A 72089-nucleotide genomic window follows, 5' to 3' on the forward strand; every position below is an offset into this window, starting at 1 on the left:
ACTCCTCGAGTCATTGTATTAATACCAGATTTAGGATTTTTTTTTTTTTTATTGATTTGCAAGTCGACATGAGTGTGTCTAATGGAAACTAAGCTAGTAACTGGGTACAGGATAATTTCCATGTGCCTGTAAGCATGTGTGTCCAAAAAAAAATCCTGTTCAGAATGTCATGAACTGAGATGGATACTGTAGAGAAATAATAATGCAAATGTTAACAATAATCAACAAAGTCAGTGGAGTCAAATGATGCTGTTGTGTTATGTTGCCATCTGTGTGCATTTTCCAGTCTGCACCATCTCGGTCTGACAGCAGGGTCTTTTGGTGTGTCTGTTAGCAAGACAGCATGACGGCCCTTCTAATTCCTCTCAAGTTTCATTTGAATCACGTACAAGTCCCCTCCCCCGTATTGCTTTCTCTGGTCTCAAATAGCGTCTATATTTAGGGTTGATGAGTGGATGCTCAGTTGCCCCCCACTGCCCACTGCACTCAAAATGCAATAAGTTGTGAGGTTCCGCTTGACTTGTCCTATCTCTGTCAGCCACTCTGTCCCTTTAATTTTGCTTACACAGAAGTGGATTGTGGCAGTCCAAGACAGGTTGCGTTAATGTTGGATGTGTTATGGATGTTCTGGAAAACTTGAAAACCCACACAGGGTTGATTTAGTTGTATTTCATTTGTGATGTAGCAACCATCCTGTGAATGAATTTTCGCATTGTTCATCTCAGCCATCTGCAGTTACAAATGAAAATTCTGATGGCCACTGAGCCCCTTGAGGTTATGGAAATGAAATTAACCAAAATGTGGGTTATCGCATTTTCCCACCTTGGAAGGTGGCTTGGGGGTGTGGTGTGGAGAGAGCTGCCAATGTTAATATTTATAAATCATTAAAATAAATGTGAAAGTATTTTTATGGCAATATTAGGCTGTATGGACATCACTCATCATTGTACCATTTTCACTAAACTATGCTGTATAGAAAACCCATAAGCCTATACAATAAAGAGCATGGAGAAAATATTTCACTTGTTTTATACTTAAAATAATTCATCACTTGATCTTTGGACAGATCTTACAACCTCTGGTTGTTGTAGCCTCTGTGGTTAATATGAATTGATTTATCCTTTATCCAGCATAACACATATATGACACTTTTTCCTCATTGCACTTTTTCCACTTTGTAGTTTTCCAAGAGGAAGGGTGACAACAGCAACAAAAGAACCATTGTCTGCTGTATTAAAAGCAGTAGGCAGTCAGGGAGTAGCACAAACAGGAAGACACCTTTTAACTTGGTTTCATTTTTGCCCTTGGAATACTAAAGAGCAAGAGCATGTATATAACAGTTATAACATGTAAATCACTTTCACAAGTAAAAACTGTCCATATCTATGGCCTACACACATACAGAATGAACATTGGATTTCAGTCGGCCAGCCAGTCACTGTAGATCGGATGTGTCAGTCTGAAAAAATATTACCATATTACCATATTACAATGTATGAAGAATTAACCACAGAACAAAATCTAACAAATATACTTTGCCATGCCCCTGATGCATGAACAGGGAAAAGCGTGGAATCAAATTGTAAGTCATTGAAATTCTCCTCCCTCTTAGATCAACAGGCACAGGTGCTGTAAAGTCATGTTGTTTGCCTACTGCAGCACTCCCTACCAAAGTAGTCTGACTGATATCTGACACAACTTCCTTATGGCTGTTTCTCTCACTGCCTGCCTCAGCCATACCTTTATGAGAGGAGGATCTGAAGGACTTTTGACAGACCAAAGCAACTCAGTCTGACAAAACTGAGATGAAGGTAAATGACTGATGTAGACAGGCCAGTGTGATCTACCTGTAGAAATCAAGGTTACAGAAAGTAGTTTTGATCATCTGAAAGGTTTCAGCTGGGACATTACTGCAGGCCCCATCTTCCTAAGCTGACATTTGTCATGTACTGGCTCTCTGTATTAACCTTTAAAATCCAACAAACAGCTGATACTGCACACAAATGGTAGAATAGCAGATGGCAGAGCAAGATGATGATTTTGTGCAAATGTCAGGAAAACAAGACTAGTACTCAATCATATGAAAGCCAAAGCATATTCCAATCTTCTTAGCTGACTAACGTGCCACTTGGTCAGCTTTTGGTCTGCTTCTCAACATGTGGCATGTGGCTGCCAAGATCTGAGTTTGCATTCCTTTTAAATATCATTATGGCCAGTAATACCAAAATCTGTATTTGGTTCAGATGTAGCATTGAAGAAACAAAAGCCATTTGTCCAAAATAGTGAATCAAGCTAACAAGCTAATTCACTGAACTAGTGTTTGTTTAGAACAGACAATTTGTGGCAAACAACTGTGACAACCAATAAGAAATATGGAGCATAAATATGATCATGCTGATAACGGTGTTCATTTTTATTTTTCACTTTCATTACAATGTTTTGGTAAAGAGAAGAAAGATGCTCTCAAGTCTTCATATGGTGATTATTTAAGAATTGCAGCTTTTAATAGTAGGCTGTTTGAAGCCCACCATTAAACCTAGCCACACCTGCCTTCAGTTCTGAACGCAGAACCTCACAACCAGCCCATGATTGCATAATGCCACAAGCTTTCATTGGTAAGGTGAGAAGATTATAATGAATTCTTGATACCAAGATTGTATGCTTCTAGATTTATTATTGCCCAAAATATAAGGGGAGTAAGTCCATTTTTCTTTTGCATTTCAGACAACAAATTACAAAGATCGCATATTGACAAGAAGTCTTTTATTCTTATAATTATTTTGAGGTTACACTTGCATATAAATTTTACGTTCTAATATTTTACTGACTGACTGCAACAGCTGTCAAAGAATATATATCTAAAACACACTTCAAAAAAGGATACATGTTATTTGGCTGTAGACTGAAAAGAACCTAGGTACAATTTTCTGGGATTCACTTTGTCTAAATTATTTCAGTCTTGTCCAACATATCTGAATGAGTCAATCTTAAAGGGCACCTTTAGCTGTTCTCCAAAAGAAAAAAGAAACACCACAGAAAAGTGTTTTGTTTGACATACCCAGCTATACATGTGCTTGGTAGGTTCAAATGAACATTTTTCCTGCATTTAACTTGCAAGTAGTAAGACCTAAGTTGAAAGCTTGACACTATTTTTTTTATGGATCACTATGATAAGGTAGTATCTGGTGCACTTTAATCTAGAGAAGCCTCGGAATCACCTAACCTATCACTGAAGGGGCACTTGGTGGATAATGCACTTACAATGAAAGACTCAAGGACACTTACTCCAGCAACCATCTGTCAAATTCAGAGCAGACAGTATAGAACCTACCCTGTCGATTCTTCACTTTCTCAGCACTGGCCCTGAAAATTAGCGGAATGACAAAAACGGCAGACACACATTTTCTTCTTTCTTTACGGAAGCTCTGAACTATGACAATCTGTGACAGATTAAAAAAGGTGTGTTGTCAAATAAAAAAAAAAAAAAAACAGAAGTAACTATACTTGAATATAATGGTAGGTTATATAAAAATGACAAGTAAACAATGACAAAGAAAAAATCAAAAAGGACTAGAAACACAAGAACACTGAACTACAATGAGAGAGGCAACTTCTGAGATATGTTATGGTTACGATGATGATGATGATGATGACGATGATGGTGATGATTGTGATAAAGGAAGTTGTTTTTTTTTTCAGTACAGGGAGAGATCCCATGTGAAATAAAAGCCCCAACGGGAATGCTCAGAGAATGGCTGCAGGCTCGAGGGCCACGCTCCTCTCAGACCCTCACACCTCAGGCACGGAGTGGTCCATTGCTGACTTCAGGAGACCAGCGGACATCCTGCAACACAGGGAGGAGTCAGAGGAGGTCGCATGATGTACGAAGGAAGAGGATGAACACAATGCTCTGCTCTTCCATCAGGGCGCTATTTCAAGAGTCATATACCCAGAGCATGATATGACCTGTATTTAGGACAACATAGTATCACTAGTGGTACTGCTATCCATAATTCTTGCTTTATGAGGCATCTAAGAGGAAAATATCAATGCCATGGCTTGTGATTATAATAGCATAATATGTATGATATTCAGGGTATACCGTAAGTAAGGTTTTGTTGCAAACACAAAGATCATCTGCTGAAGGTTTCAAAGGAATAATTTAGTTTACATTGCATAAAGCCGCAGAAGTTTCAATTCGTGACTTTGAGCATAGGCAGTATTTCCTTGACCAGACCACAATAAAGTTTCTTAACAGTCTTAAAGAAGCCTTAAATCATAACCAATGAACATATTTCAGGGGCCTACTTTTCACTTAACAAAATAACAAGTGTCAATTATACATGTATTACAAGTGTTAATTATGAGCCAAGTGAAAAATGGTTGGCCCATCCATTCAAACACTTTCCCCTCAGATTAAAACCTACGGTGTCCTTGAAATAATGATTAATAACACAAATACTGACACCGAGTAATGTAACACTCGGTGTTACATTACGTACAATTGAGGTTTATTTTATATCAAATTCTAAACCCAACTCTAAAATTGCAATGCTCTCAATTATATTTAAATCCTACAACATAAATAAAAAGCAAGTGAGGTTGTGTGGAGGTGACAGTTGATGACTTCTCAAATCCATTTTCAGCCACAGTCTAAGCTCCAGTGTTGGATTCTGTGCTAACCTAAATGGAGTCCCGCCCTTCCCACCCTCCCTCCTGCTGCCTGGAGGCTCACCTCTTCACCATGTGCTCATAGATGAACTTGGGCATGATAGTGATGGTCATGGTATTGGGTGAGGTGGTCAGGATGTCTTTAATCTGGGAGTCCTGCGAATGAAAAAAACCAGCAGCCACCATTAAAGACCTCTTCAGCAGACCGTTCAGTCCCGACAATCAGAATGCCTCAGTGGTGGGCGTAGGAGCATAGAATGCACAGGTTTTACTTTTTCATGAACGACCCTTTTTCCCCCAGTTCTGTAGAACTACATTTGTATAGATCTATGCACCTGTGTATCTGCACAGCCCTCTCACCTTGAGCCCGATGACGTTCTGCCCGTTGATCTCACAGATGTTGTGGTCGGTCAGCAGGCCGTTGCGCGCAGCTGAGCCATCCTTCACCAGCGAGGTTATGCGGCCCGACTTGAAGATGAACCCCACATGCCCGGAGCTGTCCTTGTGCATGGTGATGGTGCGCTGGAATGGCCTGGGAATCACAGACGTGGGTCATGACCCGGGGGGCAGCAAGCATGTTCCACTTTCAGCACACTAACACCAAAGGCCCTGACAAGAAGGGCGGTCAGCATACCACATGACCTTTGACTCCACTGCTTGGTAAAGAAGACAGTTGTCCTTCCATTCTGAACCATGTGGTAAATTCGCTGAAGAGTCTGTGATGAACACTTGGGGAATTCAGTCTGTCATACAATCAATAGCTCAGTCATAGAGACCTGGGGCTGAACAAAACTCTGTATGCTCCCCTCCGACACTCCAACTCCCACGCTAGCCACTTCAAAGGCTTTCTGCAGACTGACAGGGTGTTATGTGCTGGACAGGCCAGCAGGAGGAACCAGAGAGACAGGCAGGCAGATGGCCAATTGCGTCACTGCTGCCACTGGCACAAAAAAAAAAAAAAAAAAACACCTCCCATTTTTTCTTTATGGCTACATCTACAGACCAATGTCTACCTTCATTTCTAAATTATACAGTTACATATCTAACCGCAGCACAGCAAATTATATTTCAAATTATTATCATTATCATTATTACCATTCCCTCTTACTACCAAGACTATGCTGTGAGTGAGCTGCTTGCCCCATTACACATTCACTTCAGGGATGCCCTCCCCCAGAGTGTCTGAAAAAGCTTATTCTGTAACACACTGTTTGGCTTTTCTCCCACATATCCCAGAAAGCACTCATTTTTAACTTCAATTTTAAACCCACATTGAAATCTAATTAAATTCAAAATCATCTACGTGATCTCTATTCCATTTTAACCAAGTACATCCCAGCTACAGATTATAAAATATTTACAGGGTTACAGGGAGATTTTAACATTCTAACCATATATTACAGACTAAAGGCAAATGGTTGGTTTAAGGCACAACAGCAGTATTCCAGAGAATTTCAACCTGAGATCCTAAGGTGTGTAAAAATTCCTTTTTAAAATAATGTATGCAACTTAATTCTTAGCAATGTTACTACTGCCATCAGGGAAGAGATGCAGTGAGCTGATATCCACATAATTAGCATATTTCCATTACAGCATACCTGCTGCTGATAAGAGGTGGAGATAGACTCTGTCCCTCAGCATTGAGCCTGGCAAAAGGTATTGACCTTTTACACGTAATGGTTGGGGTTATGTTTAAAGGGCCGACAAACTGCTCTTGGACCAGACGTTGCTGGGTAAAGTATTGAACATTTCCACGCCTGCCCCACCTGTCCCGGACGATGAGCTCGATGCGGTGCTCCGCGGCCGCCTTCAGGGCCTTGTGAGCCTTGTCCAGACTCCAGCCTGCGCAGTTCTGTCCGTTGATCTGCAGGACCTGGTCCCCGAAGCGCAGGCCGGCCAGTGCCGCCGGGGAGTTGGCCTGGACCAGCTGGATGAACACCCCCTGCCGGACCACACGAGGAGAACGGTTTACTGACATCCAGCTACGCATCAGCGCAGAGATGTGCAGAGGCAATAATGAGGAGAGCCATACGCAGACGACCCTGGCCGGGACTCACGTTGTCGATGACCCGCAGCCTCAGCCCGACCTTGCCGTCCTGGTCCTTGCACAGAATGACCTCGCGGACCCCGGGTCGGATCTCGGCCCGCCTCACCCCGACGTCAGCCCCCGTCACCGGTCGTACCATACCCGCCACGCCCATGGCACCGGCAACAGCCACCTGCTGTAGAGCGAGTGCATGTGTGTGTGTGTGTGCGCGTGTGGGAGGGGACAAAACAATGAGTGGGAGTAGAGAGAAGAGGAAAGGAGAGAACGAGAGATAGAGGCAATAAAAAACTAGGAAGTATATCTAGCCTCCAGCAAGCTGGCAGATATAGAGGCCCAGACACAGTATGGAAACATTCTGTCTCTACCGTAAACCCTTGCCTGGTGTCTCCCCTTTACAATAAATGGATGCACTTAGCACAGGGGGTGGATAAGCTGATCCTGTATGCATCACTGGGAGTGGACTGCAGGAACACATGTGCATCCATAGACTTCGACAGGGGCTGGGTGATAAAAATATCCTGCAACAGCAATGACTACAGCCTCACACTGCTGTACTGCTTCTGATGGAAAAAAATGTTAAATGCTGAAATCGAACAGCATTTCAACCAGAATGTACACAGAGCCCCGGCCAAGAGGAGAACACCCTGCACTTCGAGCAGCACTGCGAACATTCCACCCACGGCCTGTGATTCACTCCGTCTGCTGCATCCAAACACATCAAGCCCTTCTGTCTGCCTGGCCCCCAGTCATGATTTAGCCCGCCCAATTCTCTGAAACGCAAAAACTTCACCCCAGGGAGAAAATACCCTCTACACTCCACGCCCACATCAGGTCATCACCATTTCAGTCAACATCAATGAAGCACCCATTTAATGTATATGAGAGGAGGTGTGGATAATTAGTTACCAAATTTTTCCATTTAATTTTGCCCTGAGGAACTGTTCTTTTTAATGTGTGTAATGTGTGTTTTAAAAATATGAGTTATAAATGAATTATGCTTTCAGTTAAAATTGTAAGGCTTCCACTCTAGTACTTCTAGCAGAGACTACGTTCAAAGTCTCTGTGATGTTTTGTTGATGCTAACTTATCCCAGGAGGTATATAAGGGTGTGTTATACAAACACATAAATGTCAGACAGATGAAAAATTTTAAATCAAAAATAACCATTATATAATGTGAGTTTCAAACACCTTCAGGCAACTCTCCTGTAGTCTCTACTCAAGCACAACAGCACACACATTGTTATGAGGTCACTGATTCAACAGTGCCAACACGATTGCTTAGACACATACACATGCACATACATGGATGAACACTCCCACACAACATACATTTGTTCATATGAAGACATTAGTACAGCAGTCCCTATATAGACAGATTGGCGCACTGCACACACAGACATAGACACACACACACAGGAAGACTTACATTGTCTGCAACAGGCACCAGGGCCAGGTTCTTCTGTACCTCATCGCTGTTGAGGCTCAGGCCCATGTACTCTCCCAGCTCCTGCAGGTTAGGGTAGAGCCCTGGGAGACAGACATCAGTCAACATACAGAACAATCTGCCTTTCTGTACACTTCACATTACAGCAACACACAACCAGCACATGTAATATACAACCAGCACAAAGGAGGAGGAAAGAAACTGCGTAAACATGCACATGCATGCGCACACACAGACGCGCGCATGCATGCGCACGCACGTACACACACAAAATGTGCACCGCCATCACATTTTCGCCTGTTTCAGTTTCCAATGTTATGTGTACCAAAATTAACCATATTTGAAAACTTTCCAACAGTGACCTCACAGTACAAGAACCCACAGCTCTATGACTTTCTACGACTCTCTTCCCTCAACAGTCAGTAGAAAACTAGAAACTAGAAACCCTATCCTGGGTTTATTATCATCTCTGAATAGACACAAACAAGTAAATGCTTCTCGCCAGCACAAAATGGGGGGGGGGGGCGCAAAATAAACTGGCAGCAGTTCACAGAGCTGTCCTCTCCTGCACTTCACTGTAATTATTCGCAGGCATTAGTCAGTGCAGAAACGCCTGCACTGTCTCCCTTTTCGTTCTCCCATCTCCAGGCAGCTGGCCCTGGCTTTGCCCCTTTTGGGTCCCCGTGCGGGCTGCGCTGGGCTGGAGAAGACGTGCTGCTGGGCGTGTCCCAGACTGCAGGACACCAGGATACGCTGTGCTGACAGCAGGGGAAAGATGGAGGGATGAACAGCTGTGCTGCCATGCGCGCCGGAGGCAAACACACGGGCAGACAGGACAAAAACGAGTATGAAAGAGTTCATATGAGTGTAGCAACGCCAGACAAATCCAAGACACACGGAACACACACACACACACACTCTCTCTCTCTCTCTCACACACGCACGCACGCACGCACACACGCACACACACACACACACTCTCTCTCTCTCTCTCTCACACACGCACGCACGCACGCACGCACACACACACAAACATACACGTACCCTCTCACACAAGCTCACGTACACACATAGTGACAAGTGCCTCTACTACATTATTATATTACATCCCCAACCATCCTAGAAGATCCTGTTCTTTGACACCACCTACACAGGCCTAACATCTCCCACACAAGGCATACAAATATATGTATAGAGAAAGAGATACACTATACAAAATCCAGAAAGCAGTATGGATCACAGCCTCATAGTTACAATGCTCAATATGTCACCATCATGGCCATGAAGCTCATCTAATCCAAGATTCCCTAATCTTTGCCATGGTGCCAGATATGAATTTAAATCATATCATTGGATAAACATGTCAGTCTGCCTGACCAAAATCAACCTAGTGTGTCTGCATGCATGCAGAAAAGCAAGCTGCCTATGAAAGCCTTCCATTATTGAGGGGAAAAAGCCTTGAGGTGGACACTTCCGTCTTCAGCTGGAAAGCACAACAGCCCATTAGCACAGCACTATCAACAGCAGGTGCATCATCAGGCAGTGATCTGCCCTGGCGAGAAGCTGTGGTTCTTCTCGGCTCTGCCAGGATTAGCATTATTAACTCCAGCATCACTTGATGGAGCAAATGATAAGCGATTGCCCCTGTGTGTTAGCCTGCCCGTCTGTCTGTCTGTGAACAGGACAACATAAGTGTTGATGAGTGATTTGTGTGAAACTTGCTGGAATTACTGTCTGTGGGACCAGAGAAAATGACTGTATGCAAGACAGATCTTGAAGGTGGCGGTGGTATGCGATGTACAGAGCGTCACTCTAATTAATATGGTAAAAATAACCGCAGGCCGTGGATTGACGAGGGCTGGAGCCAGTGAAAGGAGGTCAGGCTGAGGATGAGAGAGGGATTGGGGGTGGGGGGGCAGGGATGGGGAGGACTGCCTGCCAACGAGCCATGATGTCAGACCGTTTCCTTCCCCTCCTTTCCTGCCTGTCCCTCGTGGCCCCGGGGGGCAGAAGGAGCAGTTCCAACAACCACCCCTACCCCCACCCCCCCCCCACCCCAACCCCCCTCTGCTTCCAGGACAGCGGTCTCCATGGCAACCCTAAGCTAGTCCCACTGAAAGACAACAAAAGCCCAGAGCCTCTCAGTGCAGCCCTCCCTCAGAGAGCGAGAGAAAGAGCGACAGAGAGAGCGGAGAAGGCATGGCTCGGGCTGCCCCTCCCCCCTCCCCTTTTATCTCACTCTATTTTTGTCGTGCACTGGTTTTTTTCCAACTCTAACGCTCGTCCGTTTGCCTCCTCATTTCTCATGCCCTTCACTTTCTTTATGATGCTCTCAAAGGCTGGGATCCACCACAGAGAGAGGGCCACAAAAGGAGGCAGATACTCTCTCAGGCCATTTCCTATCACAACAATGCCAGGGAGAGCTGAGGAGCACAACGGGTCCTGTCTTTCACCTTCTGCCCCCCACAACCAGCGCGCACTCACCCTATACACCTTTTTATCTGTCCACAATGTAACCGCCCTGTAGCCTGTGAGACCTTTTCTTTCGGAAGAGTGGTCTACTCTTTATGGATCCCTCCATTTGAATCAAATGGCAAGGAAGCAGTGGTCAGTACAGCCAGCGGCTGCAGACACCCGTCAACATCGATTACCTTTAATGGGTGCAGAGTGCAGGCCTAAATGCAGCCTGGGGCTCACCTGATGCTGTTGTCCCCTGCCCAGCATCCTGGGGCTGGTAAGGCTCTTCTGAGATGGCTGGGGTGGAGGAAGTGCTCTGAGCAAACTGAGCTTGGGCCTGGGGGAGGAGAGGAAAAGAAGGATAAAGACAAGGGAATCAGGTACATTTTTTCCCCACATCACTTATGACTTCAAAACGCTACAAAGACAGGTCTCTCTTATTCACCAAAAACAGTCAGAGAGTCTTTTGTATGCATGCATGAAACCTTTTTGTGCAAGTTGTATTTCTCACAACATGAAAAGAAGACACTAAAAAAAGCACTGTTCCATGTCCTTTGATAGAAAAGTGGTAAACCAGATTACTTGGTTACTGTAGATTGGCAAGCATTTGCTGTATTTAAAAAAATAACATGAGTGTCAGTCTGTAGAGGGTTTTAATATGCTTATCATATGGTACACCTACAGTGCATTCACATTGTCTTCTTTATGCAGTGTTCTGCTAAGCAGAATGCCAGACAGGTATTCAATTATGTAGCATCCATAAAAAGTAATTTCAGCATTGCAGTTAAACCTCCCCTATCCCGACTGGTTTCAGAGTGATAAATGCCAAATTACTTGAACTGCACTGAAATCCTCCCCCTACAGCCTGACTGGTTTCAGGGTGACATCATCACTCCAAATTATTCTTGTACTGTGTTCATATATTGATGCCGGCTTTATGGTTATGGAACACTTTTAGTTTATATACACTTCAAAAACAGTTCCTGTTCCAGGAAGGTATGGTGACATAAAAGCAGGGACAACCTCTATCGTAAGTGACGTTATTGACTTAATAGATCATTTTGATGCACTGATTTGTAAATCTCTGAATTTGTTCATACATTTAATGCATACAAAACAAATTTTCCATTTTTTGCCAAAAAAGGGGTTATGTGACTTATCCACAAAGTTTCATAGTAACAGACTTTCTGTTTTGGGATTGGAAATTCTTTAATTGTGCTGTCAAGAGTAATTTTACTCGTTATGATGTCTGGACATTCTAAAACAATGCAAGAACCAGTATAGATATTTCTGTGCAGTTGGTAAAGCCATATTCTGTTAATAAAGGATTAGCACAAGGTATCAAATTATAATTGCACAACAAATGCCATCTGTTTAAGGTATATGGTACATTAAACTCTATGCAGGGAAGGACTTTGAATTATGACACAAATAGTTAATTTACTAAAATATTTTACAAGTAACATTTTTGTCAAAAGTCTTAACATAAACAAAATGAAGGCCTTTTACCTTCAGGACTTTGTCCACCTTAAGGTCCTCCAGGGATGGATAGAGTGACATTCTGCAGGAAGAAAAAAAATTCTTTTAAAAAAAATAACATTTCAAAACTCTTGAAGGTGTCAGCCCAAGACATGTTATATTAGGGGTGCACCTGAGACAGCTGTGTCGAAAACATACTACAGGACTATGGCAGAACTCACGTTACTCAGGTTTAAGTGAGAGGAGAAGGCTGCTTGAGACTGCAACAGAAGGTTCAGTCAGAACAATCAGAGGGCCATCAAACGTCCTCCTAAACACAGATGGCCCTTTGCTGAGGGAGCAATGGTGTCTGAGGAGTCCGGCCATCGTGACAGGAGGCGTGGAACTCTGCACCCGTAAGCCCTTAATGAGATGCAAACTTTAATTAAGTGTTTCACCACTAATCCCCCATGATCCTTTTCTGCACACCCGTTCAGGGCATTACGATGTGAGGCAATACACCAACTTGCCTCCTTTATTGAAAGGGGGGTGGGTACGCAGAAAAATAGATTTGCTTTGGAAGAAAGAACTGACTCACTAATAAAGAGATTCCCAAGGGTCTCCACAGTCCAATCTCCCTGCTTCACCATAACCACACAGCCAAAATTATCACACTCACACTGAAAAACTAAAAAGTGGGTGAAAAAATGGATGCCGTCCTTCCTAGCCGATATTCCCTCAGCCCAAATAAACAGGCTAGTACTGAGCCATCCTTATGAAATGTCCTTACACCCCTGAAATATGGCTACCTCTGCTGTCCTTGCTGAAACAAATGTGTACTCCGTATAATTCCATTGAATTGAATTCCATGAACAGGCTTCCAAAGAGAGAAGCCCTCAGACCTACTCAAATTCATCATGATTCACACAGGCGACCCTGCCCGCACTGCCTGTTACAAAACACACTGGGCAGCTTTCAACCTTACTCATCCCTTATTTAGGTCACACACTTCCATGAATTATATCATAAATCTTTTTTCTTCCTGAACAGAACAGCCAGGAAAGAACTTAAAGGTCTACAGAGACTACAGCACTTATTTCTGCTACAGGAAACTGAAGAGAGTAAGGAGCAAAGTGATCACTACAGAAATCGAAGTAAAACCCTTTTACTGGATGACAATGCAGTTTTACCAGGAAACAAAGCAGAGAACACTTACAGGCAGCAAATAGCTCCTGTAAATCCATTACACCAGTCAGTAAGTCACATGATTCAAATGGCCCATCCCAGGAAACCCAGCAAAGATTAGCCATGCCGTAGGCGTGGCACACGGCGAAACTGTCCTGGGGCAAATTCAGTACACTTAAATTTGATTAGAGACTTGTTTGACTGTCAAATTCTGGTACCCTTTCTGGTCGTGGTGTTTGTGCTCTAAACATCCATACAAACAGAAATTTGAAAGACGTGATGAAATACTAACTTGACCTTTAACCAAACCAGCGCCTGTCCCATTTGTTGTGTTGCAACCATAAAGTGTGTGGCTTCCCCCTTTTTAGCTGGATACACATCACATGTTTTCTCTCAAACAAAAATGGGAAGATGACACACGAGAGCTAAAGCAATCACGCTGCTGCCCACACTACAGGAAAACTGCTGTCGGAATCGAGTCCCACCCACGTATGAACACTGTTACATTCACAGCACACAACTGAGAGCAGGCTAAAGAATCTGACTGACAAGAAATAGTGATGTCACCGAAATCACACAGCGGAAGTATCAGCGGAGACAGACAGTTTGAGCACAGTGTAAGTATGTTCCGTATTTGCATATATACATATGCATATACATTTTTGTTTATTTCAACTTGAGTAACTGGGATAAAGCAACCCTTAACCTTCAGATGCCTCAGCCCAGTTTTTTTAACCATTACTAACTATTCACTAGCAACTGTCACTGATTCAAGAGAGTGCCAGTCAGTGAACGTTCTCTGTGCACTGTTGTATGTAGAGTTCTACTGAATAAGGCAGGCACTTGTAAATATTCATGAGCATTGAGGCCAGTGCTTGTTTAGTTTGGGTTCTCATCACTGTTGATATGTGCGGAGTCATAGCGACTGACTCACACAGAATCAGAATATTTGCCTTTTCACAAGGATTTATGAGTCTGGAGGTACAATCCCTCCTCAGCTCTAGGAAAAATTACAAACTCCAGAATTTGTAAATGTTCTTTAACCAAGGGTATCATAGGTAGTGGAAAAAATCTTTCAGGACACTTTCATGCTACTCTTTCAAAAGAAATACAATGAAGAGGCCTTCAGATACCCATCTCAATTAGGTCAGAACTCCTGAATGAAATTGTATTATTGTTAGCTATGAACATGATTTAGTATTATCAACACACTTGCATCAATACATGCTAATACATCTGATCAAGTTTAAAAGAGAACTGAGTGGCATAAACAATTATTGTGTGGGCAAACAGTAAACCCATGCATGTAAGGCAAAAGCTAAGAAGATTATGGTGGGCAGACAGATTTAATCCACTAGTGTATGGTCTGTGTGTCCCTGCACTGAATGCCCTCAAGTGCTTCTACTTCCTTCTAGCAGTGCACCATTCCTCTTCATCACAGCTCATCTCTTCCTCTCTGAAAGTGTAATGCTACAAGTACCTGTGCTACTCAAGGTTACTGCTTCAGGTAGCAACAGAGGGACAACGCTGGATGAGTGTGACACTTGCGCAACACACCTCCTGGGAGCGTTCTTCCAGAGGGAAAAATGAGACTAGAAAACAGCACAGAACTCGAGACAGAGCTAGGGCTGGATGCAGACGCAGTCAAGCAGGCTTTGTCAGGAGGATGAGTTGCATTGCCGTTTAATTTCCACAAGTATATCTGACTCCAGATACACTCCAGCAAAATCAGGTATTAACTGCCCCTGAGTCCATCCCTACATGCAGGCTGTTAATGGAGAAATCCTTGAGAATTTCAGGGGCAGTGTCGTCCATTCACACTACTTCTGTGAGGATGCTAGCTGGATAACTTCACAAAGCATAAACTAATTTAGCTCATTTACTTGTGCTCAGAATGCTAATTCTGGACCAAATGTGAAGGATGAGCAAACTGGAGGCAACCAGCCCTGTTCTGGTGATGAGGTGAACTTCAAACAAATTCTTTAACGTCTCCATTACATGCAGTAGTTCAGCCAACATTCCTCACAGCATCAAGTGGTATGTGTGATCCTCATATGAACCCAACAAAAAACAGGACATACTCTACACATCTGAGGAACGGAGTTCCTTCACCCATTAGCCCCAGAGTCAATCCCGTGTGACAAGCCTGTCAAAATGCAACAATGTACAATTAAATGTTGAAATGCATAATTTGTGGAATTAATAAATATGCAAAAACAGGTAAAGCAGTGATCATGAGATCCAAGCAAAAGCAGGAGAGAAACAGCCTTGCTTCAGGGATTTCTACAGGGAAAACATGGCTGAATTTCTAGAAAAACAAGGAGCGTTCACATTTGACTAACAGTTATGGAGATGCTTACATGCTTTTTGTCTGGCCCCATGCAGAGGCAAACCAGCACATCTGTAATTGAAAATCTAGTCTCTTCCTTATTGGTACACCAGAGAGACTGTCAAGCCTCCACTGCTAATGAAGGTTGAGGAACTGATGTCCATGCATTTACTGCAAATCAGCTGTGGCTGAAAACCAAATAGGTTATTATCTACTCTTTATTCATCAAAGGCTTCATATTGTTCTGAACTGACAAATACTAGTGTTATAATAAATTCAGTCAAGATAAATATTTGATTCAATTGCACCTTGATCCAACTTACTACTTTTGACAGAGATTTCAATTTGTGCGTAAATCATTAAAATAAATAAATGCTGAAAAAAACACTTTAGCACATGTTGAAAATAAACAGCTTATTTAAATGAATGACTTTCTGCATGTATTCATTGATCACCTTAATTAGACTACACATTCATTTCGCTATTTAATTATTTCCACATTCTTCAGTACATGTATGTATAATTTATTTATAGAATTTTGTTCTTCATACTCCTGGTCAACAGAACTAAAAACATGCAGTTTTTATCATCAAAGACTATCGCTGGCAAGATAAGCAATGGTAGTGCCACTGCATTGGAGTCTGTAAGATTTAAACACACCACTACGTCACATGCAAAACATGCAGGTCGCTCTGGAGTGAGTGTGTGTCCTAAGTGCTGGTCCAGGATATGCTTTTCCTATCAAGATGCTTATTTTACCTTAGGAACCATAACACAAAACTGATCCTGGACCAACTCTGATGTTCTCATGAAGCTACATTGAGCCTTATGATGATGTGAAAGTAGTACCAAATCACTTTGAAGACATGTTATGAGAATACACTTGTAGACAATCATATACTCATATGATCATAATTATAAATATATACATTAAAATGATATTTTATCAGTAATAGAGTTTTAAAATTTTCTGTCAAGTTCCCTACAGTAGATGTTTTGACAGACGTTTTTTTTCCCCATTAAAAAAAGACTAGCTGGGGCTCCTTCGTGGTTCAGACGGTTTTCAAACACTCTAGCTAGTCTATATCTTTGCAGGAGCGACAATCAGTCATTTTTTCTGATATGATACACAGCAAAAGGGGGGCCATGTGTAAGGAGAAGAGTTCACTATGCCATTGTGCAGTGACAAATCAGAATGTTTTTGCATGAAACATTGTTACACAAAGGAAAAATTGCCAAAAATTGTTTTCTTGGGAGGAGGAGGTGGTCACTGCTGCTTCTGTGGACAGCAAAATAATAACTTATTCTCCCACAGTTTCCATGCTTTGTTAGTTTTCAAGATAGTTTCCACATGGGCAAATCTGAACAGTATTGCAAGCACCAGACAAAACTCAGATTCACAAACACTGATCTGTTGTGCTTTATTAACAGCTGAACTGAAGTGTCTGGGGTCAGATTTGCCTTTGAAATTTGATGAAAATGCAGACCATCTCGAATGGCCAAGAGCTGACACAGGGTGGTCTGTCTGTATCCAAATGTGCCAAGTAATAATGAAGCACAAGTGAGCAGAGGGAAACCAGTCTGCAGCCTGGTACAGTGCACACCTGCTGTGTAGGTAAACACAGACAAAAAAGCAGGCCACACTGAGCTACTGTAGAATCTGACCTAAAGTAATCACCCCCCTTAGGGTCCATCTACACCTAGTTCAACATATACCCAGCCCTGAGCTCATGTCTGGAGAGCTGGCCACAAGACTCTGCAAACTGGGGCAGAAAAATAAGCATGCAGATTTAAAATGGACAGGGTTCAAAATCAGCATTCATGCTGAGATGGCTTGATTGGACACACATAATAGCCTGATGAATAGCCTGCAGTGCAGCAATACTGGACTTTACCCACATATTCACGAGAAATGTCTAAATGCAAAGGAGAGAAAATGAAACCAAAAAGGCCTTCTAAGATGAATACACTGTATAATGCCTCCTGCAAACCATCTGAAAGCAACATGTTCAGCTGAAGAATGTCTTACCGTGGGTAAAAGCACACATCAAAGTTTTGTTTGCTAAAGGCTAACTGAATCCTTTTAAGGGGTGCCGTCACACCTTCAGTTATGTCTTCGATTTGTTAGCCACGACTGATCAGTCGCAATGACCTACATTTCACATGTGAAAATGGGATACGAAAAAGGTTCACTCCTGGATACTGCTCAGTTTAGTCACTGTCCTCATCATGTCAAAAACTACTTTCTTTGTTTGCAAGCTTGTGGATCCCAACCACCAAGTTATATGTTTATTGGTTAAACGTACAACCTTAGCAGCAAAGCCTCCAAGCTCCTGCGTTCTATCAAATGTGGCAAGTGTTCCTTTATAAATAATATTATGACCTGCCGTTCCAGGCCTCATAGGGTTCAGTGATCTAGTGGTCTTAAGATGAGTTTTAAACCCTTGGTAAGGTCGTTTCAATTGGCCCAGTTTCATCAGAAAACTCTGTCCCCCAAGTACTAACCGAGATATGTTTTGTATTGTTTTCATTAAGACAACAGTGGCGTCGCAAACACGTGACTGGCAGCGCTTTGCGGCGTTCTATCCGCGGAGGTCACATGTTTCACTGCTAGAATAATTAAATCGTAACGCAGTTGCCAGCATTCAAATTCCCCTTACTGTAAAACTCTAAAATACACATACGAGATATGCGTTACTCGGTAAGAGTACTCGTTAGTGTATAGCTTGCTCCCATCAACATAATATAGTAACTGAACTGTAGATTACTGTTTAGGTGTTTTTTTATTATTATTTACGGAAGAGGTGAACATCGGTTTACATCAGAAAACAAAATACATTACACAGTAGCTAATCAATATGTACTGGAACATGCCGAGATGTTACGAGATTCTTCGCAGAATATTATATAGTACTCAATACTGAATACAAATAGCATCATTGCATTTTGACATGCTTCATATTAATTGGCTCTTACACTGTACACTTACGTGTCTATTATTATCATTACTGTTGTTGTAGCTGTCATTAGTATTCCACAGTTTACTTGTTAAAATTACCGCTGTCATGAAATAGAGGAATAAATTTAACATAGCTAAAGCAGTATTCACTGCGCCTGTGCGTAGAGAAATTCCCAAGTTTGCTCAAGCTGATGTCTGTCGCTATGGAAGGCAGATTTTGCAGATCTTAGGCTGGACTTCCCGTTAACATACCCTTAGTTCGCCAAGTAGCTAGTCTAGCACTCTAGTTAGCTTACGTTATCTAGCTAGCTATACGACGATGGAGATTTCTTGGTGTCATTTTTGGTTGTTCACCCACTATATTTTCTTTAAAAACACAATTGTGTTTATATAATAATACTAATAAATCATAGGTAGATATGATAAAATAATTGTTAGCTGGCTGGATGACGTTAACCTTTAGCTAGCGAGTTAGCTATAACACAGAGCAACTGAATAGAAAGCAGACACAAGTTAACTTACAAGCTGCGTACTTCTATATGAAAAGGCTTTTGGACACCACGTTTCCACGTTTTCCTACACGAAAGAACTCAAAAGGCATGTACCGACCAAAACTGCGGTGTCATTTCTGTATAAATGTTTATATACTTACGCAACTAATCGAAATCACGACCACTTACAATGATGAGAAACTTGGCTGGATAGCTAGACTACCTAGTGGGCTTGCTAAGCCAACAGTAAACGCCTTTGTTCCTCCTGCGACTTGGCTAAGTAGGTATCTAGCTAGCTAACTAAATAAATGTCACCAGCTGGCTAGCTATATATCCAACAAACTCTGTAAAAAGTGTTCCAAGTCTTCAGTGTGTTGACTTACCTGACAACTTTCGACGCTAGTAGACGAAACTTAAGGAGGAAATGTCTGATCGAACACACTTCTCAAGCAAAATTGCGGATTCTACACACTCCGCCTCTCGATGTAATCGAAAGTAACCCTGGCGTCGAAACTCAATCAATGACGTGTTTGTGACTGCCTACAATCAGCTGTTACACGGATATTACAGTTGGACTGGAACGTTCTTAAGACTCACAAACTTGTAAACTCCCTAACAGTTGGGGTAGTAACAACACTCCGGACTTAGTACAGTTCATTTAGACCTTATACGTCATCCGTTATGTCAGGATGGAAAATATGAGTGGCAAATTAGGTGGGTGTCGTGACTTCGCTTGTTATTTGGTGGCAGGTCGTGTTATATTTGGCATACCTTAATTCCTTCCTTTTAATACGTAAGTTGAGGACATTAAGAGGAAACTTGTAATAAATACATAAATATTAGTGGGAGTTGTAGGTATAGCTAAATCAAGGTAAGCGTATCATTGGAATTTTTTGCTCAGCAGACGCCCTTTTCTAAGACTGACTTTGACATATTTTCTAAGGCAACCACAGAGCTGAGTTATATATTTGCTGGAACATTTGAGGTGCAGCAGTTTGCTCAAGGGAGCAGTTAATGCTCCACCTTGTTCTAACAACTGACATATATCTGCCTTGTGTTCATTCGAATATACTGTTAGGATGAATTCAGAAAGCCATGAACAAAAGAAAAGACGACGGTACAGGTACCGCAATAGAATGATTTTTGAACCCGTATTTGTTCGTTATCCTACCCTCCCGTCACCATCGTGTACATTTCACCGTCACCTACTGCATACAGAACAGGTAACCGGGTAAGAACTGTAGACCAACGCCCTCTATCAGTCTTGCGTCAAGATTTATCTGATCACTTCACTATTACCCACCTATCATATTAAAGTGATCAACGTATGGAACTGAAATTTTTCAACACAAGGAAAATGAAAATATATTAGGCCTTGTCAGTATAAATCTTTCTGAGTAACAGACCATTAACAGAATACCTGTTCCTCAATATGCATGTCACCTCAACCTTCCTTTGAAACTAGCCATTTATATAGCAGTCCAGTATCCAGGCCAAAACAAACAAAGGTACACGGTTTTGGTGACGTGTTTTTACACGTTGGAATTGCAGCTCTGGATGTCTGAGTTATTCTCCCTCTGGCAATACTGCTCTTCCTTACAAACTGCAGTTCCATAACAACACTACGAGTTTTATTACTGTGGTTTTACAGACATTTTCAAAGTTATGTCATGTTTGGAAGAGACACACCTTTTGTACATCCTTAAATGCTGTGAAATGAACAGCTGACTTGTATTTGTAGAAACAAACACTACTGAATGGAGAGCAAATTCCTTGTCAATCAAAATCAAATACTAATCAAGTGTAGACAACAGAAATTCTCAAATGAAATATTCAGATTTTTGGTACATAAAACCTAAAATGCAGCATATATTGTGTTAGGAAATAAAGCAAAATGAGATGTTTTTCCCAAAGCTGGTAGAAAGCACTTTATTGCAACAGCACATTTTGATTTCATCATTGGTTTTGCCTGCGTATTTAACTCGGCACATAGATACACAGTGCAGTAAAGGACCGTTCATGCCACACTGGACAACTAACATCGAGAGCAGTGATGACCAGCATCTCATAACTTACTCTATTCAGATTTATAATTATGAGCACACCATTTCAATTTAATACAAAAGGATGTATCTGCCATCCCCCAACATCACACTGGGAGTATTTAGGCAGTGTGCCCCATATTACTTGTGATGTTGACAGCTTGCAAAAGTAAAATATTTCATTATAGAATAAGCATTTTTTTTTTAGATAGAAAGTTGGCATCTGAAAAATATATTTAATGGCAAGTTGTTTAAACAAAATAAGGAGGGGGAGGTTAAGATTTCACAAGTTCCTCAGCCCCTGTTTTTCATTATTCTTCAGGCATTTAAAAACACATCACTACTTGAATTAATGTGCATGTACGGTACGCATCCTCTGCACGGTTTACAGGTTTATGGCTTTGTGAAAAGTTGACTTGAAAGAAGGAAAAATAATATTGATCAAATTTAAATCCATACAATTATAAAGATTCCTGGTTTCCTACATGACATGCTGACCTGATGTGGTGGAGGCACACAGATCTAGGAGGTACGTCGATTTCACTACTTCCTGTGTACAGAATCCTGACTACACATTCCACATTCAAAACTAGATTCCCCAAAAAGGGAGGACAAGGGGGTAATTCACTTGTGTTTGAGGCAAAGTGAACATGCTCTTGGGATACAAGGACCACCTTTTAATGCATTTGAAAGGTTCCTGTTTTGTACCATTAAGGGTACAAAAGCTATTTTAGCTACACTACTAAATACTTTAAATGCACGATCTTCAGAGCCTAAAGCTGTGAATTTTCCTAGTTTACTATAGGGAGGTGTGAAAAATTGCAATGTGCTTATTTTCTGTATTTTTCCCCAATTGAGTTCATGCTTGGTCTCTTAAAAACACCAAAGGTTTCACAAAATGTGTACCTCAGTTCACATCTATGTGTCTTGCTGTTGCTGTTAATGTTTCATTGGTATGTCTGTATATATGCTTGATCATGCACAACTTATAAATTCTACACAAAACAAAGCAAATAAAGCACAATTTAAAATTCAAGATTAAGAACTTCATGAGGTTTGTAAGGTTATGGCCCACACATTTTTAAGGAAGGATGTGGTGGAAAATAAAACAAGTCACAAATACACAGATTTTTCTATATGGGTAAGATAGTGACCAAAGTGGAACTACAGACTCAAGCCTCATAAAATGAAGTGCATACTCTCCTAGCGTTTCCAAGATAGGAGGCAACCTGTAAAAAGAAAAAGGCAGAGGTGAGACACAGCAGAGGCAAACCCACTGATTACTTTCAGTCAAATAGAAAATATCATTATGTACAGCTCGGGGTGGCAGATGCACTGAACTAAACTGCAATGTCTTCTACACTTAGGAATGTTATGTTCCTTTAATATCTGGTGCATAAACATTTTCTGGACATGTTCAAGGGAAAATGAAATGGCAGAGAAATTGATAATTGCAGGTTTCTCTGAGGCTCCCACACTAGCGTTGGTGTAACATGCACATTTGATGTCTGACTAATAACTAATAGGATGTAGGTGTACATTCGTACACCTTGAGACCAAAAATGTATATGCAGACAGATCTATGATTCAGAGTAAAATACTAACAACAAAAAAGGCAGTGGGGATGCTTCATTCGAGGCTCAGTAGCTCCACATCGAAGATGAGAGTAGCATTAGGTGGGATGATGCCAGGGTGGCCCTTGTTCCCGTAGGCGTAGTCGGGCGAGCAGGTCAGCTTGGCCCTCTGGCCCACACTCATCTTCAGGAGAAAATAAGAAAACAGGAGGGGGGTTACAACTGACAGACCAGCTTCCCTGCATGTGTTTAAAGATAATTTGTGTAAGCTGCTCCATTTAAGAAATCTCCACACCTTTCTTTTCTTGCCACTTTGTACCTTTAACACAATTATTCATTTTCACAGTGTGCAAATTGATCCTGGTGTACCAAAAATACTTTGTGGATTGTACAATGTATACTACAAAATCTATTTCAGCATTTACTGTACATTACAGCTCACTGGTTACTACAATTTAAAAATCAAGGATTACACATAGGTAGACAGTAGAACCATACCCTTTAACATTCCAGAGCTTGTGAAACAAGCAGCAATTTCATATAAACTGGAGTGTCTCATCTTCAACATAGTGAGTAGAAAGTAAAAGACTTTTAGGCTGTGGCGTTTCCCTCAAGAGGAATGTGCCCACTTCTTCTTAACTCATTTCAGCCTCACGCCACCAATGATATTTGGAGCTGGCCACCATGCTGTCAGCTCAGACTGGTTTGATATGAAACATAGGGATGTTAACAAATATCCAAGTATTCCTCTGCTTGCAACCATGTAACCAGGTAACACTTAATGAACAACAAAACACAAAAATCTATTGTTCATTCCAGGCTCCACAAGCTAAAAATCAAAATGAAAACCCCACGGGAACCCCTAAACACCCCCCCCCCCCCCCCCCCCCCCACTGGGAATCATAATTTTCATTATAGACCAGAAAAATAGTTCTGACATCATCATGCAGATCATCAACACCTCATGCTCTCACTCCCAAGCTAACATGTGGCATTCAAAGCTGCCAATCAATGGGTTCACCCCACTCCGCAGACAAACTAGTTCACTTTCAACAAATGTGCTACATTTTCTGATCTGATTTCCAAGGGTAAGTAGGTGTGGGAACCACTGCTTGTTCGAGGAGCAAACCCAAGCATTTGTTTGACTTTCGGTGGGCCAACCTAAAGCCTACATATGCTCAATGACAGTAGTTAAAGGTTAAATATATAGTAACCCAATGCTATTATCCTTAGAGTTCATTCTTTATTAAGTAGAGATGTAATCTAAATGGGCAAGAATTTCGGTTGTCAATAGAGGGAAAACGCAATTACCTCTGAAGAGTAAAGCAAACTTCTAGCAGTGTGGAAGACACTATTGATGCTAAAGGAATACGGATGTTTTTTGCAACCCTGCAAAGCACCTCCTTGGTGTAAAAGGTAAGTAAATCTGGGTTACATCACACCACCAGATTTTATCACAACGAGAAAGCCAAATCTTGCCTCATGTAACAAAGCACTGAAGAGCTTCTCTCTTCTTATGTACTTTTATGGAGTCAGGATACACAGGCTACGATCACACAATGCTGAAATACAGTTTTGAGTCAGGCAACCACACAGTGACAAACTAGAGCTATAACCACAGTTCTCAATTCCGCTAGAATAACATACTGAAAACAGTTGCAAGTTCCATTTTGTTGAATAACCATCAACCTGGGTGGGGTGTGACTAAAAAGTAGCTGTAGTAGCTCTATTGGCAGTTGCTGTGCAGTGATCAACCCTGCAAGTGACGTAAAAATCTGTGTCACCAAATCAGTCTATTGCTGCTTAGAGATCCCCTCATCAAGAGTCCACCATCAATAAGAAACACCAGCTCACAGACATGTCAACCCTCTATAGCCTTAACTCTTATGACCATCTGAAATGTGAAGTACCTTGGTTAAATGGGGAGTGTCTTTACACTTGTACTAAGCACGAATGTGAACACATAGGCAGTAGTGTGTGTGACTGTTACAATGCTAGGTGAGCCACAGCGCCATTTGTGAATGACGACTTGGGTTCCAGAGTACCAGGACAAATCTGCAGCATGAAGTAAAGGTTACAATGAATACTTTGGGTATGAAATAACAGTTATCAAACAAGCTCCAAAAATGGTCTCGCATGATTGCATGACAAACATTTTAGTTCAGTGTTCAGTTTAGTTTATTGTGAGCACATTACACATACCCCACTCAGTTATTCAGTTTGTACATTTAGGCTCTGACAGAACCACTTAAGCCTGAATAGCACTGACTCAGACAGTTGAGGCTGCACTGCTTCAACATAAGATTCCGGACACAACAACTGTGAGTTTGTCTTTTATTCTTCCACTGCTCAGCATCATTTAAGAATTTATAATCAACTTCCAATCAAGACCTGTTCAATCTCTGTGGTGTATAGCAAGTCTCATGAATGCTTCACTTAGCAAAATCAAACCACAAATTCAAGGTGAGACTGAACGCTTTACGTCATCACATGCATTAAAAGTTAAAAACGTGCTCATCAATGACATATATGCAAATAAACTGTGCATATCTGCAACCCTAATCGAGGCCATGAGCAGATACAGATATGCACCACAACCACCCATTGGCAAAGTCAAAACAACAAATCAAAAATCTTCACAGCAGGGGTAGGAAAACCTTATTTTGGAGTGCCAGAGATGTGTTTTTTCCCTTTTGTGGTTCTAAACATCTCATCCCATCCATAAGTGATATCCAATCAGTTTCTAATGGTTGTAATTCAGGATATTTTAACATTGCTAACAAAGAACTGGAAGGAATAGTTCAACTGGTTCAATAACAGGGGATAAATATATTAATCAAATCACTATGTGCTTCAGTGCGGAAAAATATAAATGAAGAATAAAAAGAATCAGAGTCAGCACTCCCAATCTAACTGGATCAAATAGTCAAGGCGCATATGTTCTCATTGTCAAGGCATTGATGCTACAGTTCTGGCAAAGACCACTCATAATTACAGTGCACCCCTCAGCTACCATTAAACAGTCACAGCCTTAAATTAATAATCATTATACCCTGTCTTAAAACTCAATGATAAACTAAACCAAGCTCAACTAAACATTCACAGAGCAACAGACAGGAGAGATAACATAAGCTTTGCTCTACCTGCCAATGGCAACTACCAGAGAATCAACAATGAGCCTTTTCAAAGATTTGGGTTCCAAAGTTCATTTACTACCACGGTGTTCCTGCCTGTCTCTGGGCTGGAGCCAGTGTTGGAGATGACCGTACCTGCACAACACCTTCCTCCCAACCACGGATCACTTCCTGTTTTCCTATTTTAAACTTAAATGGCTTGTCTCTGTCCCGTGAAGAGTCAAATTTGCGGCCATCTGTCAGGGAGCCTGCAAAGGAGAAAAGGGAAGATGGAAAATAATTAACTAAGAATCAATACAGAATAAGGTTTTATTTTTTCACCATCAAACAGTTTCCATATGAATTCTGAAGCATCAAGAAACATTTCTTTCAGGCAACAAAAAAGAAATAAATGGCTTGCCCTTGTTTCTGTAGCTGAAAACCGAACTGAACAATAATATTAAAAGAGTGACTGGGCATTGCCAGTAGCATCAGCTAAAAAATCCTCCAAAAGTGATCATCAGGGATGTACACTTAAAAGACAAGACACAATGCCCTCCACTTACAGGACTCACATTTGTCCAAGGTGATCTGATTCTTAGAAGTGGTTGATTCTTAAAAGGAGAATTACACAAAACTTTATAAAATGGATCATCCTGTTTGTAAAAACATTCCTCTCTCATTTAATTGAGAAATGCTTACCTAAACTCTTCAAATATGACACCACATCCAAATGTGCAGTAATTTATCCAATATTTTATTACATATAGCTCACATTGCTCATTATTTGAGTATCATTCTGAGAACTGCTGGTGCTGTTTAAGAAACAATGACATGGCAGAGTCCATGAATTGACTAAATTCAACCATAAAATAATCTGACAAACTCATTTTTGAGTGCCTCCATGATAACTGCTGCTGCTGCCTACCAGGAACCACCTCGATCTTGGGCGTCTTTCCGGCTCACATTCCTTGTCCCCTTCATTCCTCACAAGATGCTATCCCCGTCTTGGAATCATGGATTGTCTAGGGCCCATTTCAGCCGCTCTCTTTAGTTGATCTTAAGACTACTGTACAACTCAAGCATTTTTTCAACATTAGAAAAGCATCTTTCTTTTTTCTATGATGTAGACTGGCATCCAGACACTCACTTTGCTAACCCATATGACTTTTTTCCTCAAAAAATTTCATGTGCTTTGGCAACTAGTGCAGGAGACAATTTAAATATAGTGGATCTACTAATGACTTTTGTCCCTATTCATGGATCATTACATTGGACTGCGCATTGTAATATGTGGGCTTTAGTGAGCCCAAAATGATTAGTATGAATGAACGCTGATTCATTCAACTGGATTACACACAGAGTTAATTTATTAGTCTGTACCAGTGATTTTGATCTCTATAAGCAGTTGACTCATATATAAGAGATGTTCTTATAAATTAAGTGCACTGTATAACAAATATATATATGCCATAGTTACTTGTAGGATAATTCAGGCTCCTAGCCACAATTATCCTGGTAAGGCATATTAAAAGATTCTTATAAATGCAAGAATAGCCACCACAGCTGTCTCTGGTGTAGAGAAGTGACAAGACACTGGAGCCATCTATTACAGGCATCTGGTGACAGTACCTTGGGGGAAGGGGGGGGGGGGCTTACTTTCTGCATCAATAACATGAGCTTATAAATACGTGGAAGCTTGTGTCCTGCGCACCTCTAGGGAAGAAGAGTAATGGAGCAAAATCTATTATATGATGCACCAAAACACTGCAATATATGCATCATCTCTGCTTGTAAAGGTAAGATGAATCAAGTAAGCAGTAAGCAAACAAAGACAACACTTTGACTAAAAATCTACCTAGACGTAAACCGTCATTAGTGACTTCGTGCCTACAGGCTCTTAGTGAATTGCTGAAGTACGAAATTAGGCGTGAGCAATTTGTTTAGTTTCACGTTGGTTAAACGCTATCCATATCGAACAATAGCTTTCAGCATACACATACACTGCCTAGAATGCTTCAATCTGACATGAACCGACTACTTTCTGATAAAGACAGACAGACTGAACCTGTCCATCTGCAAAACAGAGGCTGGCCATGTCACACCGGGCAGATTTGTTATCAAACGGATACTGCACTATGGCACTTAAGACTAGAGTTGGAGTGATCTGTACAGTTACATTCAAGTAACTGCCGCAGGTCATGTTTTAGTTTACTTGTGACAACAATGCACATTAAAATATGTATTTTCTTCAATGAACAAAGATTTTCAATTAAGATTTTTCTCCACAAAAGACAAACACGTTGTCTTATCCATACTATTTATATTAAATTCCGTATGTATGAACCAAAATCGTGCTGCAGTAACGCGATTCTTTCAGATTAATATACTGTGTACACATAGTACCAGCGCTCGCTCGCTCTCTCTCTCACTCACACACACAAACACTTCTAGCTTGCTACTTAACATTGGATCCAACATTACACTGCATTCATTTTGCAGACGCGTTAATCCAGACAATTTCCAGCACAAGACAACATAAGTATATCAATTCAAGTTAATGCAATAACGGATTATATTCTGAACAATGGACTAACGTTCATAGTATGGAACAGAGGCGCTTTGGTAGATGGGTAAAATCAGACGTGTCAGAATTCAGTTTCAGTGGTTTGACTGAACCATGCACATATAGCTAGGAGTTAGCTACACTTGTGCACATCGAGGAAGCTGAAGGATGCAGGGCAATGTGGCCATTTTGAGTGTTGTTCACCAAGGCCTTTTGAGGTAAAACACGGCAGAGATGCCCTATCGTCAGTTAGCTCGTTAGTTCTATGAATTGATGCGTTACACTGTATACAAAGAGAAAACGAGCCGTTGTCGGCTACAGTTAGTAGCAATTGGAAAATGAGAAACGGCTATCTGAAACGCGAGCTTTCGACGGTGCACTTGACTGCACGACTCAGGGAACACATTATTTCAACGTTACATAATCAAAGCGTCCAAGGGTTTCCATTTCACTGATATGGTTAGATAGCGACATATAAGATTATGACCTAAATCCAACCTAAATGATTCTCACGAAGGAAAGAACGTGGAATACAAGCGAACCGGTTACTACCTAGTACTGCCGTTATACTGAGAGGTCTCAGACACAACACACCGTTAACTAGCTAACCATGCTGATAACCTGACAAACAAACGCTTCCTGAGGTACGCATAATGTTGCGCTAGCGTGCTATGTTAACTGTCTGAACTATGATGAGCAGCTGTCCACGCCTGCCGATTTGACACTGCAAGCGGATTAGCAAAATAGCTACGGCCAGCAAACAAAAATGTAGAAAACAACACAATCCCATAACATCCTTCACCCCAGACACCAAGCGATAATCCATTCGTTTATCCAACCCTACCAATCTCTTCAGCCCCAACAAAGAGAGGAAATCAGACGAGTTTTAAACCCCTCGCTGTCTTGTCTGGCTCGGCCTCTGGGTGGGTGAATTGCTACCGTTAGCTAGCTCCCAAACGTCAGATAGCTGGCCAGTTGTGTGCGTCCTACACACGATTTAATTAAGTGTTATTCCCATCGAGTGGGAAATTGGTTTGCTAGCAAGTAAGACAGTTAGCTGCCTGGCAAGCTATGCTATTTGCGATGGTGGGTTTACAGCAACACCGAGCCAAATTCATTGTAAAAAAAAAAAAAAAAAAAAAAACAATACTCGAGTAATTAGTTAAGCACATCGGAGCTCTGAATAGTAAGATGGAGCAACCACCAAATCCTACTGGAGTCATCATTTAACTAACGTTATCTACCTAAGCAGGTTGCACCAGCAACAAGCTTGTACAGTGTTATCAAAATGCAGCAGTCCCCAGTTCCCAAACTTAACGAAAACCAGGGCAATGTAACTTGTGAGCTAACCAATTTGCTAACAAGCCACCTCACCGACATAATGCACCACACACGTCTGTCCTTTTTTGGGGAAAGTCCTTCCTGTAAAAGGGTGCAAAAACAAAAAAAAAGATGATCAGATACAATACCCTCCAGAAGTAACTGAAGGGTAATGAACATTACGTAAAAAATACCATTAATTTAACATTTTTACCGTCGCCCGGGGTTATTGTCTCAATCTCAACTCCCATCTTGTCCGTCGATAGCTCTCTCTTTCCACTACCCTCCTGCAATCTGCTAACACCGCGGCTGTTCCCGAGTCCTCCTGTCTAGATGCAGCGGCGCCCACGTGATCTGAACGTAGCTGTAGCACTACTTCCGATGTTGGAAAGAATGGAGGATGACAGCTATGGCGAAAAGGAAATATATAAGTAGTGAAAACTTCTATGGATGCGCCTAGCTAGTGATGTTTAGAAAAAGCGATTTGGAGCACAACCGAAGACCCTTGGCTGAACCCCGCATAAACTTCCACTGTGATTGAACGTGTAGAGTGATTGAACGTGTAGGGTTCGCTGTATCGTTATCATTTTGCTTGACGTATAAACAGCACTTTAATTAGGGTTTCGCAAAGGTGTTGACTGGTTACAACAAGAGTGCTGTGATTTATACATACAAATTTTTAGTTACAAGCCCCTTTCTGTAAACCAGACTACACTGACCATTGTTGGTCAGATTAGTTATTGTCTGCATTTAAAATTGTATGAACATATGGACATTTACATGGCATTTACATATAGCTAAATTTTAACTTTAGAGTCCAGAGGCATCTTAAATATTAACCTTACCGCCTCTAGCGGCTTAGTACATTTACATTTGTCCAGATGTCGTCATTAGCTTGGTTCAATCAGTGGCTTTGCTTGTTGACTAAGGATCATTAAAAATTGTGGAGAAGCTGACGGACACTTCTAACAAAAACACAGGATTACAATTCACAAAAAGTCAAATCATTTATTTAAAAAAACAATTACAAATCAAATACCAGCTTTTCAACACAGCAGTAAACTGCTCTTGAGTGTGACTTCTGCTCTCTATTTGAACTGCCTTCAGTTAGGCAGGTGTGGCTTACTAGCTAGCTGGCTATTAAAATGACATGCAATGACTGACAATGGCAGTTAAACAAATAGACAATTGACCTTGTTTCCAAGGCAATTGATCAAGGTGGGTTCAAGTATTGTCAAATTTGGCAGATAGACACAGAATGTGAGACACATTTAACAATCAACTTCTCATAAAGGTTCAGTGATGCTTATATCTGGTGATCTGGAGACAAAAGTTTGACTTAATCCTGGTGTTCATGACACCACTCGAATCTGTTTAGCTGTGTGTGTGGGGTCATTATCTTGGAATATGGAAACATCTTGAGGAAACAATGTTTATGCCACAGGGTGCACCTAAAATAGCTTTGTATTATTATTTGCATTGAGTAATAATCGGATCGAGTGACTTCCACAAGATGTTTGCCTATATACCATAACAGTTCCACCACCAATGTTTAACAATTGGGAAAAGGCAATATGGGTCAGAGGCTTCCTTTGGCTTTCTCCAAAAATAAACATGCCCAGATGTGCAGGGAAAGGAGTAAAAAAAAAACACTATCAAACTATACTTCTCTCCCACTGCTCAGAACTGCAGATGTGTTCATTTAGCAACTATACTGTTAAGTGTCCATCTATCCTGTCCATCACCCTGTTGGCAAGCTTCTACTTGCAAACACGATTCCTTTTTCCTGATGCAGTTTTTCCCTGTTAGGCATATGTGGTCAGGATTTCCAACACTGTTCCCCATGACACATTAAATAATTTTGTCATTTCTGTGAGTAACACACTTGCAATCCAGGCACAAACAATCTGATCCCCTTCAAAATTAAAAGTCAGATTTGTTAAGTTTCTTTAGAAAGTTACATTAAAGTGTTGATTTTAGAATGCCTTTAAAGCAGAGACAGATTGGTAATTAGTGCTGATATAATATGAAATTTAAATTGCCATGCAGTTACTTCAAAATACAAGTTCATAGATATCACACACACACACACACACACAAACGCGATATACTAGAGCTAAATAAAATACTATATAGCCACTAGATGGTGCTATCACTATATCCGTAGGAGAATTTTGCAGTAATGTAAATGAACGGACATTTGATTTTACAATTCTATCAAATGTATTGTTGATATATTTCACTCAAATCAGGCCAATTGCTGCATATGGCCATTTCATTCACTTTAATAAAATAAATGTTTAAAAGCACAAATACATGCTGTTGATACAATGTGCACTGTATATCTCATTGTCACATTTTTACATAAAGAATGTATGTATAAAGTGTCATCTGCAACAAGGTATTACATCCTAATCTAACAAACAAGTAAATTTTCATATAGAACTTTGAGACATAAAAATGTGTAGCTGTATTTATTACAATAGTCATCCTTTAGAGTCCAAAGTTTGAACCAAGTGTGAAAATACCTTTTACTTATCTGTTATCTGAACTTCATTCGTACAGACATGTCACTAGCGCTTAATTTATTAAACTATAACACAGTACTTAAGAACTCTGAGTCACTGTGCCAGCTGACATGATCATTTTAAGTGTTGACATATGGAAAACTATGTGACGCTATCTCAAAAGGCTTACATTTCCAAAAGTGGCATGACGTCTACAGGAGACTGCTGAAAACACACTTAAAAAATAAAAAATACATATAAGTATGTATGCATGTATAGAGAGAGGTTTTGTGTATACTTCCATTTTCAATGCTTGAAACACATTCGCCATTGCTGGCAGGTGGACAAACAGATGAACCTAAAGAAAGTTGGATCGATGGAGCTTGGGCTGGATTCTTCTGGGTTCAAGTGGACCTACAGACACACACCATTTCCAGCTAAGTCTTCATCTCTGGTGCTGACAAAGCAGAGGAAACATTGACACATTGAATATACAAATTTAATACACAAATGAAAAATTAGACATAATAGGTATTTCATAATGACCTATTTTAAGAGTAGTCAATTTACATTTACAGTGAGTCTCAACTGGATGGGACCTTCAGCTCTCTACTCACAATACAATTCCATAAACTTGCCTGCTTAATTTGTCACTCTGAGAATGTCCTCAGTTTTATTACTTACCAATTTTCCTGCCCATATAATTTGACCCACATTTTAACCTAATTTGGACAATCATGTAGTTGCATTAATATGCCTTGTTTTTAAACCATTTACTGTACATGTCCAATTTAAATGAACTTTGTACTCATCATTAATATACCTTGTGTAATTTTGACAGCATGGCACTGGCCACATGAACACAGTTTATCTGTATCTCCCTGTCTTCTCACTGATGCCTAAAACACCTCAAATTGATGTCTCTGAATATGGCAGACCAGTCATAATGCAACCAGTCAAGCCAGTGTGAAGTGATGGGTGGTAACTCACACAGCTTCCTTCAGCTCCTTCTGGATCTGCAGCCGGCGTGCCTCATTAATGGGGTAGAAGTAGAAGAGCACCATGCCCACCAGGAGCAGGGCAATGGGCACTGGGGCAAAAAGGACCCGCAGAGTGGTGATCACCTCAGGGTTGTGTCTGCATGCACCCGGCTTGTACCCAGCAAAGCTGGGGGAGAAGGATACATACAACACAAAGTAACACATTTAAGCACCTCTTTGGGACTACAAGGCAGGCAGACCTTGTTGTACAGTAGACTACAGTAAGAAGTCACTGTGTTGCAGAACGGAGGTGTGATACCTGACCCAAGCCCAATGGCATGCCACGCATAAGGTCAGGTTTGGGTCTGGTCATATGGATATTTTATGTATAACTCTCGGGCTTCGGTTGGTTGTTTATTATTTTACATTATTTATGTGTTTACCTGAAATCATGCATTAAAAAATATAATTTGGTGGACTCTGGAATTCAGTTAAATTGTTTAGAATTCAATTAAATTGCTTGCTGTCTGGAGAAGAGACTTGTCTGTAGGAAGATGTTGCTACTCTGCAATGAACAAGGCCCATGTGGAGAAGAAGGCATGGATTGAAAATGTGTACACCTCACTTAGTGAAAGCTATGTGAGTGCAGCAGAATTTCTTGTGAAAAATGTTCCTCTGGAGAATCACATTATCACTTCATTGTCTGCACTGACCCCAGCCTTGATTCAGCAGGAATCTGTTGGAGAGGCTTTCATTACATTAGGTAAGGCATTGCCTAACGTTTTTAAACCAGAGGAGATTGGTCAACTGGATGAAGAGGTACGGGTTTACCAGACAGATGAATATTTGATAACTCATGCCCATAATTATATTGAAGAAGAAGAAAGCGTTGACACTGGCTGGTGGAGTAGAATTGTATCCATGAAGAACCGAGAGGGAGATGCAAAATATCCTGTATTAGGTAGGCTTGTTAAGGCACTTCTTAGTATCTTCACCAGTCCATTGGTTGGAGGATCATTTAATTTGATGGATGACATTGTTACATCATACAGATTCTGTATGAATGTGGAGACCTATGAGGGCCTTGCCAATGTTAGATCCACTTAAATCAAAGGAGTGGACAGCCTCAACAATGGCAATTGACCAGCCTCTAAGGAGTTACTGCCTGTCTTCAATTGAAACATACCAGCGACACTTGGAGGGAAAGAAAGAGAAGGAAAATGTATAAAAGAACAAAAAACTTGATGAAGCTGCAAGACTTCTTTCTTCAGACAGAGCAAACAAAATGGTCAAGCGGGCTAGGACAACTCTTTCTGCTCCCAGAGTGATGTCTACTACCTCTCACTCCTGCCACTGAACCATTGAGACATCCTACTCTCTTTACGGGACCACCCAAAGGCCACATTCCCTCCAGTGGACCACTCAAAGATTGCACTACCTCCAGTGGACCACTCAAAGGCTGCACTACCTCCAGTGGACCATTCAAGAGCCACACTGCCTCCAGTGTCTCCAGTGGACCACTCAAAAGCTGCACTACCTCCAGTGGACCACTCAGAAGCTGCAACACCTCAACTGAAACATTTATATGTTCGTCCTCCACTGCAGAGAGATCAGAAGGAACAACAGCTGTAACAACCATGGCACCCTACTCATCTTTCACTTCCCCTGAGGAAGTGGCAATGTCTTTTCTTTCACCCACTCAGATTGTAGACAACATCTTAAAACGGAGTGCCTCAGAACAACCTCGGGACTTTTATTATAACCCCAGAAGGACAAGGAAATAAGAGTGATCACTTGTTGAGCAAACTGTATGAACCTTAATGTTCTGTTATCTTCCATCTTCATCATTCGTTTTGAGTGATGATGTATGTGTCACCACACAAATGCTGCATTTAAATTTGTTTACCGTTTTACTCATCATTGAAATTGTGTCTTTTTTTATTGAAGTTGCTCCTTTCATTTTTAATAGCATTTAAGAAAAAAGGAAGCACTTTTAACTTGAACACTGTAATACTAAATTGTGTTAGTAATTATATTTCTTACTATTATATTACGTGCGTACTATTTGTTAATTTCTCCCTCCACAAAAAAAGGCTCAGAAAATTTTGTTACTTTAAGCCCTGATTATGTAAACATGTAACTGTCTGTGATAAACAGGCAGGACCATGCATGTAGATTTTCAACCAATTCAGGCTCGTGTTTGTGTAAGGCTTAAAATTCATACCTGATTGGTGCTCCAGTGTAGACTAACAACAGAACTTACTACAAGGCCATGGTGGAGATCCCAACAGACATTCCTCCTCCAAACTTGTTGAAGAAGACATAGCAGGAGTAGAACATGGGCTCCAAGTCTTTGCAGGTGGGATTCTTCACCTTGAAGTCATCCACCACATCAGGCAGCATGGACCTGACAAATGGACACAGCAGTGTAAAGGGACAGTGCAGAGCAGCAGTTAAAGTTTTGAATTTGGGTTCTGAAGGGTGAAAATCCCATGAAGGATACTGTCATTGCACCTTGTACATCAATTGCTCCAGCAACAGCCCAGCTGCATGAATAGGTCACGGAATGAAAATTGCCTAAGCACTGCAGGTATTGTCTGGATAAGGAGTGTCTACTGTGCAAATAGACATGAGAACTAAGTGAGCTGTCAGCACACCTCATGCATCTATGCTGTAGTGTTAGCATATTTACTCAGTAAAAGAATGTGCAATGTTGCTCTCCAGTTGAGGTTGCTAAATGTCCTTACCCAATCTGCTGAATTTCTAAAGACTTCCCCTTCTAGTGCTATTACAGCAGAGAAATTAGCTGTGCACAGAACGTGACAAGTTAACAGATGGGTAAAAATGGCATTTGACATGTGTGTCGCACAGCTGAGTTAATATTATAGTTTTTGATCATAACATTCCTTATCAACTTCTTTAAGCAGAATACAAAACAGAATTTACTATGAGTCTAATGTACCATGGGCTACAACCCAGAGTTTGCCATACTACTGTTGTTCCCTGAGGCAGCTTCAGCTACCCTCGAGTTCCATGAATGTCCTACAGAATGATTAAAATACAGTATATGCAGAATATATACAGAATATAAATTACTGTATATACACAGTAAATTATTTGTTAAACAGTCAGCACTTTTCTCAAAAGAGAAGTTGAGCATAAGGCATTTCTCAGAACATAGTATATGACGGGCACAGAGGGTGCGTTCACACTGCACTCAGGGTTTTCCATGGGCCTCAAGACAGTGTGTCAAGGGGTGTTGAATCAGTTTGTTCATCCATTTACAGAGGCTGGCAAGGTCTACTCTTGTAAAATGTACAGCTCATCCACAAATTATGTACTGGTAGTGCAATAATCTTTAAAAAAATGAATCAAGCTATATTTTTGGCTAGATATGTTTAAAAAGTAAACATAGAACAATCACTGCATTAAGGTATCACTGCCTACTGTATTGAGAAGGGATATACTTTTTAAAACTCTGAGTACAGTAGGAGATTAAATTTCAGTTCTGTGCTGCTGAAACATTAACCACAATGACATATATTAAATGATTCATTGAATTTATGGTACTCTTCTGCTTATCAGTCACTTGACTGTTATTGAGGTAAACAACAGACCACAATGTGACTTCAAAAGATTAAAATACTGTGTGGCTTTAATCACCAGAAGCACAGCAGTCCTACCCAGAGACATTAAGGAAGGTTAAAAACTACTTCTTAAAAGTGTTCACTCATGACAATCACAAAACATATTGATAATGAAAAGTCTATAATATATAACACTGCAATTTAGGTAGACCCCTAATCCACAAAACACGGCAACCCAAGGTTTGAGAAGCCTACAGATTTTACTTGTTTGGTTCTGTGGAATAATATCTCTGGGAGGTCTGGTCCTTACGCATGATGAACATAAGTGGAAGCAAGGCAGATTTGAACGGGCCACGTCTGAGCTGAATATGCACACTGGCTGCACACACCCACAGACCGGCTGACTCAGGCTGGCTCACCAGGGCAGCAGGTACAGTGCTGCAAGGCTCGACCCAGCCAAGATAGACATGAAGATGTAGAGTGGGAGGTTGCTGTGCACAGAGGCGATGATGATCAGGGTTGGGGCATAGATCTATGAGGAAGAGTACAAATCACGAAGCACTGTTACATAACAAGTATAACAACAATAATACCTAGGAGGAGTAGGGACACTGCAAAAAGAGTTAGTAATTATTACTGCACTCATTAATGACTTTGCATATTTATTTAACAGATGGCTATTTACATGTTTTAACAGGAGGGTTCAAGAAACTCAGCTTTACACCACTGTTACTGCTTTGTGTTTTTCCAGTGTTTTGGGTTGGATAGTCAGCTGTAGCTCGCTGTCTGATAAAGATCATGGGGAATGGAACTCACCATCACCCCAGGAGAGAGCACGGGGAACAGAGCTCACCATGACAGTCAGCATCACCCAAATGGTGAGCAAAACTCACCATCACCCCCGTGTAGAGCATAGTGTATGGAACTCACTGCCAGTCCAATGAAAATGGTGGTCTTCTTCCCCAGCTTCATGAGGAGAGTCTGCCAAAGTGGGGTGGACAGACTTGCTGCTGTCTGCACAAATGTAAAAAAATGTGTGACATATCATTATCATTACTTGATATGTGGATTTATGTACATACTGCAGACTGCACTGTAATCATACTACAAAATGCATATCGGGTTAGACACAAAGAAAGGACCATTATCGCTTTTAAATTTATGTCCCATATGTTGTCACATATTCATAGTTGATATTTCCCATTTCATGATGTGGTCATCACATATCCACTGTCACAAACACAGTATGATTTGGCTTTTCACACACCACATGTCACTTTGCTGAGTATGACAGTTCAGATGTAACTGATGTATGTTCTTCCAAATAATCACATTAAATTTTTGTGGCCTTCTATATGATAATGACTTTGAGAACTGATTTTTTGGTTGCTGGTTGCTGTCACTGAAGTTATATTAATCTCAAACTAACAGCAATTCTAGATGCTTGGTCGTTTACCTACCCTCAAAAGAAAATTTACTTGATGTAATGAGCCACTCATTACGGTCATAAAGACACCCTATACAGGCAATAAGGCATTTTGCAGTCAGATCACCAGAGTAGGACTAGTATGACTGGGAAAATGGTAGTAGTCTTGGCACCACCTGTCTTGGTGCTTTTACTGAGTAATACTAATAACCCAGGTATTGTTATTCATATGTAGCAGCAACAGTAAAATCAACTCTGACACTTCAATACTCACCAGCAGTATAAGTACAAGGTGCTGAAAATAGGCCCCTAAGCCAGCAGCGTGGGTGCAGAACAAAGCAAAGTTCCCCTGGGCCATCTGCATAAGAGCCAGCACACCAGACAGGGAGAGGTTAAAATTATCATCATAGCTGCCATGGTGTTTAGAATGATGAGGCATCACACCATCTCTCCCTAAGCCTCTGTTCCCACATCACTATTCTGCCATTGTTATAACCATCAAGGCCCTCTGAGTGTTTTCCATCTTAACAAGCAGTTCATCTATTCTTAAGATATCAATTCAATCAGAGTTAACTAAATCATGAAACGGGAGCTAAGCAAGCAGACACATGGCTGAAGTGAATTAGCTAATTGAAATGAGTGCTATGATAAAGCACAGAATTGAATTAGATTTACTTCTCATTAACCTTACTGCTCTTTCTTACAAACAGCCAAAGTGCACAGACGCAACTGATTCAGTTTTTGTGACAGTTCTAGTGACCATCGAGTGGGTCAGAAAATGAAACACACCTGTCTCTCTAGTTTTTTTGTTGCATACCTGAAAGGCCAGAGAAGCGAAGAGAAACCCGAAGACCAACCGCACATAAGGGGTGTGCTTCACCACCATTTTCATGCCAGAAATGTATGGTATGCGGATTCGGTCCAAGGTACTGAGAGGAGCTATGTGGATCCAGGACCAGAGGGCAGAAGAAAAAAAGTGGAAATCAGAACTAGTTTTGTGGACCCTGCTGATCACTTTCTCTTTTTAAAGTGCTACTGGGAGAGGTAAAGAGGAGGACAGGGAATGAGGAAAAGAAAAGAGGAAGGGGTGTGTGTTTATATGTGTGTATGGAGGCATGTGTGCTGGCATGAAGGATTACATGTTTACGTGGATATGTTCATCTTTGACAGTTTTACACTGGACAAGTCATAACTGCAAACTACACACACAAGAATGGTAAATCTACATATGAGCCATGGGGCGAAACCTACTCTGATTAAAAACAATAGCATTTGAAAAATCTTAAATGCAAGGGAAGACAATGATAGCTCTTACTCTCTATACAGCAATGACAGCAAGGCATCTGACTTCCAAGGAACATCTGAACTCCAGAGAGCATGATAGCTAAGAGCCCTGGACCCTTCAACATGAAGCCAGACTCACACCATCTGACCCCTGACTGCCTGGCACCCTGGTATCAGATCTAAGCACACACCAGTAAATGGTCAGACTCACCCAATTGCTCCTTCACCCCCAGGAACAGCACAAGGCAGCAAAGTAAGTAGAGCGCCCCAAAGATAACTGCAGCAATAACATAGGCCCTTCTCTGGAGACAAAAATGCATACACATTACACACAAATAATGATAAAAACCACACATGTAAAAATGAGGCTTTTAATCCATGTACACTGACTAGAGTAGGAAATTTTACTGAACTGGGGCTTTTGCCCCACAAGCATCAAAAACATTCTTTTATGAGAGAAAAAATCTTTTGTTATATATTCAGCTGTTTTATTTCGAGCAACAAGTGTATTTTACAGATACAATATACGGCCAAAAGTATGTGGACACCCCTCCTAATTATTGAGTTCAGGTGTTTCAGCCACACCGATTGTTAACAGGTGCATAAAATCAAGCGCATAGCCATGCAAACTCTGGCTGCAACATCAGCACAAGAACTGTGTGTCGGGAGCTTCATGAAATGGGTTTCCATGGCCAAGCAGCTGCACACAAGCCCAACATCACTATGCGCAATGCCAAGCGATGGTTGGAGTGGTGCAAAGCACACCACCACTACTGGAATGCATAGTGCCCACTGTCAAGTTTGGTGGAGGAGGGATAATGGTCTGGGGCTGTTTTTCGGGCTTTGGGCTAGGCCCCTTAGTTTCAGTGAAGGGTAACATTAATGCTACAGCATACAAACACATTTGAGACAATTGTATGCTTCCAACTTCGTGGCAACAGTTTGCGGAAGGCCCTTTCCCGTGCACAAAGCAACGTCCATAAAGACATGGTTTGACGAGTTTGGTGTGGAGGAACTCCGGTGGCCTGCACAGAGCCCTGACCTCAACCCCGCTGAACACCTTTGGGATGAATTAGAACGCTGATTGCGAGCCAGGCCTTCTCGTTCCACATCAGTGCCTGACTTCACAAATGCGCTTTTGGCTGAATGGGCACAAATTCCCACAGACACACAAAATCTTGTGGAAAGCCTTCCCAGAAGAGTGGAGGCTGTTATAGCTGCAAAAGGGGGGGGGTGCACTCCATATTAATGCCCATGGTTTTGGAATGGGATGTCCAATAAACCCATATAGGTGTGATGGTCAGGTGTCCACATACATTTGGCCATATAGTGTAATTTCAATAAAATCTGCCTTTGCTAATTTTTATAATGTTGAAGAAATACCATTTTAAGATCTACATTTTAAGATCTATGCAGTGTATCTTCTTATTAACTGTGGAGTTACTTGCTTTGTCCAAGTGGTCTCAATAAATTGGTCACAATATTGACACAGCAGGTGGCTTCTACAACTCTGCCATAGAATTACCCTTCCAATAAGGACCATATAGCACAGTGTTTGGCAGACTGCTCTCTAGCCCAAGTAAACTAGAAGACTTTTGCTAAAGCAAGGGTCTCATAGCAAAAGTGCAAAAAAGGAAGTGGCTCAGAAGGACACTGCAGCTCAGCCCTGCAGCGTGAGCTTATCCGTGACTCCTATCTAGAAACGTGTGTTGGGTCACTGAGGGTTACTGATGCAGCCATTGCCCTGATTGCATGTGCCAGCAAGGGGCGCTCACCGTATTGTGCAGCGTATCTGTTAAGGGTGAGGAGATGTTCTGGAGAGCTTGCCCGCTGTGGTTCATTTGGCTGCAGGCATGGGCCTTTTTGGCATGGTACACCCCCACAATCTGACCTTGAATGGCCGCCCCGGCCAGTGTCGCAAACACCTCCACTCCCATTCCTGTCCAACAGAGAGAGAGAGAGAGAGAGAGAGCACCGGACAAAACGGAGGAAATGAGTGAGGGGGGAAAATCCACAGGTAGGATTTTTTTTTGGGAAACAGGCCATGCACTAGGAATTTGGGCTGGGAGACACACTCCTTTCATTTCCATTTCCTTTTCTTCTCAGATATGGTATTTTATGGCCCTAATCTTAAAACACTCGGGCCTGGGGATAGACGAGACTATTTCCAAAACAGTGGTAGTTCAGACACAGGAAATCCAGCCCAGCCCCAGAAACAATACTGACAAACTGCCAAATTATCCTTAATTCCATGGAGGTGAAAAGCACTGCAACAGTTGCATAAACACTAAAGTATTAAGTGAAATTAAACATCTAGGAAATATGATGGATTACTGTAAAATATGTTACATCCCTTATTAAAGTGCATTTTTAAAAAATACAGACATGTCATAAAAACAATAAAGTGTAAAAAGGGTAAAAAACTAGAAAAGATTTTAAAAAAAGATAAAAAACAGAAAATTGATTTTTGAAAACATGTAAAAATATCATTAATATATTTATATATCCAGTAACATGTATTGTATATACTGTATTTTTTCAATATGTAACTCATATATGCATACAAATGTTTTTATAATCTTCATCTGCATGAAGACATGCAAAGCCATGCAAGTCATGAGGCACGAATCATACATCCTTCTTATGAAGCAACGTAAAATGGCATTTGCATTCTGATTCTCTCTGAAAATGTATGCACCAATTACATTTAGAAATGCTGTAGAGGATTAATAAAGTATTTCTTATTCTTATTATTATTCTTATTAATGGACATTGAAGAAATTAATTTTCCTTTTCTCTTTTACTTTCTCGTTGTTTTCTCATCCACTTGGTTGTACAACCATTTGATCTCCACATCGCACAGGTAAACACCAGTACATTCCAGTGTGAATCATTATAGATACAGCACAGTAACAAAAAGCAAAGTTTAAAGCAGGACTAGTGAAGGTGTCTTACTGTAGCCTGTGGCTGAGTCTCTATCCTTTTGGTCTCCCCCCAGGAACATATTGAGGGAAGAGTAGGGAACATGGTAACACTGTGGAAGAAAGGGCAGGGAGCACAGTAATCATGAAAATGCTATGAAAGAAAGTGTATGGAGCAAGGTAACCATGGTAATGCTGTGAAGGAAAGAATAGGGAGCACAATAACCATGGTAATGGTCCTGGAGAAACAGCACAAAAAACATGGTAATGCTATGTAGGGAAGAGTAAGGAACATGGTAACCATGGTAACATTACTAAGGAAAGAGTATGGGATACCATTACTCTGGAGGGAAAAGTAGAGGACATATTATTATATATTATTATATATTATATATAATATTATTACCATAGTAACACTTCTGGTGTAAGAGTAGTGAAGACTACTAAAAAGGAATGAGTAGGGAACATGGTTACCATAGTAACACTGAAGGGAAGTGTTAAGACATTAAAGAGGGGAGAATATGGCAGGGTATGTGCTAACATGGGTTACAATCAGTGAGGACAACATGGAGAAGGAATAGCATTACAGCACTGTAAAGGAGGAAATTTGGAGAAAGGAGACTTAGCATCATTAACACAGCAGTACTTGAAGGGGAAGAGAGTAAGGGTAGAATGGACTTACACTCATGAAGGTATCAAAGAGGCAGCACATGGTGAAGTACCAAGAGAAGCTGAAGGCGGGGGACATGGTGTCCTGAGGTGTGAACCACATCATGATGTAGGACAGAACACCAAAAGGCGTGGTGAACACCAACCTGTGAACAGCAGCCCCAACAGGAATGACTGTACCATCCAATTCCTACTTAACACATATCCCATTATAATACAAGGCCAACATGGTAATGGAAGAAAATGCAAATACCCCAGACCCCAGAAAGTATAAGAAGGGAAAAGGTTGGATGAAAGGACTAGATGGTGTCAGATTCAGAAGCAGAGTTAAAGACAGACAGACCTTAAAACACAACTTAGGAAATGGAGGAGACAGCAGAGAACCAGTGACAGGCAACACTCTTCCCAATCACCTACCAGGGGATAAGCTTGCCAAAACGGGTCTTGCCACTATTGCTGACAATATACCCAACTAGTGGGTCAGAAATTGCATCCCAGGCCCGCCCCAGGAAGAGAATGAGAGACACATGGAATGCGTTCATCTGTAATCAAACAGAAGGAAGGGAGGGAGAGACTGACATTACACACTGGCCATGTATGGAGACAAGCCTAAATAGAAACTATACTAAAATATAAAACTATACTTAAAATGCACTTAGGCATTTGTGTTAGAACAAAGTAAACAGATATCTGTCACTTTTTCACAGTAATGGAAAAATAAAACTTAATAGGTGAAATACAGTTCTAGAAACTCTGCTAGTGTGACTGCATGGTAACAACCAATTGAATTAAAAAATCCATACATCAATAAAACATGTCTAAAAGCAAAAATAAACAAATAAACAAACACAAAGTTAAATTGTAATCACAGCTGTCATTAGGAGATATCATGTCAATAGGAGACATATTCTCTGAGGAACAGGCAACACTGTATTGCATATATTAGCCAGAGATGGCTACAGTTACTTCCTTCCCGTTTTGTGTTTGAAGGCTGTTTTTCAGCCTAATGTGCACTCAGCACATTATTTGTACTCTTTCAGCTCTGTCAGTTTATATACCATGACACCATATACAGCACTGCTGCAACGTAACAGCGACATCACAGAGGCACGACTGCACTGTCACTTGCTTTCACATTGTCTCTCAGGATTCACATACTGACAGGAACCATGTCTTTATCCACACACTTCCAGTCAGAGGTCAGAAGATCCTTATTTGTCTTACCACATCCACCCACACAAACCTTCATCTACTGAGACATTGATGTGATGCTGCAAAGTGATTTGCTAGGATGCCCAATCTTAGGGTCCAAGCCCAATCTTTAAAATGTTCAGCAGTTTTACCAATCTTTAAAGTTTACCATTATGGTAGGTTTTGGTCAAACTTTGAGTTAATCTACTTGATACAAACATCAAGTTAACAGTATATGGCCAAAAGTATGTGGACACCTGACCATCACACCTATATGAGCTTATTGGACATCCCATTCCAAAACCATGGGCATTAATATGGAGTGCACCCCCCCCCCCCCCCCCCCCTTTTGCAGCTATAACTGCCACCACTCTTCTGGGAAGGCTTTCCACAAGATTTTGGAGTGTGTCTGTGGGAATTTGTGCCCATTCAGCCAAAAGAGCATTTGTGAGGTCAGGCACTGATGTGGAACGAGAAGGCCTGGCTCGCATTCGGCATTCTAGTTCATCCCAAAGGTGTTCAGTGGGGTTGAGGTCAGGGCTCTGTGCAGGCCACCAGAGTTCCTCCACACCAAACTCGTCAAACCATGTCTTTATGGACATTGCTTTGTGCACGGGAAAGGGCCTTCCCCAAACTGTTGCCACAGAGTTGGAAGCATACAATTGTCTAAAATGTCTTTGTATGCTGTAGTATTAATGTTACCTTTCACTGGAACTAAGGGGCCAAGCCCAAAGCCTGAAAAACAGCCCCAGACCATTATCCCTCCTCCACCAAACTTTACAGTGGGCACTGTGCATTCTGGTAGGTAGTGCTCTCCTGGCATTCACCAAACCCAGATTCATCCATCAGACTGCCAGATAGTGAAGCGTGATTCATCACTCCAGAGCGTGCTTTTCCACTGCTCCAGAGTCCAGTGGCAGAGTGCTTTGCACCACTCCAGCTGTCGCTTGGCATTGTGCATTGTGATGTTGGGCTTGTGTGCAGCTGCTCGGCCCTGAAAACCCATTTCATGAAGCTCCCAACGCACAGTTCTTGTGCTGATGTTGCAGCCAGTGACAGTTTGGAACTCTGTAGTGAGTGATTCAACAGAGGACAGGCGGTTTTTACGTGCTACGTGCTTCAGCACTCACCGGCCCCACTCTGTAAGTTTGCATGGTCTACCGCTTTGTGGCTGAGCTGTTTGCTGCTCCTAGAGGCTTCCACTTGATAATAATAGCACTTACAGTTGACCAGGACAGATCTAGCAGGGCAAAAATTTCACAAACTGACTTGTGGCAAAGACGGTATCCTATGACAGTGCCACATTTAAAGTCATTGAGCTCTCCAGTACGATTCATTCTACTTCCAAGGTTTGTCTATGGAGATTGCATGGCCATGTGCTTGATTTTATGCACCTGTTAACAATTGGTGTAGCTGAAACAGCTGAACTCAATAATCAGAAGGGGTGTCCAGAGTGTCCACATACTTTTGCCCATATAGTGCATATTGACATTTGAAATTTAACAGACAAAAAGTAAGTTTCATAAAATGATGAAACACCCTTTGACCACTTTCCTTTCCAGGGATAACTGCACACTGTGAAATAAACATCTGTACTCATACCAGGAAAACATATTCAAATTAAGTCAGGGCATAGATTTACATATCCCGCTGGCGACAGAACAGGGGAAATGGAAAAGTTGTTGTGAAAAAGTGCATCACTCCCACTGTGCATTCCTTTAAGGTCACCAGTGTCGCTTCTAGTACACAAACCCAGCTCAGGTATGGAACTTTCACCAAAACCATCTTCTGCAGTGTTGAACTGAAAATAGCTAGAAAGCACCAGCTTCGTGACTGTAGTCTACTACCATTGTATAACTTCCCGGATGAAGTCCGCCACTATTTGTGTATTTACATTAGATTTTAGACTTTGTTTAACATTAACACGATGGGCATGAAGGTACATTCTAATTGTATTTCTCCCCTCTCATACACTCAAGAGATGGAAAAATGCATTGTGTCCACCAGCTTTCCTCTATAATCATCAAGGCCTGACGTAAATATTTTGATGTCAGCACTACTTTACTAGTATTACTAGCATTACTCTCTAATGTTAACAGAAATTTAAGGCATTATCACCATTTTGAAGCTTGTCCTTTTCACTCCAGTTAAAATCTACAAGTTATTAGTGAAAAGCCTCCTCCTGATTAAAATGTGACATTCCCATGGTTCGTGGCCATTAACTTCAAAGGAAAACATTAAAACTTAACCTTCACCTGCACAACGTCCAAAAGGAATATCTGCATGAAGAAGCCCTTGGCGTTGGCTGTCATCTGATAGGGTGCACCTCCCACGGCATAACACACCTTTCTGGACAGGGGTATACCGCTCTGCTTCTGTGTGGAACGGTGGGTGATAGGGAATAGAATGCCGAGAAAATAGAAAATTAGATTTAGAAACTGAGTTTGATTTGTGAAGTTATGAAGACAGGACGACAAACATGACATCTGTATCAACTACTTACATTTACAAGCTGCTTCACAAGCTAATCATGATTTAGGAGAGAACATTCTCCTTTAGGCTGTTTCTGATCGCTTAAGAGCAACATCTGGTGTAGTGCTTTGAGTTCTTGACTATGGGGTTGTGAATTCGTTTTCCAGGCGGAAAACGTCTGTTGTAATAGGGTGCACCCTGTATCTGCATATGTGTCAAGCAAATACAAAGAAGCCCCCTGACACTGTTTTTAGAAGTATCAACACGAGTCTCTTGTTTACCAAAATATTGGTAAACAAGAGAAATAAGCATATGAAAAGTACACTCGATGACGCCCATAATAATTGAACCAGTGTGTTTGAACACATCAGGTTGTAATTCTGCTCTATTTCTAAACAAGAATCAAATTATGCAACTGACAGTTGCAAAGTCGCATCGCCGCTCATTCACTAAACTCTCGTGATGAACTTAATCAAAACACAGATATATTTCAACAATTGTACAATCACTGCACAAAACAATGAACATTTATGTAGTCTTACACGAGAATCACCCTCATTGTCCTTCGCAAGAACGGACTTCTGCTCTTCATTAGTTTGAGTTACCGACGCGTCCACGGAGCTCTCGGCCATTCCGCTTGCTTGCCGACTTCACATTAAAACCCTATGCAGGGGAAAGCTGTGCAGCACGTTATGTTACTTGCGCAGGCGTTCTTCTTCCTCACTTGGTCTCTCACATAATGAAAAGTCGGAAATGCAGGCTCATTAATGTAACTTTTTTGATGACGCCCACATCGTCCCTCTATGCTGACGCTAGGTAAAATAAATTATTATAAAAATAACTTTGTTAACCCCATTTCTAAGCATGTATGTGATTGCGCAATCAAATTGCCATCCACAAACTCCACCCATGTACTGTGTTGTTTTGGAGAACAGACAGCATTTGAGCTGGAGTTGTGTATTCAATCAGTTACAACAGCATTTACTGCAACATTGTCTTGAGTGCCATCTTAATGTATAAACAAGCTTTTCCACAGCAAATACACAAATTATGGCTATCACATTTCAAGAGATTTTAGATTTTCGCTACCTCAAAATGCCTGCTCTCTTTTCAAACTTAGAGAGCATATCAGCTTCCTGTCTCAAAGTTGTAAACAAGTGTTGTCTTTTGTTGCAGAGCCAGTATTAAATAACCAAGCAATGGTGTAACTTAAAATGGATATTGCCTCAGTGAGTTCAATAAGAAAACACTAAGGTGAAAGTAGATGAAGGCCTGAGTCTAGGGTACACCAACTCCTTCCCTTCACTGCATGAGGATTTGCCAACTGAACCCACCCAGGTGAGGATTCAACCCTCTGAGGTATACCTTTGTTGTGGTTTCATTATGATAACCATTCTAAAAAGACATTCACAGGAAAATAACATTAAACACCAAAGAAGTAGCTTTTTAATTACAAGTTTCCAAACAGCCACACACAACACCCAAAGCGCAAAGGGGAGAATGTATTTCCAGCATTGATGAGCTAGTAATAAACTGTCTTCTCAGCACAATTCAGTCATTGCTGTTTATTAAATTTTAACAAAACTATAGTGATGCCCTTAAAATCCAACTTTGTTAGTGTTAATACATAGGGTTGACTGACGAAGAACAGCGTGATGGTGGTATTCCATTTGCGTATGGAGTACATGCCTGTCAGCACATGAGGGGTCGTGTTAGCATGGGGTGGGGGTGGCAATGCAGAGAGCGTCAGAGAACAGGAAAGAGGAAGGATATAAATGACGTGTAAAGTAGAACTACTGCAAACTGTCAAATAAACCTTGAGGTAAAAGCGTATCAGTTTCTTTAAAAAGCTTTATTATTTGTGTTCACTTATTTTCAACAAATTAATCAGTTTTTCATAAATCCTCTCGGTCTCGTCCTCCTCCGTCATTGGTGTACACAAACCCCAACCTTGTTCTTGTGAAAACACTCCACAAACCGCTCAAGAGGAAAATATATCACTAAATGGAATAAAGGATTAGAAGTCCACAAGTTCATGTGATTCCCCATTTGGGAGTCGAGACTGCAGCTTTGCCCTGGCCTCCAGGAGCTTCATCACTTTAGCCGCTGCACAATGACAGCATTGAGCAGGTTGGCATCCCGCAGTGTCTGGGTCTCGTCTGTCAACTCCTTGTTGGGAAAAGTAGTCATCAACACAAACTCTGTTGATGCCATGGCAGGGCGAGCTCCTACTACGAACTGACGCACATCCAGCACCCTGAGCAAGGAACACGGGACAGGGTCAGAGAGGTGAATAGAGAGAATGACAAAGAGAGAGAGGAAGAATGAGAGAGAGAGAGAGAATAGTCAACACAAACTAACAAATGAAACACAAGTTACCCCAATGGAGATGGCCACCGCTGTGAGTGTAGCAGCAAGCAAGTGTGTGGCAGTGGCAGATAGTGGGCACGCGTACGGATGGGACTCACCTGTGGGTGTGGTTGAACCTTTGCACCAGCCGGCCCCCATCGGCCAGTCGAATCTGGATGTTCGTCACTGGCTGTGCAGTGTCCAGGGCCACAGAGGCACTGGCCTGGGCCTCGGTGATTGCTGGGTCTTGCTGCCCCTCCACCAACCCAGCAGCAGACACCAAATCAGGAGTGGCACTGAAGGAATGACAGGTAAATACAGATAACAAGCAGTGATAATTGAAACTTGCAAAAAAAAAATAAATAAAACAATCAAGTGTAATTTTCTTTTGATTTAGATTTTAGTTAGCCTGCATCAGTACATTTTCTGCTGCGCTCCAACTTTATTAGATGCACTCTGCGTTAATCTGTAAATCTCTGGATGTGAGTGTCTGCTCAATAAGTAACTGTAAATGTACACGCACGGTCTATTTAATTGACCTGAACCTGATTTATGCCCCCAGTGGTATTTAAGTGTAAATACACCTTCTTAATCAGACCCATGGCTCTGCTTACAAATTAATCGTTTTACATAAATTCAAAGAATCCTTTTGGTATTCCTTACAACTATCAGCTAATCAAAGCTTTCTTTGTGGAGAAGGTAAATTCCTTTCAGATGCCCTTCTACAATTACATTACAGTGTGACTTACATGGGGGCTTAGTAGAAAAGCTTTGGAAATGACAGCTTTAAAAAAGCCTCAGCTCAGCTCTGACACAGCAGAGCTTCATATCTAACACCCACTGTCACATGGAACGCATTCAGCTTCATCTGTTCCAGCTGCTCAGTAATGAGACCTCCAAGCCAATTCCAGTGACTGTGCAGCTCTTATTTATGTTGTAATGTTTGTAAAAACATCACCCCGTCTCACCTGCCTAGTTTCTGCCCCTCCCCTGCGAAGGCCTTGAATGCAGCTTTGGGCTTGAAGAACTCCTCATCCCGGTGGTCCTCCATGTCCAGGTTGACCTGGCCACCTCGAGACCTTTGCCTGAGCTCCATGGGGATCTCCCTGACAGAGACGATGGACAGGGAAAGAAGGCAGAGAGTGTGTTACACAACAGTCTCCTGCCTTTCCAAAATGGTGTGTGTAAAAGCAAAGCCCCTTCTTTAGCAAACCTCTAAATCTCACTCTGACACACTAAATTATGAATGAAACTAACTGGATCTCCACACAAATATCACTGCTGTCCAATACTATTGTATATTGTCTTCAGAGGCGATTACAAAAATGAAAGACATTTCTGTAATCACCTTATCAAAAGCAGTGTTTCACAATTAATATTTCAATCAATCCCTTTTCACTTTGTCATTGCAGATTGAAAATCCCTATGAAAGAATGCAGGTCATTGGTCCTTCACTGGCACATGCCAGAGCTCGACCATGCCTTGCCCACACAGCCCCTGTGTGTCACCACCTCCCTCATCTTTAGACTCACCCTCTGCGGATGGACTCCAGGAAGAGGGCGTTGCTAGGATCAGAGTAGTTCCTGAGGTCCCCATCGTCCAGGCTGAACCCAGTTTTCCATAGCTTCAATACCACATGCACCTGTCACCGTGACAACACCATCTCAACACTGTCCACGCCATGCACAGTCACACAGAATTGGTCACTGTAATTTTAACCACAGATACATAATATGGGTTCTTATTGAATAAGACTGTTTAGCTTTGGCGTTCAGTTACTGCATTTTTATGGACACTGATTCAAGACCTATACTTTTAACAGGACCTGGAAGATCCTCCAGAATTTCCTTTGCAGACAGAAAGTTGTATACCATTGCACTAAAAAGTGTATGAACTAGTCTGATCAGAGGTAGACAGAAAAATCTAACTACAAATGGAACATAATCTAAACTAAGAGTACCATAACTTGTGACTTCTTGCAGCTTGGGCATACAGTCATATACACTGTGTTATGAACGTAAGTATTGAAAAACAAATTTTTTTTCAATTCCCTCTCTAGACAAATTCAGTTTCTTCAGTTTAAATTCTCTCATGTCCCTCAGCTCAAGCCCATAGCCAAATCCCACAAACATCTACTTTACCTTTTACAAAATGTAAATTAAGCTGTATGGAAACGTATATCACTTTTAATATCCTATCAACTCTTCAGACTGACATACAATACTGTACACATTTATATCTATGTAGTTTTCTAGATGTTATTTTTCAAAAAAAATATATGGTTTGAAATGATTTGCCCTGTTATGTTGTAGAAAAAATGAAAATACTGAAAATCTTCTCTAGTTTTATCGCCTTCTTTCACACCAAACTATACACAGACATAATAATACTTTCCAAAGCCAGACAAGTTGTGATGCGTAGGTCTACAGCAAGTTATGCAGATGCAGATGTTAATCACCTAGATCACCACATCTGATAAACACCAGTTCTTGAAAACAAACAAGCTGCAACTTTCAGATCTAACAACATTGCCTGCACTGTGTTACAAGATTGATTGTAAAAATGCCTTCTAATAGATAAAATTTTATTGATTGATCAATTTTTTTGATTGACTGACTTAAATGCAATGGGAGGACACATTTGGAGGAAGCAAACTGTGGTTGAAGCCACCTAATACTAAAAGCGATTTTGTTTGATTAGAACTACTGTATACTGTCCATGTAATAACACTTCAGGAAACCCAGCTGTAATATAATGTAATAAAACATGAAATGATTTTGAATTTTCAATAAATTCAAAGATCATCAAATCCATTAAGTAGAAAATTCCAATTCCAGCAGCACTAACAGTATCTCACCTTTTACTTCATTTACTTACAAACTATTCACATAAATTATAATAAAACCAATAATATAAAGAACTGATGGTAGATGCATACTTATCAAAAATTTACACACCCTGATCTACAGTACTACAAAGCAGAAGTGAAAGTAGCTTTTTCTTCCCAGTCAGCCAGGTTTCAGAATGTTTAGAATACTTCACTTCTACTGTGACATTTTCACTGCCAACCACAGGACAGCACTGCTGCTCTAACCAGGGCAGAGAACTGACAGTTTCCTAGCATGTACAGCACTGCACCAAATCATTCTGAGAACCTGACAGGGAAAGCAAAATGGAGGGACCGAGGGATGAGCAGAGAGGAGGGATGAAACGGGAGATGGGAAACAGATACTCACATCCTGTGTGCTGTCTGACGGCCTTCTCTCTCCTGCTATGTAAGCGGACTGCTCTTCAGGGGCGGTGCCAAGTCTGTATCCCCCTCCCAAAAAAGGCTGGAAACCCAGAATCAGAGAGAGACCGAGTGATGAGGGTACAGCAACAGACAAACAGGCAACAGAGAAGACTGCCTTATACACACCTTGCTACCATGACATCAAAGTGATGTCGAGAGAAACTTGAGCATCAAGTATTAGCTGAGCACCAAACAAGCTCTCATTTCTCTAATGAATGTCTTTAAGGTAACTTGCCATGCTACTCAATTAAATATTAATTTAAGAACTGATGAGATAAAATGTGCTCTCAGTAATGACACAATGCTGTGTACCAAGCAGCCCCTCATACCCGTGCACGGCTTGGCTCCCCAGGGCCCCTGCCAGCTCTGTCAACAGGCACTGCCCCATGCTCCTTGGCTCCCTTGAACAGGTCCTCCACCACCTCGTTGGAGCTCTTCTTCTTGGGGGGCCCCACGATCTGCTGTCCACTGCGTTCCGAACCCCCCGCATAAAACCTGTAGGAAGGTAAGTGGGCGTTCAGGCCAAAGGGACATTCGACACATCTCACACAAAGACCCCACTCTCATGAAATCTTCACTCCTGATGAACACACCGCAAGTAACACAATACTGTGTGCCAACACAGCTAGAGGATCATCTGCTTTAGGACTAAGAAGAAAAGATAGCTCCCTACTTCAAAGTCACCGTTTCCTGATTACTGCAAGTACCTGTTTTTAACTTTTCACACACAGTTCATTATGGAATGTTGAACAAGCTGAAGATGCCCTAGCAAAACTAAGAGTAAGACACAAATCTTAGATATTTAGGTTAGGTGACTAACTCCCCCATCCTCTACTCATACATACACAATACACACACAATAATCCCTTGATCTGGCATATTTGAAAAGTCTAGGCTCTCGTTTACAAAGAGGAGCAACCCTATAACAATCAACCCTACCATCTAAAGGGATAATGGATGTGTTCAAAAAGTTTGGACAATACAGGTTAAATAATTAACAGGTGTACAAAAAGAGAAGGCCTAAGGTAGATGCGGTCAACAGGAAGGATGGCCTGGGGTCAGCAGATTGTTCTTGTGTACTCCTTTTACTCTAAAGCAAAAAATGACAATGCAGATGACAGCTCCAATGCTGTTGAAGAGGGGGCAGTAAATTATGAAAGGAGGACTTCAAATGATTTAATGAATAACCTCTACAGGAACACATTACTTAAGATGCTCTGAACATAATTAAATAGAAGCATCTAACGTGTTCTAATATTGTTTAAGTTCAATGACTACTCTGTGAACGTACACAAAATGAAATGACAAATGCTTAGCATTATTCACTATGATGAAAACAGCAACTTCTGTTTTTGGAAATATCGATTGATGACCAGCTACCCACCCAACCCAAGGGTAAAGGCTAGGTCTGGACCAGTGCTATGCTGCTGTACCCAAAATAACCTAGTATCAAGTGCTCTATTCTAGTGCATTCACTTTTTTTCTTCCACAGTTTTAATAAAATACTAGATTCCTGTCTTTATATATCTTTCACTGAACAAACCTAGGTCCCTAGATCCCTGACCAACACAACAGAATCAGCAACAAAGTGTCCCACTTTCAGAAGATGTGGAAGGGCACCAAGAGACAGTTATGAAATGGCAGGCTCATACAAATTATTTGTGCCCATTTCCTGCTTTTGTGCAAGGCTCACCTTTGGCCTTCCTCCTCATCACTCTCCTCCTCTTCCTCATGCATCAGATCTCTGAAGGATGTCACTCTGTGCTCACTGCCAGTCAAAACAAGGGGGTACCACAAACACAAGATGTGCTCAGATATGATTATTAGCAAAGTTAGCATGTCAGATTATCTATAATACCAAACTTCTCTCAAAGGGTAATTACTTCAGTTATGTGAACTTAAGATCCCAATAAACATTTCTATCTCATTAATTACTGAGGTTTGAACATCACATGTGTATGTGCACAGATAATAATAATGTCAAATAATAATTCATCTCAAAACAATCCTTGAAATTAAAGAATCCCGTTGATTCAGTTAGTACAAGCAGCATTAAGGCTAACGATGACGATTAGTGTTCGGGTGTGAGAAATCAGGTATACCTGGGTCCTGTGGAGCGAGAAACTGAACCACCGTCAGGTGGTGGCAGGGTCACAATGTCATCTTCCGCTCCATCTTCATAAAAGTTGGCCAATGCAAGCTGAGAATGCACGCAGAGGCGGATAAGACATGACATGGTAAATACTATAGGTCCATACTTCTGTTTTATATCTGTCCCTAACAAACTATTTACCTGCGACAAGACCGAAATCTACAAAATTATTTTCAATTGGGAAAACCGGGTTGTAGTATACAGACTTTTACGCGATTATTAGCCATCAACCTTACAAGTTAAATTCGAAAATCAACCATTTATCTGTAGTAGTACTTACATTAAGACTACTATAACGTCACTTAGCTAATGACTGAGTTTCATTTATCATTCCTGTCAGCCGGATTAATTGTGACCAGTTTTTGATACCTTGGTGTTATGTGGCAGGTACCCAGATTCGCTAGGTCGTTAGTTTGCTAGCTAGCTACAAACAATACAAAATGATTAAACCGGGCATATCTAACTAGATTAACGTTACCTAATCTAGAGTGGAACCCAAGTTTAAAATTTAAGGTGGGAAGATAAGAGCAAATACATCTGACTCAGGCAACTGAGACAATCTAATGTACCTAGCTAATTGACTAATATGGGTGTCGTAACGGAAAACAGGTGATCCTGATCGTGTGAGACAAAGTATGAAAAGCAAGGGCCCTAAGATTTACTCTACTTACAGACGAGACATACTGATAGCTAGATAGCAAGCTAGCTAGCTTCACACAGTTGGTTTGATACTGTGACGATGCTTAGCTAGCTGTTAGCATGACAAATAAAAGAAAGGGCAACTGTCAGGTTTTGCGAAGCATCTGTATGACTGTCACCTGTTGTGCCACTCTGACATCATTGCGCTTTCTACATACCTGCAAATCCCAGCCGGCTGACTCTAAGAAAAAGCGGGCCCTCTCATCCTCTACATCGGTAACAGCAACGAACTCTCTCACCGCCTCATCTTGGTCCGCCATTTTGATGTGACATAGGAACTGTGTTCCGTTGGCACTGATGGAAACAACTAACTGAAACTTAGTTCCGATTTTATCCATTTACGTCAGGCAAACATGACTGCCGTGGCAACGAAATTCAACATATTTAAGTGCTTTGATCTCGTGTGTTTTCTTCATCAGAATAACATTTCCCCGCAATCTTCTTGTTCTTCGTGCAGTTAAACGTCGATAGCAAGATAAATATGTTCTCATTCACTTACATCCCAGCACAAAAACGAAAGGACACTACAAAAGCAATACCCTCTGGGAATAGTAGTCTGTATATGTTCAGCTCTATAATGAAACTGAAGTCAAAATACTTTCCGTAAACGATTGAAGGAAATGAAAAAGTATACAGAAGTGACTGCCATTATCGTGAATAAGTAGTACATACTTAAAAATTCTATTTGAAAATCTGCTTAAAAATTCGTGGTTGCACCTGTTATACAAATTATAGTATTGTTGTACTTACACTATATATAGCACTGATAAAACATGAAGGGAAAATATATTTAGCTGGTAAGAGACAAAACAGAACAAATGGAACCTGGAGTCAAGGCAGTTCTAGGACCCACCACCATGGGGTTTAAACAAACGGACTCCCACTCAGCGCTCATCCTCCAGCCAGCTCTGTCACCAGGCTCCCAGGCATAGAGGTGATTTGACTGGTTAGGCTTTGTCCCTTTTGCAGTGACACATACTGTAGTTTTGGTGCACATACACCAAGGAGAAAGAAATGGGTCATACCTAAATCTTTGAAAGACTACTCTTTCTTCAGATGGTAAAATGCAAAACCAAGTTATATGAAAGAACTGAGGAAATACTGGGTAGCTGTTATTTGGAATTGTGCCTCTTTAGCCTATAATAGGTACTCTGGAATAATTTGTTAGCTGTAAGTTGCAGTCACATTTATATCAGTGCTTTTAGCTTTCTCAGCTATTATTACACATATGTATGTACTGACTCATGGAAAATATCTGACTTGTATATGTTACCTGGCGTTTACTGAGACCATTTTGGTTAAGATTCATTGTGCTCCTTCCATTGATGTAATGTAGCCATCCCGAGAGCGCCAGACACATCCTCCTTTTGCCACATCAATAGTCAGTCTTCATCCTGGACAGGTTGTTGGCGGTCCACCAACATGTGTATTAGTCATTCTTGTCTTGCTGTGAATGTCATCACAGGAGACCAGATACCCACAAGAGATACAGTAATTTTCATATAGGCAGCATTTTGTGAGCAACCAATGACCACAAGGGGGAGACAAAGACTTACACAGCAGTCTGACTTGTGTTGCATTCCTGCAGACAAATCTAGCATACCCTACTTGTCCCTCTTGTACGCTTCTCACTCTACAAGACTATTATCTAGACTGCCATTCCGTGCATTTCAGGCAACAAGATCAAAAGATGACTGTTTATAGCAATATTGTTGAATGCATTAATATCGACACAACTTTCATCGTTATTGATATAACGGTCAATTGCATTGCCAGACTAAAATGCCAATCAACCAATCAATCGGCAGTTAGGATGATGTGTTTCGGATGAAGATTTTGAAATGAGTGGAGATAATTGTATGTGGTCATTGAAATTTACACGTAGTCAACTATACCCACAATGACTAGTCTCAGATTTCTTTTGTGTACAAAGAATCTATAGAGGATATGTATGTCATGTATTCTAGAATGAATACAAATGGATACAAGTTGGCCTTAATTAATCCTCATCTAGGCACCAAAAATGTAAGAATGTTACTTGACTTCTAAATGCAGATGATAATGTCCCTTCCTGTTAACAGAAGGGAGACTGAATAGGAATCATGACAGATCTCACAAAAGAAAGAAATATTAACTTGCATGCTGCCTTGCCGCTGAGTCATGGCTCTGTCCCCTACAAAGGGGGACAGATACAGTGAGGCTGAAAATCAGTCACCTACAGTAGAACACATGCAGTCCAAGTACCTTAAAAATGCCTAGAATGGAGTTTAGGCTAATGAATCCTCCTGAAAGTTTGGGACTGGCCAGTCAGATACATTACATGCTCAAGCAGTATGACCACAGAATGTCTGGTACAGTTTACCTCCATGCATGAGACCATGAGGAAGAAATCTTGGCCTAGAATGAACCACTGCATCAAGACACACCTACAATACTTGAGCACAGCTGGTTTTTACCCACTAGTGTGAACTCTGTTTAACACAAAAAATAAGTGATAGAGGAAGACATGTTAAATTGTCACCCTGGTCTGTAATTTGCATGTTACATGTTTAATGCAACAGAAGACTGTCTACAGGATAGATCTGAAAGGCAGCTTTGGAACAAAGATATGCAAATGCAAAGGTCCAGAAGGGACAGGCCACCTCTGCTAACATTCTGCTAACTCTGCTAACATTCAGGAATGTTTTTGCCTCATGTGCATGGCGTGCCACTAGCTTATTCCAGGCAACATGCTACCCTGTACCTCCTGCTTACTTCCGGAGAGAGCAGTCCTGTTGTTTCTTGGATCCATGTCATCCCCTTTCTTACAAGGCCATAAAATAGCAATATCCTGGAAAGGAGTTTAGGTGAGATCCAGGAAACTACAGACTAGTTAGTTTAACATGCATTTCACATAATATTTTGGAATTCATCATCATACTCACAAATCTCCAAGATGTCTGTGATATTATGTACTACATATTTGGATTTTCAAAATAAAGTATTACTTTGGTCACCAATTAGTTATCAGATTGAAATCATGAGGATTAATGTAGTTATCTCAAAATGGAATTAAAACTGATCTGAGTACAGAAAAAAGAGTAATGATCAGAGACACACAGGGATCGGTGTTGGGACTTGTGCGGTTCCTTATCTACCTAAATTGCCTTTTAGAGGCAAAATAGTTAAATTGTTGAGTGACAAAAACAAGGAAGCAAACAATTTGAAAGGGGCTAAACATCTGTCTTAGAAAATATTAAATTAAATCCAGAATTGGAGGGAAACCTGGTGAACAAAATGTAATACTGTCAAATGCAAAGTTTGCATGTGGATAATATAATTTTAAGACAGGATTATTTTATGTGTCATACTAAATTAGAGTGTGCACAATATTAACAAGACTTGGCTGTAATAGGCTCTGATCTGGATCAAAAATATAATACAGCAAATATAATACAACAGAAAGCTTTGAGTATGAAACAAATATGTTCATATTAATGCTATACAATGCTTTGCCAGATGTCATTTCGACTACTGTGTCCAGTTCCGGTCATGGCATAGGACATAGAAGCTCTCAAAAACATAGAAGCTCTCAAAAAAGTAGAGAAGACTGAACACATGACTAATTCCATGTATCAAACATATAAGTTATGAGGAGAACCTCAATAAATAAAATGCTTTCTTTAGTTTCAGCAAAATGATACTCAAGGGGTTTTTAAAAATTTGCTTAAAAAACTGTCTAATCAAGTTACAAGTTCAAGTTTATTTGTCATGTGCATACAAGTACAGCAATGAAATAAATGTACCCTGGCACTCTCTCAGCCCAATATCAATAAATAACAATAAATAGCAATAAAAGTACAATAATAATAAAAAAGACTAAAACCATAGATCAGACCTCAGCCCTCCTTCTAACTGAACTGTTGTTCAGGAGCCTTATTGCCTGAGGGTAAAAACTGTCCCTGAAGCGGGACAAGTTTCAAGTTTCAGTAACTGTTTCAAGTTGAGTTCTGTCAACAGAACAAGAGGACAAATGTGGAAATAAGTTCAAGGTAAATTTCACATTGACACTAGGAGGCCTTTTTTTCATTTAGATAGCTGTTGATGCATGCAGTATTTCACTAGGGTTTGTAGTGGAAGCAGAGACCCCTAGTTTTCAAGACTAGGCTTGACACAGTCCTACATATACTCTAGACCATAGGCAAAATGATGAGCCCAATTGGGCAGAATGGACTGAATCTCGTCAATAAACTTCTTATGTTCTTATGTACTTATGTTCTTAAGTGACTGGCGTGTGCTCAGTAAACACTTGCATCCCCTGATCTCTGCATGAAGAAGATACAGTTTCAAATTGGGGAGCTGTTAGAGATTCACAGGCTCACCAGACTCTGTAGAGAGGGAGCCTCTTAATTGTTTCTGGAGGGAGATGGATTTTTAATGCGCTTGTGGCCGTTTGATCTTCAAGAATAATTAAGAGCTGGCAATGGAAAAAAAAAAAAACCTTGCTGTCACGTCTACCTCTGAGGCCTTCCCCCCTCTTCTGCTCATCCCCACTTCCTCCCCCCTCCACTTCGTGTGCTCTGGAATTGTTTTGCATATGGAAATAGCAACCATAATTCACAAGTGGACCCAAAAAAAGGAGACAGTGTGTGTTTCTGTTATCTCCTTGGGGTTCGAATGCTGAGGCAACAGCACACAAAAGAAGCGCAAGACATGCACAATGGGTGCCAGAGTTGATCTCAGGGCAGCCTACTTCAAGATGATGCTGCCCGCACCACTGCTTTTTACACACCGTCTCTCAGCAGCGATGAGGTAACAAGGAGGCAACAGCGATGCTCAGAGGAACACCAGCGTGGTAGGAGAAATGGAGAGACATATGTAGTCTGCCCCTGAAACCTGCAGGCATGTATTTCTGCAGAGGAGAAAGGTGTCTAAGAGGAAAGAGGTAGGGCCCAGCAATGCTTCATTGTGCTTGGCACACCACTCTCCTCAGGTAATGCATTTGCTTGGTAAAAAGACATTATGTCAATTCTGACTTCTTGCTGTTTGAGTGGAGCAGGGTCTCATTCTTCAGGGCCCCCCTGCTAATATTAGTTTATGTTCAGGGTTAACCTTTTAACCTGAAGTGTTTTTATGGGTTGCTGGTAGGAAAACAAATATAGCAAAGAGGAAGTCCACAGCTGCCCTCATCCTCTCTCCCGCCAGCTCTGTCACAGTGACGGGGGCAGGAATAGGGTGTGTCTGTGGGGGATGCCCGGCTGCAGCGTGGTGCTGGGGAGGAATCCGGTGAGAGGAACTTGTTTTATCATTCAGGAAAACCCACCCTTGCTTTCCATTAGGCACCAACTAACAGAGCTGAAGCAGCACTTCAGTGCTGAGGTTCTACTGAAACAAACTGAAAAGAGAGGGTCAAAGAGAGTCTCTGTCCTCTCACACTTTTTATTCTTAAAGTAAGAGGCACAAGGGAGCATGCCACAGTTCTTTCAAATAAACAAGGTCTTTTTATCATTCTTGGCATGTGCAAAGCTTTGTGGGACTGCTTTAGGAGTTCAGTGGGTTTGGCTAAATTTCACGTGTTTGACTGAACCACACACTCCTGTATGAGTCACCATGGAGACAGAGTGGCGAGGTAATGTTCCCTGGGGTCGGGGGTGGCACTGGAAGTGGACGGGGGACAGTTAATCTGGAAGAAGCTGGGGGATAGATGGAGGTTGCGGACGTAGATGTCAGGGCCATACACTGTCAACCTGGACGTCGCCGGACTGATTTATTGTAAAATCACACAGATAGACTACACTCAGTCACAGTCACAAACACTTGCTCTCAAAGAATGCATCCCGCTGAAGGCCGTCCCCTGGCACTTGGGAAGATAAGTGGGTTCCTTGCCTTCCTCATTAGTCTTGACTCCTGCCTCCTGCTTTTCAAACAGAAAGGAAAGCAGCAGCAGGGAGAGCTGTCCGCCCTGATAAGGTGATAATATATCTCCTTCCCATCCATGCATGGTGGTAATGATTGGGCGCAGCCTGAAGGGGGAGAGAGGGGAGGGGGGGAATGAGCGCTGCTATATCTCAAGGCAGCCTAAAGGTCAGCCGTGAAATGTTGAGTAAGCGTGCTTCTGCGCTTTTTATCCCAAGTTGTTTTTTTCTGTGTTTTTCAGTTTTTTCATCTATATATCTGATCAGGGCTCTTTGTTAGGTGTGAAGGGAAGTTGCGACTGAAACAGGGCCACACATTCGACCAGAAGGTTGCGCATGTGAAAGCAAAGTACTTAACTTGAAGCTCCACAACTGAACCTTGTATGACCTCTGACCTCCGAATGAAGACTGTTGCTCAATTTTCTGTGCAGCGACTGATAAAACTGGTTTTCGCAGTGACTGATGGTACACCTTAATCTGCAACCAAGTTAGGTTACGCCGAGTCTACTTCCATCTTCACTTTGTTAGGGTGCAATCAAACCCTTTGTTTGTCCGTGACGCATAAATTGCTCAGCACACTGACAGATGATAATAACATTTTTATTTTGGTATGATGACAGAAATTGCCTTGACTGAGATTGAAAAAGTAGCTCTAGTTTGTGTTTCTGTTACAGATGAGTGCAGTTGTGGATGGATCCCACATGTGAGATGCTGGGCCTCTGTTGGTGAACAGAATGCAGAATGACTGTCCTGCCATGACGGATTTGGTGGTAGGACGGGATCAACAGGAGAGCAAGGGGAAGATGCTGTGATGGAGGCCTGTCCTCCCTCCCTTTTCTCAGGAAGCTGACAGCACTCACCCCCCGACACCCCCGCACCCTGACCCTTCTGTCCCCCTCGTTTTTCACACTGACACTTTAATCAAGGAATCCAGCCACATGCAGTGCCTCCCTCGCCCTCTGCCTCTCCCCGCTGCCGCACAGCATCATGGGAGACTCCAGACAGAGGTGAGAACTGTGTGGGAGGCAGGACACAGCTTCTCTCACAGGTGGCTTCTCACACCTGAGATGAGATCGTTTCTCTTCCCAACATTGCAACAACAGGAGATCAAATGTCAATTACATAAGAAAGAACAAGGCCTGTCTGGGTAATTCCCTGATTTATTCACTGCCACAAAACAGAATAAAGTCTTGCCAAACTGCCTCAAGTGTCACTCTGTCTTCTATATAGGAATTGTTCAAAGTAAAATTCTGTAGACATACAGATTGCGATGTATGTAAAACAGATGATTTGTGTTTGGACAAAGGCAAAACTTGAAGATGACTGCAAAAAAAAATTAGAACTGAAGAGTACACAGAATATTTTGAAGTTAATAATAATAAATAATAATATCACTTCAGGAGACGCAGGCAACTTGAAAACAGGGAGCAGTATCTGACTAATTATTAAAAACAATGTAAAAGGAAAAGGTTTTTTCGGTGGGGAGTGGTTTGCATAAACAGTATATTGAATAATGTTTCAAGATGGTTTTTGAATGTGCCTTAATTGGGAGTGCTGCCTCCCTGGGTTGTGTTACTGAACAGAACAGACCAAGGTGCCAGGCATTGTTATCTTAGCAACAAAGCCAAGCACCCATGGGACTCTTAAACCACATGCAAATGTAAAAACAACCAATTCTAAACAATCTGATGGCTTTATCGTTCATTTTAAGGCTCATTCCAGATGCTCTCTCACCCTCCTGGCTGTCCACTTAAGGGGTAATCTCACATTCCACTTACTGCCTCATTGGTGATTGCCTTTGGCTTTTTACTGTGCAGGGGAGGGGCATCTCCATGGAAACCAAGCACTCTACTGGAGGACCTCATCTGGCCAAATAGGCATCTGGGATGTGCCTGCAAGCCAGTGCCCTAGATCCCAGCTGCCATTGGGTTATCATGTTGTTTTAATGTGCAGACAATTGATATGCACACATGGGAGGGGTCTCTTTGTGTAAAAAGTACAGCAGGGGCAATCAAGGTCTTATTCAATGTACAGTTATAATTATTATGATTATAAATTAAGGGAGATTGATTAGATTCAAGACTGAGAAGGCTAAACAAATGGGAGGGTAGAGTACGAGGTCTTATTGGAACAGTCAGAAAATGGGATCATTTCATGAATAATCCATTTAGTGCTGGGCTTTAGGTGTTGTGGTTTTATATGCTCAGAGACCGAGATTCTTTTCATACTGTTGTTGTTGACTCTGAGAAGAAAAGGACTGATCAAATTTTCATATCCCCCCTTGAATTTGAGCTCACCGAGCACCACACATTACATCCTTCATCTGCATTAAAAATTAAACTCTCTCTCTCTCTCTCTTTTCTCCTCCCTCTCTCACAATGTTAATCACAGTGTGACTGCGGTGCCACAGCGAAGCCAGCAGCCCGGAAGAAGAGCACTGCGCCGCTTAAAAGTGATGTCTCTCCCTTTCCCTAAGGCGGCATTTGGGATGCACTGCTGTCCCGGCACCACGGGGTGGGAGAGAGAACAGACCTGTGTTCTCTGGCGTGTGCAATCCGAACAGAACATTCCATGAACACAGAGGTGGCGCCATTTGTGCTGCATTTTTGGGGCTTCTCAATTCTAAAACCTCCGCTGCGTGAAACAAGGAAGGGAGTGAGGGAGTCACTCAGTGAACTGGAGTCCACTGCTCCAGCAAGGCCATTCACTGCCTGCCTCAACCCCCTGACGCATGTGGAAAGGTCCCATACAGAGTGTTACATGAAGCAGTACTGCAGTACGCATTTGGATGAAAGACAGTCACGCACACACAACAGACCATGTAGACATTTGTGTTTTCAAGTTTTATTTATTTTACACACATTGCAATAATGATCAAAGGGTTTGCGATGCCTTGCAGTATCTCTGAAGGGAAAGCACACACAATCCTTGATGGGTGCAGACCAGGCCCAGATCAGACCTCTACTCTCATAGTTGTCCTCATTGTCGCTTTCCTGATGGTTGTCGGGGGAGGGGAGACAGATGTGGCATGTGTGACCGTTTAGAAGCCAGTCCCCACTCACAGTGGCACCAATCAATAATTTAATCTTTGTTCAATAATTCAACTAGAGGCTGGAACAAGAGGAGAAGAAGCCTGAGCGGTCGGAATGAGGGAGAGGAACAGACACTGTCACAGTCCAGTCAAGTTTGGGCTTTGGGACCCATGGCGTGAGTCAGTGGGAATACTTCTTTTACTTTCCCCAAACAGAGCCTACTGCCACTTCCAGAGATACTACAGACGTGCTCAGCTAGCATGGATCAGCATTATCATCATCATTTGCATTGCCATCTTCTGAAGGCAGTCATACTATTTCCAGTGTCAGCAAGAATCAGACACTGTCGTGTCACTCAAGCCTATGACCCCACCAGGCAGAATCTGACTGGGGTCAACTTCATTGGATTTTAATGAGTTCATCAACTCCAAAAGAAGAAATATTAAAAAGAGAAATAATGCAGTCACTACTAAAAAGGAGATATGAAGGAGGTATGATGGCTAGTTATTACCTTTCCATTTTTAACCCAATACCCCAGATGAGACCAAGCTCTGCTTTGCAGCAGACAAACAACATCGTAAAGCCACTCCCCTTCTCTCTCCCTCTCTCTCTGCTCCCCTGGTTTCCACTCTGTCTATCTGACTGATTCAGGACACATCCCTGGCAGGTGGAGAAGGATTTAATTTCCTATTTGATCTGAGCAAAGTTGATCTGCTCAATGCATAAACTCTCCCTTTTTCTCCCCATTTCTTTTTTATTTCCATCCATTCCGCCCCCATCCCCCCCCCCCCCCCCCCCATCCTGCTTTTCGCTTTCTCTCTCTTTACTCAATATCTCCTTCTCCCGCTCCAAATTTCCTCCCATTTCTCTTTCTTCTTTCTGCAGCTTTAGCCATGCTCCTGGTGGCCCTGAGCTTCTCCATTATCACAGCGGAATTGGCTTGAAGTGGCATCTTGTCCCACATACACACTGAATGATTATAATGGGACAAAACTTTAATGAAATATTCAACAGACATTGGCAAAAGCTCACCCTGGCACTGTCTGAATTTTTAATAGAGGTTTTTATGGAGAGACTATATACTTTTGTGTGCTTTTGTTTTCTGGGTGTGTGCACACTACATACTTTGTAGCCAGAGGGTATAAAATGTATGAGAGCTTTCATCTGTTCTAGATTCCTTGTGTCAGTGTAAGGCAAGTAAAAGGGTTACTACATTGTCTACATTGGTAAATCTGGACACTGAATGATAACAAAGCTATGGCAACATCATTTCAGCGGTGAAGTTGGAGAAATACCAGCAGAATATCCTGCAAAGTCACTTCTGCACCACAGATTCAGACAAGCCCACCATTCACCAAGAAGTAATTTGCATTCATCTTATCGCCACAATCTGTGTTCCAAAACGATCTCTGTCAAGCAGCACAGCCACAGTGGAATGCAAGCAATGTAGTGCTCAGAGACTCACAATGCATGCTGAATCAAACCTATTCAATAAAGCAGAGCCACACAGAAAAAGAAGGAGAGAGCTAGGGCCGAGAGAGGCGAAGGAATTTGGTTGCTGATTCAAGAGAGGTGCTTTTGTGGCTATTGCACTGCAATTGCAGGTTCGGAGAAGTGTCTTCTCCAAGTGTAACAAACTCCAGGATACCAGGAGGTGGGGGAGTAACAGACACAGGGGAGTGTGGGTTGGAGATGTTTCGGGAAGGGCAGTTGCTTCAGTTTAGAGACAGTAGAACTCACAGATGACGTGGGCAGAGGGGAGGAGGAGGGGGTGGGCAGACAAGTACGTGCTGGAAGGTCGATTTGGCAACAAACAGCACGCAAGTTATGAAAATAAAGGCCATGCCCAGGCAACGCGCTCTGATCCAATCGCTCTGTAGAGGCGCAGTTACATCAATGTGACGGTGTCTCACGGGACGGTTCAGGTGAGCCATCGCCTGTGTGCGGGGGAGGCGGGCACTCAGACCCACGAGGGAGTGACTGTACAGGAAGTCTACAGTCCTCTACCTGAGTGCAGTGACGTCAGAGAGACAACTACGGTTTAGTCATACAAAACTTCAAAACGGAAAAGCTCACAGTGATGAGAATGATTGAGGGTAATCATGTTGCCCTGGGTGATGAGTAATCGGATATTCTGTTTCTTCTCCACCCTGCTCAGGTGAAATTCCATTCATTCAGGTTGTTTTTGTAGTGTGCTACACACAAATGAAGAACTTTTCTTTCAAAGTTATGGCTACTAAATTAACAAACCTGTTTTAAGGAAATTTAAGCAAAAATTCCCATAGCACATTCACATAAAAGTAAAAAGTGCAATTTAAAATATTTCAGATTTTTCCCTGAAAAGCAGTTGATGAGTTGATGGTTACATAATTACAACAATTCAGTGATCGAACATTTCAGTCAACACAAACCAACACTGATATACTGCTGAGGAGCGTCAGAGGCAATGTGCTGGCTGGTGGTGAGACAGGGTGGCAGCCATTTTGTTTCCTGACACCACCTGGCTGCATGACCTTTGCCCTCTAACCCTGGTGTCCCGTGTCCTGTTTCTGATCCAATTTTGACATCTGTGTGTATTGCTATTTCTACCACTGAATGACTGAATGAATCTAAACCATCCTCTTTTAAGGCTAGCTCCTGGCTCTCCAGTTCAAGAACTTATAAAACTGCACAAATAATATTTTTGGAATTTCTGGAATGCAGAAATATATAAACAGAAATAACATAACATGCCTTTTTGTGGTTCTGAGAAAGTAATTGTGGTAAAGTTTTTATACAAACCGAAATAGAAAGTTATGCATTTCACACAGACTTCTGCGTAGTTCTGTGGTGCAAATTATGCACTACTTACTGTGAACATCCAGAATCTAAGATTAGAGAGACAGTAGTGAATGAAAACACCCTTGCTTTTTCATTTAGTGATTCAGGTGACTCTTAAGCCGCTAGCTTCCCCGCAGCACAGCTTGTAGCTGGAATTTTTATAATCTTCCTCAAGGTTCAGTAGCAGTCATCCTACTGGGATATGAACATTTGACCCTTGATCTTGAGTGCAGAGTTCAAACCAATACTGCAACCTCCTTGCTAACACTCTAACTCCAGTGGCCCAATTCCCCCACTCCCCCTAACATTTCCACGGTGTGTCTCTGGGGCTCCTCCACAAGCTATTAAATGTTTATTGTGACGGGTGTTCAACAGGATCCTGTCGGTGCGTTTAGTGTCTGGTGCGATCCGGATTTGGCAGGAGCGCAGGTAAGAGGATTGTTACCTCATGATGACTGCTCCTCTCCGATTAGACAGACAAATGAGCATCAGTTGCAGCAACTGCACAGTCTCACACTAATCTTCTCCATACAGATCCTGATACTTGCCCCAGTTCTCACTTCCCAACCCCCCACCACACATTCTATCTCCTCCAATACATAGCTGTATAAAAAAGTCAACAGTTATAAGCGGTGGGTAGCACATGAAAGGAATCCTTCATCAGTGTGTCTACTCATCAATGTATTTATTTTTGTGACATAACCCTGTAATAAAACTGACTTCTTATGTGCGCAGTGGAGTATATCAATAACAAGGGGCCCATGTGAGACTGGACCTCACAATCCTTAGCTGCAGGGTCCATCACAGCAAACACTATAGCATCCTGTCTAAGCAAATTTGACCAGTTTGCCTGAATGTTTGTATTTCGCGTACTGGAATACATGCTGTTGCATCGAAATGAGTGACATAAAAAACAGGGAGACACTTCTCTGTACCTCACCAACCAATAACAGCAAGCCAATGCTATTGGAAGTCAATACAGTCTGGCCACAAACATTAAGCCAAAAATTGTGTTAAAAAAAACCTGAAACTGATCCAGGGTCAGCACTTGAGGCTCCACTGGCACTGCAGCTATGTGGGGTTCTAGTTCTTTCTAGCTCATTGCCAAACGAAGGCTCCAAACATCCTACCTCAGCACCCTGCAACCCTCTGTGACTGGTTCGCTATCTGCAAGGGTAGGAACACCAATGATCAATCAGTAAACGACTCATTCAGATTTTATATAAAATACTTTAGTAGAGTGCTTATTTAGAAATGACTGTACAATGTTAATCAATTTTAAGAACAACAAATAGCAGAGTACATGAGACCAAAAACTAGGACAAAAGATAAATGATGGAAATATTGGCTAACTACACATTAATGTTAATGTTAATTATTAAATGTAAAATGTAAAAAAGCACTGCAAGGCATTGGTAGATTCAGTTTGTCCAATAGGTTTACCGATACCCATAGACTGGCACGCAGAACCGGGACGTTTGTGTCAGACAAACAGTGTCCTCTCCAGCAAACAGCAGCGATTAAACAATGAAAAACATTTATTGGTAGCTTGGGTGCATGTTATTGGTTTGCAACCAATGTGGTATACTGGACATTAGAGGGAGGAGCTTCACTTTAATTGCTCCAGAAGAGACCTGGGGTAGGGTTGACTGCTCAGCAAATATGTACGTAAAAAAAATTAAAGAGTCAATAAAACTTGCAGTGCCTATCTGTAACCATTTCACCTCTTTGTTTGTGGGATACGTACTAGCCGTGCAAAATGCATCTACAGTATCACACACAGACAGATTAGTGCCTTTTGTACCCCATTATTGACTATCAAAGGAGCTTAAATGTCCGATACTCTCACATTATCCCTCTAACTTCCATAACTAGTGGAAGACTGAACAGCCACTAAGTGCTGGTCAAGCTCTCTGTTCACCTCCTTTCTTCACTCTCTTTTGGGAGGGGTTGATTTTTCTCTCCTGCATGAGCATGAATGTGTGTATATGCTTTTCATCTGAATTACACTGTCACTTTGGCAGGCAGAGTTAGCGCAAGAAAACAGACACAGGCTGATGCAAGAGATGCAGAACCAAACACTGCAGCAATTTTTCATGGGCATTAGCTGAAATAAAAGTGGAGTAGATTTTGCATTTTTAATCAGAAGAGGGATTTAGCCTCTGAAAAGATCCTTCACGGAATGAACGAGTGAATGAAAGAAGGTACGAAAGGAGGGAGGAGGGGGGAGAATAGATGTTGTTGTTGTTCAGTTTTCCTGCCCTGAATACTTGGTCCCTCTCTGCACTGCCAGACCTGCTCCCAGAATGTCAATCGGGTCCCTGTGACTGGGGAATTCAATATAACTGCTGGGGCACGTTGAGTGATGAATTAGGAGTATTGAATTTTTTTTCCAATTCTTCCACGTGATTTTAATTACAATAAGAGATAGCTGAACTTTTGCAATGTGAAAGAAAAAAAAAAACATGGTATCATTTTCAAAGTTGTAGTGATTGTGGGTAGACTGAATGCTCCTCTTAGAGCCTAAAACAGTCAACAAACTATACACCCATACATACACCCATATAGACATATGCATGAGTACATGCTGGCTAACTAACACAATGAGTAAACCATTGGACGTAGTATACACTCATACTCAGTGCAGCCCTCTGTCTTTTATCAGCAGCTGTTAATTTCTGTCTAAGAACAACGCCAGCTGCATCTCGGGGGGACCCTCCAAGCAACTGGTGCCAGCCGTCCCCAGCGATGATCAGAATGACAGCCACGTGATGGTGCCACAGTCTTGCAGGCCATTCTCAAGAAGCAGGGCCCCATATGACTTCTCGGGGGCACACCCTAGTCTTAAGAAAACATTTTCCCAATCTTGGAATTATTTTGCTTGGAAATCCATTCCAAGTGAGCGTGGCAAACAGAAACACACACATACATAAACACAGATATGCACGAGCATGCATGCACACATCACACATGCATACACAGAAAAAGGAAAAGGCACATATGCACTCACGTGCACAAATAGACAAAGACACACATGCATGCACACACACACACACACACACAGACACACACACACACACGCACACACAAAATTATAACACGATGAATAACACCCGCTGTAGAGCTATGCTCAGTGTGATAGGTCCACTCTCTCAGCCCCTTATCTGAGAAAACACCTGTATCCCATTAGGAGCTACTGTCAGCACATAGCATGGCCGGCCAGGGTGGAGGGTTGAATACACAAAGCACAGAGCCAATATTGAAGTAACAAGAATAGGAGGGTGGAGGAGTGCAAATGTTAATGCAAAGAATGAAAAAGTCAGATAACACAGCATGAGAAGAATGAACAAAAAAATAAATGGAGGCAAAAGAATGTGGTCAGAAAGCTGTTCAAACTGGAACTGGAAAAGTAAGAGGTATGGCAGAGGGTGGAAACATGCAAGAGAAAGCTGTAAGGTAGCAGAGTGAAAGATTTTATTTTTTCCTCCGTGCCTAGTGATATCCCAAATGATCTCGGCTGAGCTTTAAAAGCATTTCCAGATATGTCATCTGTTTCACTGACCCAGTGACCCCTATCAAGACTCTGGAGATATATGTGTGTGTGTATATACAGAAAGAGAGAGTGAAAGAGAGAGAGCTCTCTGTATTTATTTAGACTGCAAGCCTAGAAAAAATAATCCAAAACATTTTTTTAGTTGCATCATGTTTTTGCTCCTGTTTAAGAAGGGGTGTAGAAATGTGGGGAATATGGAGAGCACTGCATATACATACTAAGCTTCCTAACGAATATATAACTTCCATGGTTACCATATCAAAATACATGGAAGAGCGGGGTGTACAGCACTTGGTTTCACTTTGGATGAGTCCCAGTGCTACCTAGGGGACCTTTGTCCACAAACAGGGACTTTTGGACAGCAATCAAATTCCTTTCTTCTGTGTAGAACTGCCAACTGTAGATGAAGCATGGAAATCTATGACAAGCTCACGTAGCATGAAAGCTCAGATCGGAAGGAAGCCAGCCAGGACTGGGCCACATATTGATCATTTCATTAATCAATAATTAAGTCTAGCCTGTGTCATACACTCCTATACGAGACACCAGCTTTGCCATACCTGTCCATTCACTACTGAGTGGTTCTCTCATTGACCAATTTGAATGCTACGATTTTAGCATCTGAAAATCAATTTCAAATCAGCGTGTTCGAAGAGGAAATTCTCTATGGTTTCTATGAAGACACCATATAGCAAGAACTGTAAAACATTTTGTCGCTTCAGTTCAAAGATGGCAGTACAGTGGCTGTTTCTTGACAGTCACTATATTTTGTTCAAGATTAGGAGCAGAGGGAGAGAGAAGAGTGAGGGAGGAAGTGAAGTACAAAATCGCTGCTGACATGGAGGAATCTCTCCTGATCTTCCAGACCAATGACCTCTCAGACTAAAGGCAAGCAAAGCAAGAAAATGTCCTGAAAACCTCCCAGAGGTTTGGAACCAGGGCAAGAGGCAGAGGAACATCGCTGAACCAAGCCACTTTCCAAAGAGATCCTGCCATGGGGACATACAGTTCATACACCATGCAAGTTAAGATCTAAAAAAAAAAAAATCCCAGTCATGGGAGACTGTACAGTGGAGTGGTGCATCTCTGGCCAGCCTCCTCTCACGCTCCATGTCCTGCTCATTTACGATCACGATCCATTATTAAACAGGCCTCACGTTGCACACCTACCCCCACATCAAAGACACATTAGAGGCACAGTGCAACCTCCAGTCTCTGGAGCAGGAAGTCATTGGAATGTGTCCTGATCCACATCCTCTTTTTTCCGAACTTTTTGTTATTGTTGTGAAAGAACGGCATGCTTTTTACTCATGATCACACAGAGCAGTGTTTTCCCATTTCCGTGACTGCATCATGGGTAGGCAGATTTTGAAAAGATGGAGAAGAAAGAATGTGTCAGAATCTGTCCAAAACTCAGAACTCACTCCCAGTGTGAAACGTGAGGGAATCGCTGAGCAGAGCTCTAGTTTCCTTTTGTCATTACTGCATATGAGAATGGAAAAAAAAAGATTATACATTTATAGCTGTCAAACAAAAACTCAGGACAAAAAGACAAATCAGCAGATGCAGACATATTTCAATGACCGTATTTCAATAATTCATG

General features: G+C 41.6%; 4 protein-coding genes across 4 annotated transcripts; all 4 read right to left on the reverse strand.

Moving 5' to 3' along the window:
• Positions 1-2746: 2746 nt before the first annotated feature.
• Positions 2747-19685, reverse strand: sdcbp2 (syndecan binding protein (syntenin) 2). The gene is made up of 9 exons (XM_036533850.1): positions 19427-19685; positions 12131-12182; positions 10862-10958; positions 8147-8247; positions 6729-6893; positions 6438-6613; positions 5032-5203; positions 4736-4827; positions 2747-3844 (listed from the first exon to the last, which is right to left on the reverse strand). The coding sequence occupies exons 2-9, from the start codon at positions 12179-12181 to the stop codon at positions 3790-3792; spliced, it is 909 nt and encodes a 302-aa protein (XP_036389743.1). The 5' UTR covers position 12182; positions 19427-19685; the 3' UTR covers positions 2747-3789.
• Positions 19686-20948: 1263 nt separating this feature from the next.
• fkbp1ab (FKBP prolyl isomerase 1Ab) lies at positions 20949-30010 on the reverse strand. Its single transcript, XM_036534087.1, has 5 exons — positions 29873-30010; positions 29713-29760; positions 25929-26041; positions 22691-22843; positions 20949-22314 (listed from the first exon to the last, which is right to left on the reverse strand). Exons 1-4 carry the CDS (start codon positions 29907-29909, stop codon positions 22715-22717), a joined length of 327 nt encoding a protein of 108 aa, XP_036389980.1. The 5' UTR covers positions 29910-30010; the 3' UTR covers positions 20949-22314; positions 22691-22714.
• Positions 30011-32490: 2480 nt separating this feature from the next.
• LOC118780931 (sodium-dependent lysophosphatidylcholine symporter 1) lies at positions 32491-47351 on the reverse strand. Its single transcript, XM_036533708.1, has 14 exons — positions 47238-47351; positions 46479-46598; positions 43450-43574; positions 43046-43178; positions 42398-42476; positions 41218-41381; positions 39654-39744; positions 38976-39097; positions 38433-38516; positions 37663-37746; positions 37152-37264; positions 35409-35552; positions 33156-33332; positions 32491-32622 (listed from the first exon to the last, which is right to left on the reverse strand). The coding sequence occupies exons 1-14, from the start codon at positions 47325-47327 to the stop codon at positions 32580-32582; spliced, it is 1569 nt and encodes a 522-aa protein (XP_036389601.1). The 5' UTR covers positions 47328-47351; the 3' UTR covers positions 32491-32579.
• A 1177-nt stretch (positions 47352-48528) lies between these two features.
• Positions 48529-55474, reverse strand: nsfl1c (NSFL1 (p97) cofactor (p47)). The gene is made up of 9 exons (XM_036533779.1): positions 55346-55474; positions 54439-54536; positions 54030-54104; positions 52666-52831; positions 52281-52376; positions 50577-50686; positions 50013-50150; positions 49164-49340; positions 48529-48952 (listed from the first exon to the last, which is right to left on the reverse strand). Exons 1-9 carry the CDS (start codon positions 55445-55447, stop codon positions 48790-48792), a joined length of 1125 nt encoding a protein of 374 aa, XP_036389672.1. The 5' UTR covers positions 55448-55474; the 3' UTR covers positions 48529-48789.
• Between the last annotated feature and the right edge of the window lie 16615 nt (positions 55475-72089).

The sequence above is a fragment of the Megalops cyprinoides genome, chromosome 7 (assembly GCF_013368585.1).
Source record: "Megalops cyprinoides isolate fMegCyp1 chromosome 7, fMegCyp1.pri, whole genome shotgun sequence".
Classification (NCBI taxonomy): Eukaryota; Metazoa; Chordata; class Actinopteri; order Elopiformes; family Megalopidae; genus Megalops; species Megalops cyprinoides.

Coding starts and splice junctions, on each gene's coding strand:
- sdcbp2 (XM_036533850.1), bottom strand. CDS start 12,181: ATGTCACTCTATCCATCCCTGGAGGACCTTAAGGTGGACAAAGTCCTG. Junction 5,204..6,437: donor GAGCTCATCGTCCGGGACAG/GTGGGGCAGGCG, acceptor TGTGATTCCCAG/GCCATTCCAGCGCACCATCA. Junction 3,845..4,735: donor TATGAGCACATGGTGAAGAG/GTGAGCCTCCAG, acceptor CCTGTGTTGCAG/GATGTCCGCTGGTCTCCTGA.
- fkbp1ab (XM_036534087.1), bottom strand. CDS start 29,909: ATGGGAGTTGAGATTGAGACAATAACCCCGGGCGACG. Junction 29,761..29,872: donor GACAATAACCCCGGGCGACG/GTAAAAATGTTA, acceptor ACCCTTTTACAG/GAAGGACTTTCCCCAAAAAA. Junction 22,844..25,928: donor GGGAGGAAGGTGTTGTGCAG/GTACGGTCATCT, acceptor TTTCTCCTGAAG/ATGAGTGTGGGCCAGAGGGC.
- LOC118780931 (XM_036533708.1), bottom strand. CDS start 47,327: ATGGCCGAGAGCTCCGTGGACGCGTCGGTAACTCAAACTAATGAAGAG. Junction 39,745..41,217: donor CAGATACGCTGCACAATACG/GTGAGCGCCCCT, acceptor TTTTGTCTCCAG/AGAAGGGCCTATGTTATTGC. Junction 37,747..38,432: donor ACCTTGTACTTATACTGCTG/GTGAGTATTGAA, acceptor ACATTTGTGCAG/ACAGCAGCAAGTCTGTCCAC.
- nsfl1c (XM_036533779.1), bottom strand. CDS start 55,447: ATGGCGGACCAAGATGAGGCGGTGAGAGAGTTCGTTGCTGTTACCGAT. Junction 52,832..54,029: donor GATGAGGAGGAAGGCCAAAG/GTGAGCCTTGCA, acceptor ACCTTCCTACAG/GTTTTATGCGGGGGGTTCGG. Junction 49,341..50,012: donor GAGGGGCAGAAACTAGGCAG/GTGAGACGGGGT, acceptor TCATTCCTTCAG/TGCCACTCCTGATTTGGTGT.